Source organism: Apium graveolens, chromosome 3 (assembly GCF_009905375.1).
Source record: "Apium graveolens cultivar Ventura chromosome 3, ASM990537v1, whole genome shotgun sequence".
Classification (NCBI taxonomy): domain Eukaryota; kingdom Viridiplantae; phylum Streptophyta; class Magnoliopsida; order Apiales; family Apiaceae; genus Apium; species Apium graveolens.
This window is the reverse complement of record NC_133649.1, coordinates 271861122-271924941: the sequence shown is the minus strand read 5'-3', so window position 1 is coordinate 271924941 and position 63820 is coordinate 271861122. Positions and strand designations below refer to the sequence as shown.

General features: G+C 35.3%; 3 protein-coding genes across 6 annotated transcripts; 2 read left to right on the top strand and 1 right to left on the bottom strand.

Annotated features, from left to right (window-relative positions):
* Positions 1–29225: 29225 nt before the first annotated feature.
* LOC141713325 (protein NARROW LEAF 1) lies at positions 29226–33823 on the top strand. Of its 4 annotated transcripts, none has more exons than XM_074516685.1 (6): positions 29226–29396; positions 30107–30606; positions 30862–31005; positions 31855–32095; positions 32337–32837; positions 33208–33823. In XM_074516685.1, exons 2-6 carry the CDS (start codon positions 30112–30114, stop codon positions 33624–33626), a joined length of 1800 nt encoding a protein of 599 aa, XP_074372786.1. In that variant the 5' UTR covers positions 29226–29396; positions 30107–30111; the 3' UTR covers positions 33627–33823. The 4 variants fall into 4 exon arrangements, with proteins under 4 accessions (XP_074372786.1, XP_074372788.1, XP_074372787.1 ...); XM_074516687.1 differs by having other exon boundaries at positions 30101–30606; XM_074516686.1 differs by having other exon boundaries at positions 29226–29416.
* A 1784-nt stretch (positions 33824–35607) lies between these two features.
* Positions 35608–40397, top strand: LOC141713324 (uncharacterized). The gene is made up of 12 exons (XM_074516684.1): positions 35608–35867; positions 36353–36424; positions 36554–36642; positions 37153–37199; positions 37288–37368; positions 37466–37622; positions 37722–37935; positions 38058–38111; positions 38456–38569; positions 38833–38896; positions 38964–39001; positions 40020–40397. The coding sequence occupies exons 1-12, from the start codon at positions 35683–35685 to the stop codon at positions 40075–40077; spliced, it is 1173 nt and encodes a 390-aa protein (XP_074372785.1). The 5' UTR covers positions 35608–35682; the 3' UTR covers positions 40078–40397.
* Positions 40398–42001: 1604 nt separating this feature from the next.
* LOC141713323 (porphobilinogen deaminase, chloroplastic-like) lies at positions 42002–46559 on the bottom strand. The gene is made up of 5 exons (XM_074516683.1): positions 46202–46559; positions 43451–43856; positions 42682–42888; positions 42414–42591; positions 42002–42329 (listed from the first exon to the last, which is right to left on the bottom strand). Exons 1-5 carry the CDS (start codon positions 46426–46428, stop codon positions 42217–42219), a joined length of 1131 nt encoding a protein of 376 aa, XP_074372784.1. The 5' UTR covers positions 46429–46559; the 3' UTR covers positions 42002–42216.
* Between the last annotated feature and the right edge of the window lie 17261 nt (positions 46560–63820).

Here is a 63820-nt window from a genome sequence, read left to right as displayed (position 1 = left end):
GGCGTCGGGTCACTTCGGGGCCGGGTAGTATTATCTCCGTCCCCAGCCCGCGACTTCAAACTTAATCTCCGTTTTCAGCCCATTCCCCGTCAGGGACTATATATCATTCCCCGTCCCCGACATAAACGGGATTTCAAACCTAATTCTCGTCTCCGGGCCATTTCCCGTTAGGGACTATATATCATTTCCCGGCCCAAACGGGGTCAGGGATTTCCGCGGTTAATCGGGGATATTTTATTTAAATCAAAATTTTTATTAAATAATTTTTTTCATACAATATATATATATAAAAAAAGTATCAAAACAAAATATTATAATGCAAATTCTAATAATTTTGTCTTTTTATTCATGAAATATTTATGTAAAATCAAACTATATTTGTAGTACTTCACTCTAACTTTGTACTTTGAAAAAGATAGTATCTAAAAATATCTCTAAAAACATAAATATACAAATTATTTGTAGCACTTATATATTTCTTGAATATAAATAAGAATATATAAATATATTGTACAGTGGGAAAAAATTGGGCCGGGGACGGGGATGGGGCAGGGTAGACATAAAAAACCGTCCTGCCCCGTTTCCCGATTCTTTTTCCAAACTCGTCCCAATTTCCTGGCCCATACCCGCAAAAATCCCCGAATCCCCGCCATTTTCATTGCGGGAATCGGGGCGAGATTGGTCGGGCCGGAGTCAGTGCCCCTGGAGTAGCGACTATGGCCCTGCACCTCAGCGCGCAAAAGAGGGAAGTATCCCGTCACATCATTATTCTACTATTTTATTAATTAAAAAAATCTTATTTTGGGCAAGTATAAACAAAATAATCTTATTACCACTGAACAATAGAATTGCTGAAGGAGTACTTTAATATTTATAGCCCAAAACTCGTGCGATGTACAGGCTAGATAATTTTTATTTCCTATTCATATTAATTTTTTCCTATAAAATATTTATTTTTAAAAATTATTTTATGTTAAATGTGGTAGTAGTCCTTGCGTCTTATATAATATCTAGCAATCAAGTTAAACTTACCTAATTTAACTTTAAATATTAAAATATCCCAAAAAAATAACATATATATAACATTTAATTTGCTTTGAAAAGAAAATGCATCCAATACTTTTGAGATATACAAATAAAGAATTGTGGCCAATATAAAAGGACGGTGGGAGTAGAATATGTTGATCGCATGTTTTTAATTTTTTCAAAAACTGTTTTAGTTGAAATAATTATATGCATATATAAAATTAATATCTTTGTGATTATATAACTGAGGTTATATTTATTTAAAATATTTTTGTATAATATATTTCTACCATTAATTTTTTTTTTTACGTTATAAATATAATCATATGTCTTAAAGATAATTTTTTGATAGGCGGGTATTAAAGATGTCAAACTAAATTAATATTAGATATGTGTTAGTTAAATTGTTAAATTTATTTTAAGTAAATTATTAAATTTATTTTAAGTTAATTTAATTGTCAATTATTCGAATAGTAAAAAAATAGACACGTTACTCGGTGTAAGTATCAATCGACAAGCCGTTCAATTAAAATTTTAATATTTTGGAAAAATCATATTTTATTTTTTTGCTAAATATCTTTTGACAGTATATACATAGATATCTTTATTTTTTAAGATAGATATTATAATATCCTTTTTAAGTTTAATTAATGCATAATTAAATTGGTTATTATTGTAAAGATTGTTTTAAAAAATATTCATTGATAAAATTAAATTAGTAGAGTAAGTTGACTTCGATATTAATTAGAATAATAGAAATTTCGATATTAATTAGAATTTAAATTGGTAGCAAAAATTGATTTTAATATCAATTAGAACGATATATAGTCATATAAATTATAATTTAAATTGGTAGAAGAAGTTCACTTTCAATGTTTCGTCTATTATATTATAGTATAGACTAATTTAAAACCTGTGTGATGTACGGATTATTTTTTATATTACATATTTTTTTAAAAAAAATTGAATTAAAAATTTTGAGATATGTAATTTGTTCAAATCTTATTATTTAATTTTAATTCGGATAGAAGTGTGCATTATTTTGTTTTAGTTGGTCAAATTATTATTTTTAATTCAAATTTTGCTTTATCTTTGAATATTTATATAATACTTTCTTAGTTTTTATTTTAGTACGATGCTATTATACAAACTAATTAATTATTTTTAGTTTCATTTTAAGAAATAGTATAGCCAAAATTGACATAGAAGAAAACTCGTAATTATATAAGCCGCTTATATTAACCAAATTCATTTTTTTAATTTTAGCTTGTTTTAAAATATTAAATATATTTGATAATGTCATGCTGCGTGTCTGACATCCGTTCACGCGCCCCACGCGCTTAACACGCCCTAAACCCTAGGCTGACGTCAGCATGACGTCATCTGATGACGTCAGCATGACGTCATCTGATGACGTCAGCATTACGCTGACCATTAACCCGCGCGTGTCTGACACGCGCCGCGCGTGACACACAAGCGCGTGTACCCCACGCGCGCACGTCAGACGCGCGCTCCTCCCCTCTGTTTCGACTGTTGTCGTCGTCGTACTTGTTTTTGCACAGAAAAAATGTGTTGCCGTACTCTGACTTTAACAAACAGCGAGCCTCCCACCATCTTTAATTAACAGCAAACAAAAAATATATATATATATATATACTATATATATATATATTTAATTACGAAATTTAATTGAAACAACTTCAAAAATTCATAACAATTAATATATACATCATAAAATTATGAAAAAAATACCCAGACGATCTACAACACTTGTAGAAGCCAGATCTACAGTCAAAATAATTCTGAGAAATGATTTCTAATCAGTCATAATTAATCCATGATATAACTTGTAAAAATCATAATTAATTCATATAAGCACATAAAATTCTGAAATTTTTATCACACATCTATATGCATACAACCTATGCTCTAATACAATTGTAGGATTTTATCTATCACGGAAGCATGGTAAAACAATTTTACATATATAAAATCCATATAATATGCATACAGATCGTAAATAAAATCGAGGGATCGATTTCTAGCCTTTAAAAGCGATCCAAGAACAACGAGCGGATATCCTTAGCAGCTGCTCCTCAAGTGTGAATCACTCCACCGGTATCCACCAAGAAAACGATGTAATGAAGGAGGAGGAGGTGAAGAGAATTAGGGTTTTGTAAATCTTTTGGGTTGAGGCAAAAATAGGGTTTATAATAGTATATTTATAGGCAAAATTTTCAGCTGAAAATTTTCCCATAAAATATTATTATTATTAACCCTTTATTATTCTCACTAATAATTAAAATACCTTTTAATTATTAATCCTTTTTCAAAACACTTTAGAAATAATTCTCTCACTTGATTTAATTTCCAAAATTAAATTCTTAATTAATAATATTAAGAACTTTTTTTAAATTAATTTATAATCAATTAAATCTCATTTAATCATTTATTAAATTTTCCAATTAATTAATTATTTCATAAATAAATAATTATCAGCCATTATTAATTAATTTTCTCCACCATTAAATCATTCTCTTTTATGGTGTGACCCTGTAGGTTCAATATTAAGTCGGTAGTAGAAATAAATAATAATAAAACTATTTTATCATTATTTATATAAATTCTCTAATTCATTAAATATGATTAATTAATTAATCATATTTATTCTATATCGTGAGAGATACTTCTCAGCATATCGCGACTATCCGGATAATACGAATTCACTGCTTAGAATACCAAGAACCTATTCAGTGAGTAGTTATCATACAATCAATTCCTTCTACCTTGCAATGTCACGATTAAATACAAGACATGAAACTTGTGTCAAGCCTATCTTATTTAATCACTTGTTTTCCCATTCACTATGCTTAGTTCTATTTAATGTAAATTAAAAACTCCTTTCTAATTTCATTCACTCTGGCCAGAGATTCCTGAACTAGCATAAGTGGATCAACATTGAACATTCTCTTCCTTTACTGGAAGGGGTAGATCCTCTATTGATCATACACTATCTTCGTGTACAAATTCTTATACCCAGTAGAGCCCTTATAATTGTCCCTGGAGACTAAGAACTAAACCAAAGCATAGTTCAGTGTACACAAGATGACTATGATGACCTCAAGTCTAAGGATACTTGTACAACTATCACTATGTGAACAACTGCTGACACGTGAGTGAACTCCATCAGTTGTTCAGCTGTGTGAGTCATGTTCAGTGAACTTATTCTATAATAAGCACCTACATACTAGCTATAGTGTCACCACACAAATATATCTTATGAGAACAGACATCCTTCATAATGAAGCAAGCATAGTATGTACCGATCTTTGCGGATTATTAATTACCAGTTAGTAATCCTACGACCAGGAACTATTTAAGTTTAGAGTTATCATCTTTTAGGTCTCATTATTATGATCTCATCACAATCTATAAAAAGCTTTACTCTAAACTGTGGTATATCTTATTTAAACACTTAAAATAGATAGAGCCCACAATAAAAAATAAAATAAGTCTTTTATTAATATCAATGAAATCAAAAACAGATTACATAAAAGTTATTCTTAAATCCTCATACATGATTGGACTTAGGACATATCTCTTTCAAGGTGAACTATGCCTTGATGGCAAATACTGATAGCAGTTCTGAAGCTGCTGAGTTAAAGGTACCTCAAACTACTTATGCCTTTCATACTGATGACATTAATGAGTTGAGAAGATATCTTAAAACCATGTTCGTTAGTTATAGAGATCAAACTTTAACATGTGAAAGATTAACTTCTGAAAATCTTGCTTGTAAAAAGAGGAATGATTATTTAGAAAAAGAGTTAGTCATGTTCCATCAAACTCAGAAAGATAGAGATGATGCTTTCTATGTTAGGGATGAAGTACTTAAAATGAATGAATCTCTAAAAACTGAGTTAGAAAAGGAAAGAGAGATTATCAGGACTTGGACTAACTCTGGCAGAACAACTCAGAATTTGTTAAGTAGTGGAAACTGGAAAGAGGGCTTAGGTTATGGAGATGATAAGAATGATAAAGGAACTGTAGAAATTAAGCCTATAGTTGTTAAACAAAAGCCAAAGTTAAAACCTGTTAAGTTTGTAGCTGTAAAGTCTGATACTGAGAAATCAGAAGTTAAAGAGGAATTAACTTCTGACAAACTAAAACAGGAAAAGACAACTGAAGTTAACGTAGGCTTAATGACAAAGAAGCAGCTTAAACATAAGCTGAAAGATGTTAAGAATGTAAACAAGGTAAAGTCACCTAGGAAAAATAGGAATGGAAAAGAAGGTGTGAATAAAAACAATGATTATAAGCCTGTTCCTAATGCTCCTAGAAAAACATGTCATAACTGTGGAAGTTCTAACCATCTGGCTTCTTTTTGCAGGAAGAATAAGAACATAAACTCCTTACCTTCAAAGTCAGGAGTTAAGAGTCAGTATGTTAGATATAGGCCACAAAATCCTTGTTTTCATTGTGGTAGTTTATGGCATTCCATTTATACTTGTAAGGAATATCATAGTTTGTACTATGATTATTATCAAATAAAACCTTCTTTAAAGAAAGTTAGCACTGTTCGTTCTAGTGTAAGTTCTGATACAAAGTCTGATAGTGTAAATATTGATAAGAAAAATGTTAACATAAACTCTGATGCTAAATCTGCTGCAAATGTTAACAAACTTAATAAGGCCAAAAGATCCAAGTAAGTCTGGGTCCTTAAAACTAATCATTAATGGTCTTTGTGATTGCAGGGCAACAGGAAAAACATCCTAGTTCTGGACAGTGGATGTTCAGGACATATGACTGGAAATAAAGCCTGCTATCAGACTTTGTGGAGAAGGCTGACCCAAGTGTTTCTTATGGAGATGGAAACATTGGAAAAATACTGGGATATGGCAATATCAATCTTGGGAATGTCATCATTGAGAAAGTAGCTGTGATCTCAGGACTTAAACACAATATGCTCAGTGTCAGTCAAATCTGTGACAGAGGTTATCATGTGGATTTCTTTGAAGAACACTGTGAAGTTGTAAGCATATCTATAGGCAAAGTTGTTCTGAAAGGATACATGCATGGTAACATTTATGAAGCCAAGCTTTCAACAAGTACTGATGGTTCCGCAATCCGTCTGTTGAGTAGAGCATCAATTGAAGAAAGCTGGGATTGGCACAAGAAACTCTCTCATTTAAATTTCAATAATATAAATGAATTAGTCAAGAAAGATCTTGTGAGAGGACTGCCAAAATCAGTATTTGCTCCTGATGGCCGTTGTGATTCATGTCAGAAGGCAAAATAAAGAAAATCTTCTTTCAAGAGCAAGACTGAATCATCAATTCTTGAGCCTTATCACCTACTACATGTAGATCTATTTGGTCCGGTGAATGTCTAGTCTATTGCAAAGAAGAAATATGCTATGATCATAGTGGATGAGTTCACCAGATACACATGGGTGTATTTCTTGCACACAAAAAGTGAAACTACATCTCTCTTGATTGATCATATCAAGCAACTGGATAAATTGGTCAAAGATTCTATGAAGATCATAAGAAGTGATAATGACACTGAGTTCAAGAATTTGATCATGGAAGAGTTCTGCAAAGATCATGGAATCAAGCAGGAATTTTCTGCTCCTGGAACTCCACAGCAAAATGGAGTTGTTGAAAGGAAGAATAGAACTCTTATTGAAGCTGCACGAACAATGCTTGATGAAGCAAAGCTACCAACCTATTTTTGGGCTGAAGCTGTGCAGACTGCTTGTTTTACTCAGAATGCAACACTCATTAACCAGCATGGAAAGATATCATATGAGATGGTGAAGAAAAAGAAGCCAAATCTGAAGTATTTTCATGTATTTGGATGCAAGTGTTTTGTTCTTAAGACTCACCCTGAACAGCTATCCAAATTTGATTTAAAAGCTGATGAAGGAATTTTTGTTGGATATTCACTTTCCACAAAAGCCTTCAGAGTCTACAATTTAAGAACAAGGGTTGTCATGGAATCTATCAATGTCTCCTTTGATGATAAGAAGATTACTGGACTTGAAGATTTCAATGATCATGATCAGTTGAGATTTGAAAATGAAGACTTAAATTCTGATACTGAAAATCCTGACAATCTAAATCCTGATACTGCAAACTCTGATGGATTAAACTCTGATGTTATTGAAACTGTGGTGACTACGCCACAGGAAGATGCACCTGTGCAGGGGGAGCATACTGAAGATACAACCACATCTCAAGAAGCATCAGAACATACAACTGGCTCTTCAAGTTCTGATTCATCAAGTTCTGATAAGCCAAGTTCTGATAGTTCTGATAACCTAAATTCTGAAGGATCCAACTCAGAGAGCATAGTTTCAGGGGGAGCATCAGAAAATGTTGATGAAGATAGCATGGATCATGGGGGAGCATCCAGTTCTAGAGAAAACCTTTCATCTGCAAGGAAGTGGACTAAATCACATACACCTGACTTAATTATTGGAAATCCTGATGCAGGTGTCAGAACTAGAACAACTACTTCAAGTGAATGTCTCTATAATTCTTTTCTCTCTCAGACCGAACCAAAGAAAGTGGAAGAAGCTCTTCAAGATGTTGATTGGGTGCAAGCAATGCAGGAAGAGTTAAATGAATTTGAAATAAACAAAGTCTGGACCCTAGTGCCAAGACCAAAGAACAGATCTGTTGTTGGTACAAAGTGCGTGTTCAGAAACAAAACTGATAGTGATGGCATAATTACAAGGAATAAAGCAAGGTTGGTTACAAAAGGATATTCTCAACAGAAGGGAATTGATTATGATGAAACATTTGCACCAGTTGCTAGACTGGAAGCCATAAGGATATTTTTGGCTTATGCTGCTCACAAGAAGTTTACTGTCTTTCAAATAGATGTGAAAAGTACTTTTCTCAATGGAGAATTGGAAGAGGAAGTATATGTTAAACAACCTCCAGGCTTTGTAGATTCTAAATTTCCAAATCATGTCTACAGGCTTGATAAAGTACTTTATGGCCTTAAGCAAGCTCCAAGAGCATGGTCTGAGACTTTATCTCAGTTTCTTCTGGAAAGTGGATTAACAGAGGAACTATTGACAAAACACTGTTTAACCTCAACCATGGAGAAGACTTACTTTTGGTGCAGATATATGTTGATGATATCATTTTTGGTTCTACAAATGACAGACTTTGCAAGAAGTTTGCCAAACTGATGCAGTCAAGATATCAAATGAGTATGATGGGGGAACTTAGCTATTTTTTAAGTCCTTCAAGTCAAGCAGAATGAAGAAGGTACTTTTATTTATCAAACCAAGTACACCAGAAATTTGCTATAGAAATTTGGAATGCAAGATTGTTCAAGTGCATCCACTCCCATGGCCACTACAACAAAATTGGATAAGGATACTAGTAAATCAGTAGATATTACTGATTACAGAGGTATGATCGGCTCTTTACTCTATCTAACTGCTAGTAGACCTGATATCATATATGCTACCTGTCTTTGTGCAAGATTTTAAGCAGATCCAAGAGAACCTCACTTAACAGCTGTGAAAAGAATTTTCAAGTATCTTAAGGGAACAGCTGATCTGGGATTGTGGTATCCCAGAGAATCAGATTGTAAACTAATAGGTTACTCAGATGCAGATTTTGCAGGATGCAAAATTGACAGGAAAAGCACAAGTGGAAGCTGCCAATTTCTTGGAGGCAGATTGGTTTCTTGGTTTATCAAGAAATAAAAGTCAATTTCCACATCAACTGCAGAAGCAGAGTACATTGCTGCAGGAAGCTGTTGTGCACAAATTCTTTGGATGAAGAATCAGTTACTGGATTATGGGTTAATATATTTTAAAATCCCTATTTACTGTGATAATCAAAGTGCTATTGCTATGACAGGTAATCCAGTTCAACACTCAATGACAAAGCACATCAGCATTAGGTACCACTTCATAAGGGAAAATGTGGATGAAGGTACAGTGGAATTGTACTTTGTTCCAACAGATCAACAACTAGCATATATCTTCACAAAACCACTGTGTGAAGCTACTTTTACAAGATTGGTAAATGAACTTGGCATGGTTTCAGGTTCTTTCTCTAAATCTGCTTAGTTTTTGTTCTGATGCATCAGATTTTATGATCAGTATTTACAGATATTACTATCTTTGTGTATTCTGTGCTTAATTGCAAATTGCTTAAGTACTGATTGTTGTCTGATGTGAATTTCTAAACTCTGATAGTGATATGAATGTTTCTGTGATTATTCAATCCGATGAGGATAACTATGCTAGATGCTGACCTAGTAGTCTTTAATATACTAAAGATCCCATGTTTGAAGTAATTATTTATGTGGAAATCTCTTAACACACGCAAATTCTGATACTGAGCTTAGTTGAAGTTTACTTTGTGTATCTCATTACTAAGTCACAAACTGGAATAGTGCTTCTTATTTGTTAAATTCTGATGTTAGTAAATCTGATGGATGTACTAAGTGCTGATAAACCTCACTTATCAAAAGAAAAAAAAATAAAAATCAGGTACTCCTTTGAGATCTAGAGTAAAAATGTGGAAGGAAAGACCCAAGTGCATTGCTGGTATTAAGTAATATGCATTAGAAAAGCAAAATAAATTTTTTCTTGGTGACTTTTCACACTCTATGATTACTGGAGAAATACTCTGATAATAGCATAAATTCTGATAAGCAGTCGTGACTCACTTACACTGAGAAGCCACTGTACAATGGAATTTCAAAAGATGCATAAAATGAGCACAAAACAGTTGAGGTGGATTCATGCATGAACTCATTCTAAAGTAGACTTCAGAATCATGACAGATTTTGAGCAAAGTTCTTAGTTATGCCTTATTTCTAAGATATACTGAAGTGAATCAGACTTTAATCTTTATCTGATATTTAGCTTACTGCACACACATACACTCCATATGAATGATGAAAATTACTGTGGTGATAAATGTTGTTTTAGATGAACGTTTCGGTGTCAGTTGCATAAATTTTGAGGACAAGTTCTGATGGAAGTTCTGATGATTAAGTTCTGAAGAAATGAAATCAGAATTTGTGTGAAGCATTACAGAAATAGACATTCACTTTTCGAGTTAAGAAATCATGTTCTGATGACTGTTAAGTTCTGATATAAGTCTAAGTTCTAATATTAAACTCTGATTCTTTACTTGACTTATTTGTGATTAAAATCTGAAACAGTCTTATTTAAAATCAGAATATGTTTGGGTGAGATATTAACAGTCAACATAATTTGGGTTAGTGGTACACGTCTATGCACAATAATTTTTACTTGTTTCGTGTGCGCATTAAATCCTGTTTTAAACTTCCAATGGCTGTTATTATTCTCATCAGTCTAGGGAGACGAGGTAGAATTATTTCTACCTATAACCATTCAATTTTCCTTGCGTCTCTTGGTATTCTAATGGCTATATAAACCAACACCTCATTCCAGCCAACACATCTCTCCTTTTCTCTCAAACTTATTTCTCTTTCACTCATCACAAACATGGTTCACTTTAACTTAGTTCTGAACTATGACACTTTCACTATCAATTTGAGGTGTCCTGACTGGCAGCAAGAATGGCATGTCACTGCCATTCCTGATGATATCTGGGACTCAGTTCCCCAAGAGGTCCTCACAGACCTCTTGTTCTTCTACATGGACTATCATCGCCATCTTGAGCGTCTGGAAGAGGAACGGAGAGAAGCTCTCCGACAGCAGGAGCGAATCATTCGTCTCGCTGTTCTTTTTGTTGAGAGTAGGAAGAAGAAATAATTGTTATCTATCTGTTTCTCTTCACCGTCAGCTTTGTCTGGCTTCTTAGCTTAGGACTAAAGCTGTTGATGTTAGGATTTGTAGCTTAGGACAATCTTGTACTTTTCAGCATGTAATTTAAATTTCATGAAATGTATTTGCTCAATATATTAATGAAATTTTATATTTATGCAAGATTTTATCTCTGAGTCGTTTGATATTCTGATAACATTTTAAATCCTGATACTAACCATGTTCTGATGACCTTTTTAGCTCTGATACAAATCAAGTTTTGATTCTGACGTGGGAGTATTTGTTTACTTAGTTTATTAATGATCATTCTTTCATTGGTCATAATTTTACAGAATATGGGTAAGGCAGTAATAAAAATTTATTAAGAGGGAACAATTTTAAAATTTAAAATAAAACTGAACGACCTTGATTAATGGGATTACTTGGCAAGTGGAACGGTTTATCCTTAAAAAACTGCATGTGATAAGTAATGATTATTGAATACCCGTGCCCATTAATTATCTTTTACTACTGCATGTCTGACAGGTGTCTCAACGGTTACTTTTTCTACCGTGTATAAGTAAAAGAGAGAAAAGATTATAAAATCTTTTATTTACTTTCATATTTTATCTCCCTCTTTATACTTTTATTCTCTCTCATCTACTGGCGATTTTTCATACAGACATTTTCTCAAACACCTTACAGGCAATTTTATTTCTCACAAATTCTCATGGCACCCAAGGACAAAATTTTCGATGGAGCTACGTTTGCTCCTAATAACTTCTCTGCTATTCTTATCAAGTCAGAAGCACCCTCTGAACTTCACTTCATTCAGGACTTTCTTGCTAGTTCTGATATTGGGTATGCTCTGACTGAACCCGAAGCAGTCTCTGGTACTCAAGTCCTGGAGTTCTAGAGAAGCGGTGTATATGATGATGGTGGTGCTCAAGGGTCCCCAAGTATTATTTTTTCATCAGGGGAGGATGAGAATGTTGTAACATTGTCTACGGTTCGCCAAGCACTGCAGCTACGTGAGAACTGTGTTTATTCTACTGTTGATGAGCCAGTTCTTCAAAACATGATGGCCAGTCTGGGATATGAAAGGACATTGGAAAAGCTGGGCCAGTTGAAGAGATCTTTCATAAGGAGGGAATGGAGTTTCTTCTTTGATTGTATAACTAAAGCTTTTGCAAACAAATGTTCCAATTTTAATGCAATTCCCATATTCAGCCAACAAATCGGGTATGCTCTCATAAATCGAACTGATTTTGACTATACAAGTGTTATTTTAGGTTTTATTGGGGACAGAATGCATGAAGATAGATCTACTGTTTATTTTGCTAGATTCTATCAGCTTATCTATAGTTTCTGTTGTGATAATAAGCCCCATAATTATGGTGAATTAATTTCATCATTCAGAATAGCTAAAATAGCTTTTACTGACTTATTATCTACTGATAATAAGAAGGCTGTGTTAAGACCCCTCTTAATTCATTTATCTGTCAAACAAGCCTTAATAACCTATGATCCTGTTAAGTACACTGCACTATATCCTGATGTTCAACCATCTGCACCTCATCCATCAGCACCTACCAATTCTACTCAACTATCTCAACCTTCTCCACCTCAAACTTCAGAACTTACAGTGCAGCCTTCATCTTCCAAACCTAAGAGGACTAAGAAAGTACCTCATACACAACATAAGATAAGGAGATTCATTCTGCGAGATGAATCAGATGCTAAGGAACAGGTTCCTGTCTCAGAACCTGTTGTGCGAGAAGCTGAGAAGGTCTCTTCTCAGGAGGATGTTGATATTGGGAGTTCTAGGCCCCTAATAAGGCTTAGAAAGTGTAATTCTGATGATACAGCTCCTAAAGTCACCTTAAAAGTTAAAAGATTCAAAACATTGGCAAAAAGGCCTGAAGATTCTGGTAAAGAGATGGAAGCAGCAGCTAAGGAAGGGGATCAGGAATCTATGATCTCACAAGACCCTGTTGAAGCTCACAATTTTCCTAGTGATAATCTAGACCCTCATGCCACTCATCACTCTCCACTCCATGAGTCAGAAACTACTCACATTCCTACACCTCCAGTATCTCCAGTACATGCTGATATCCAGGGGCCAAGTGATGAAATTGACATTCATAACTTGGAAGTGCCTCAGGTTTTGTATCTAGAAGCTCCATCAACTCAAGTCACTCCACCAACAACACCAATTCTTGATGCTGATTTTAATCCAGAATTGCCTACAACACCTTCTCTGCATCTAGATACTGAAGATCAGATTTTAGGTGAGCATCAGAATATGGATGTTGATCAGAACTTAGTTGGAGTTCAGCACTTAGAGGATGATGTTGAAGCCTTCATAGCTTCTCATACTGTTCTTTTATCAGAAGATGCTGAAGCTGTTGACTCTGTAAGTTCTGATGCTGCAAATGTTGATGCTACTGGTAATGCTGCTATAAATTTAGATGTTGATGCAGCTGGTCCTTCTGGACATGCACATCTACAAGCTCCTTCAAAAGCTGAGATAGTCAAAAAGTTTGTTACTGGGGAAGCACCAGTACCTTGGAGAGAAACTCCTAGAGGACAGGAGTGGACTAAGGAGTGGAACACAGTTACCTTTGTTCCTTCTGAAAAGATTCTTGCTGCTCACTTGGTAAAAGCTGATGAGATGCTAGTCAATGATGATTTCAATACTCAACTCAGAGTTACTGCACTTAGTACAAGGCACCTTCAGGGTCAACACTCTGTAACTCAGGCCAAGGTGGACAAGATTCAAGAAACCTTAAATCAGCAAGATACAGTTGTCAAGTTGGACAAGAAAAGGTTTTCAAACCTTCCTTTGACAAAATTACCAACATTAAGAAAACCCAAGAGAAGCAACAATCTCAGATTGATGAAATTTTGAAAAATCAAGCTTCTCAGCAATCTCAACTCAATGAGATCCAATCCTTAGTGGAATTGCTTCTCTCTCTTCTTTTACCTGCTGATGCCAAAAAGGGGGAGAAAGTAATTACGTCCAAATGCAAATCTGATAAGACACTGAAGAAAAAGGATGATGGTAATGACCCGGGAAACTCTGGAATGGGTGGAGGTCATGATCAAGGTGTAGGTCTCTCATCAAGTAGAGCTGGAACTACAAGGCATAGAACAAGTTCTGATACTGGGAGAAGAATAACTTTTGATGCTGGTAAAAGGATAAGTTCTTATGAACTTTTGGAACTTGATGAAGAAATTTCAAGACAGTTATTTCTGAAAGAAAATCCAGGAATGGACTTTGAGAGTTTAATGGAAGAAGAAGCTAGACTTAAGTTAGAAAAAGTCAACTCCAAATCTGAAGCTTCTGTTGTTAAAAAGAAACTTCCTACGGCTAAAGGCATTGTGATAAAAGAAAGGACAAATCATGTGGCAACTAAAGCCAAATCACAATTGCAGATAGATCCAAGGTCCAAGGGCAAAAAAAAAGTTGGTGAACCTGTAAAAGTTTATGTGCCTCCTATGGATGAAGAAATTTCTAATGAAGATGCTAATCTTACTCTAACTTTAAGGAAGATTTCTAAGACAACCTCTGACATGGCTCAAGTTGTTCAGAGTCAAGATATAGTTAGTTCTGATATAATAATGAAGCAAGCAACCTCTGACATAGCTCAAGTTGGCTTGATATCAGAAGATAAGTCAAAGGAAACCTCTGACATTGCTCATGTTAAATCCTCAAAGTTACTCCTACCAAGATTCACTAAAGCCAAACAGACTTAACCTTTGAAGACTGCAGCAAGTGGTTTTGAAGCAAGAGTGGTTACTGGAAAGGAAGCAAGAGATAAATCTGGATTGGGTAGTGCTGATGAAAGAAGAGTGCAGAACACAACCAATGATCCAACTTACTTAAGTGAACCAGGTATTAGAGCAACTCCTGAAAGATTGAATCAACTAGAATTTGTACAGATGGTCTACCATACCTTCTTGAAAGAACACATCTTGTTATATTTCATGACAGATGGAAGGGTTTACCATATAAGGGAAAATGCTATACCACTGAAGTATTTTGAAGAATTAGAACATGTTTTATTCTTACTTCAAGTGAAGGACAGATTAACAGAAAGTGTTGCAAATTATTTGAAGACTCAAATTCAGAGACAGAAGAAGCTTTATTCTGTGAAATCTGACAGCACATACTGTCCCAAGTACAGAGATCACAAGGGTGATATTGTTGATATGAAGCCTAATACTGCAAATATCAGAACATATCTTGGTATTAAGGGACTTGAATTCAATCTAGAGTCTGACAAAGCCTATGTCATAAGACTAGATCAGGAGTGGAGAAAAGCAAAAATTAATGATCTCAGATATGCTATCTTCCAAACCGGTGAAGATACTGCAGAGCTTAAAGATGCTAAAAGGAGGATGATTGATGAACTCAGATATGCTGAGAGATGTTTGTTAAAGAACTATCTCAGAACAACTCCTGACATCGAAGAGATCAGAAAGTGAAGCCAAGTCAAGATCTACAACTGTTCTAATTCTGATGTGTATACAGACTGAAGTTGTTATCAGAAGTTAAAGTTGGTAAAGCTTTAAGGACTGTAAGTTGTAGTTATCTAGTCAATTTCTCATGCATTTGTACTTAATATTTTTGACATCATCAAATATCTGTTGAACTTGTATATTATGCTAATTTACAAGTTGGGGGAGATTGCTAGATATATTTGATAATGTCATGTCTAATATGATTTGTGTTTAGTTTTCAGATCTTACTTAAACAGGACAAATCAGTACTTAACTGAAATCAGCACTTATACTGAAGACAGAACTTAAGTTATTAGTACTTAAGGTTCAGGAGATATTTATCAGAAGATAATATCAGGACTTAAAGGAAACTTTCAGATAAGAAAGGCGGTTGATTGAAAAGAAAGAAGATCAAGACAAACGCAAGAAGAGATATGCATGAAGAAGGAATTCTGTGAAGAATGGAATACTTGGAAGAAAAGATAACTGATTGATATATTTTAGGAAGCAGAATTATATTCCATATCAATTAACGATTAATTTGTAACTGTGTAATATATAAACACAGACATAGGGTTTACACTATAAGTGTTATCATTATTAAGAATATTATTCATTGTAACCCTAGCAGCTCTCGTGATATTTGTTCATCACTGAGAGAGGACAGTTCTATATTGTAACATAGTTTAATAAAGTTTGTTTTCTGGTACTTGTGTTCTTTGAATTCGATTTGATTGTGCTATACACTGTATTCAACTCCCTTCTACAGTGTATGTGACCTAACATAAAATTTATGTAAATCCTAATTAAATATTATTTTCTTTCAGCGCATATGAGTTATATATATATATATATTATTTCATTTAAACTCACCATTATATGGAACAACGAATTAACTTTCAATTTTTAAGGTAATCGAAGAGATAACTTGTTTTAGTTGAATAAGGTAATTGGTTTCTGTATTAATTAGAACTAAAATTTATCCTAGAAATTATAAAATAAGAATAATTAAGTAATTTCAGCAAGTATCATATGAACGACCAATTACCAAACTTTAAATGTTTCGTCGAGTAAAGACACCGAAATTCTTTAAGACAATATATTTTTAAATTTAAATTGAATTGCATTTCAAATTTTTGAGACGTGAAATGTTTGCTTAAAATATTTCAAATGATATGCATTGATAATAACTATAAATATATACATTTATAATCGTGATGTTATTAAATTAAGAGATACTTCAATTTGAAAAATACAATGTTATTAATAAAAAAAAATTATTGATATTTCCAAGTATTTTTTAAGATAATATATTTTAATTAAAAGGTATCTTTTAGTAAGATTAACAATAAAAAAATTACTCTTGTATTTTGATTTTAATTTTGTTTTAACACGGATCAATAATGCATATTATTTTGTTTTATCCGGATCAATAATATATATTATTTTATTTTAGCATGAGATCTGTCAAATCTTTCTAATTATATTTAGTTTATTTTTACTTTAACTTTATCCCGAATGAATATTATATTATTTTGTACCCGACGAATTAATACTATATATTATTATTTTGTTGTAGGAAAGTCCATTATACCGGTACAAAAAATTTATTCTAATATTAATAATATTTTTAACCTCGTTCAATAATATAGTTTTATTAGACGATCAATTATAGTTATCTTTTGCCTGAGACAGATTACAATGTCCAAATTTAACAATTTAGACTTAGTCTATCATTAGTTTTATTTTAACTCGAAGTAGAATTGTTTTTAGCGAGGATGAATATTATATCATATTTTACTTACTATCAACCAATAATTCTTTTTATTTTAATTTTATTTTATCCTAGTACATTGATATACTTTTTTAGCTCGAAAAAATATTATTTTATTTTAGATTTAAGCAATTATACCGATTAATTAATTATCTTTAGTTTTATTTTAATATAATAATATTAATATAGCTCGTAATTATACAGCATAAGGGCAAGTACTGACTGGTCGAACCCGAACTTTTATGTTTGTTATAAGTTTGTAAAATGGTTCGTCATGTTTATATTTTAATTTGGACTTGATTAATAAAAAAAATAAGTAATATTTTTTGAATGTATAATTGAGTTGAGTTCACCGGGGAGCAAAACAATACAGATGAGAGAGTTTGCTTTATGTACTTCCTTCTAGCCTGCATGAGCCCATGACCAACTCAAACACATTAATTGAATTAAAAAAAATTAAAAAAATCACCCATGATAAGATGGATAAACAGCTGAATTAATTTGTTTTAAAATTCTTATATCCAAGCGAGACATGAGGAAAAGATTATGTGATAGAAGAAAAGTTAAGAAAAAATTAATAAAGGATGAGTAAGTAAAAATAATGGAATAATTAAAGATAATTAATCAAGTAAATATACAACACTGTATAGTAAGAGTAATTAAGTAATTTTAGTAAGTACCGACCGACCGACTACCAAACTTTTAATGTTTCGTCTATTATAATATAGTATAGATAGATGCGCAACATCGTGCGAATATTGTTTTTAATTAAAGTGGGCAACAACAAACTCCCAACTGATGTGTTATATTTCTGTTCGGAACAAATTAGATTATTCCTAAAATTATAATATTACATAATGATAATTTGTTTACATTGTTATGAGATATTATAATTATTGTTCAAAGTTTTATAATATATCTATATTATTATGTTAAAAATGAAATATTAAAAATTTGGTTATTGATCCTTCATCATTCAATTCAGTATCTGATGTTCCAATAATATTATTATTATTATTAGACTATAGTTTTTAGGAGATGATCTTCTTTGCTTAATTTGCCAACCCCTTCAAATGGGATTGTTGTCTTCTATTTATACTAAGTCTCAAATGGGCTTTTTCCTTACAAATTGGGCCTTCTTGGGCTTTACATAATGTATTACAACTATTCTAACTATAATTCCTTTGGGCCGCCTTGTCTTGGTCCAACATTTGCCCCCTCCTTGTTTTGCGCAATATCTTTAGATTTGCGTTTTCCTGCTTTTTCGCCTTTGCGTTTTGGATCTCGAGATTTTTGTTTTGATACCTGAATAAAGTTAGTGTCTGGACAGGATGATAAAATGCAAGGGAATAATAGGGAAAAGACGAACAAACAAAACAAAAAAGGAATAAGAAATAACTGTAAATTCGGGATAGGAGTCAACCGTGTGTGCCTGAAGGAAGGAAAGAATTAAATGCAAAGCTTTCTTATCTTGTTGTTGTTTTCTTTCTCTCTCTTCTCTTTCCCCCCCCCCTCTTCTCTTTTTTTTGAAGACATATATATCCGTTCATGTGCGTTTTTGAATTTGTTTTCTCAGGTTTCTTTGCAGATTGGCGGGCTAACCTTTTCGACTTCCTCTCCAGGTATCTAAAAGGAGTTTGCTGCGCGTTCTTGGCTCGCATTGTAAGTTATCCCTCTCTCTCTCTCTCTCTCTCTCTCTCTCTCTCTCTCTCTCTCTCTCTTCTTTTTCTTTTTTATCTACGGGTCGGTCGTGTCTATCTGTAGTTTACCAATTTATAATGGCCGACTTTCCCTCGTCGTCGTCGTCGTCGTCGCATAGTGCCTCCTATCGGGACCCCGGGAAGCGACCATTAGAGGAGGGTGACGAGGAGTCTGTTTTGAACCTGGATAATCTAGAGATCCCGGATCTAGGCCAGTGTGGATCTTTTGATTTCTTAGGGAGCGATGAGTTTTTGAAAGGGATGCCTACAGGTCCTTTGCCTTCTCCACCCCTAAGCCCTCGCACCCTGGAACTCAGAAACAGAACGGTCGAGGAAAGTCTTCGGTTAGGTAGGATCGAATTTGAGGGCAAGCCTAGTCTAAATTATCTTAGTTACTATATCACCGTCGACCCACCCGTGAGTAAGTTGGAGAGTTATATGGACTTATCTAACGGTTATCGATATCGAGTGCCGACAGCAGATGAGAGGGTTTGGATGATGCCCGAGTTCGGGATGCATGAGGTTGCGATGATTATGTTTCAGTTTGGCCTTCGTTTGCCGATGCATCCTTTCTTCCTGACGATGTATGAGGCTATCGGTTGTGGCCTAGGGCAGCTGACACCGAATTCTATTGCTCAGTTTAGTGGTTTTGTGGCGTTGTGCTGTGATAAGGGTCGATCGCCGACTCTGAAATTGTTTTTCTCTATTTATGGTGTGCGGTACTATGGCGGTCAAGTATATTTCGACTCCCAACATCGAAGGATGAAGATTGTTAGCGTTAGATCATCGAACTCCGGTTACCACTCCCAATGGCTGTTCGTTGGGGGTCCTGATTTGGAATTTGTAAAGCCTTGCGGGAAAGTTAGTCAGGGCACGATTGATTATTTAAATAACATGGAGAAGCATGATACTGCCTACCTCGATGAGTTTCATGGATCGAGGACGTGGTATACACATTTAGATTTGAAGGAATCTGGTTTTTTAGAGATGCACGATTGTAAGGGGGATGTTTTATTTGTTATTGCCCTTATTTTGTTTATGTACTTAGTTTTTGCACTTGTCATTATTGACTCTTGTTTATTTTATTTTCGTATGTGCCTATATATAAGGTGGCTGACTTGTTGTTTTGTGTGTTGTTTTTTTTTGCGTTGTAGTGGGAGGCGCTTCACTTAAAAAGATTTTAGACGGCGGGATTCGAGGAGGAATGGATAAGGCAATGATGTTGTTGTTGCAACGTGCCACGAGGAAGCCTGCTGATGCGGCCAGGCCTGGACCGTTGGGGGTTCCTCATTCGGTTTCAATTGAGTTGCTCGATGATCAGGGAAACAAGGTGGTTTAAGACAATGAGAGGGTTGTTTCAGACCTCGTCCGCGTGGAAGGTAATCCTCGAAAGCGGCTTCGGAGGGAAGATGATGAGGTAGTTGTTGGTGGACGGGAGGCCGAAGTCGAGGGAGCGAACAGAACTGTGACCATTGCTGGGACAAGGGTTTATATGGGAAAAACTGTCGACCCTCGTTCGAAGAAAGAGGTGGTGAGGGTCGAGATTCAGCCCACGGAGCGATGGACGGGTGGATCCACCGTGCCCTTGAGAGCACTTAATCTTTTTAACCTACCTCAGGATTCGGTTGCTTATGATGGGCGGAAGCGTGAGGATCTTGTTGACCGATGTAAGAGTCGGGCTGGGCGGGTATGTTCATTCCCTTCTCTCTCTTTTCTATGTGCATGTATTTTTGTCTTCATGTTCAGTCATAGTCATTCATTCACCCCCACTTCTCTCTCTCTTTTTTTTTGTAGTTTCTTTCCGATTTTATGCATATATTGGAGGATTACAAGGCTGATGTTGATGGTGAGGCTTGTTCTAAGCTTGAAGCTGAGGTTGCTGTTCTGAAGGGGGAAAAAAAGAAAATCGCGGTGGGTTTTGCGGAACTCGAACATAGGGTGGCTGATTTGTCTAAGGCAAATTCTGCATTGTCAAATAAGGTTGCTGAGATGGAGGTTGCTGATCAGGTATCGAGTGGGAGGGTACGAGAACTCGAGGGTCGACTTCTCGAGGTGGAAAGGGAGCTTGATGAGGAGAAAAGTAAGCGCCAAGGCTTGGATCGACAGGTCGAAGGAATGGATAGCTCTTACAAGTTGATAGTGAAGGAAAATGAAGACTTGAAAAAAGAAGTAGAGAAAGCTGTTGAAGATATCGCTGATGCTCTGGGTGACGGTTACGGACGATGTCTCCAAAGGATGGAAGAGGTTGGTTTTGCCGTCGAGGGTCAAGCCTTCGATGATTATCTTCGTGACCTAGCGTCGAAGGGTGATAATGCTTGAAGGCGGGGTATGCCCTGTGGTTTTTTGTAACTGGATTTGAATGTTTTTATGTGTTTAAGAATTTTATTGATAACACCGGATGATGAATTTGTAGCAAGTTTCAGATACACGATCCATGGTTTAAGTTTATTTCCATGTTGTAAGCAGTTGCATATTGGCTGGTTTTATCATCTACTTGTCTCGAGTTTGAAGTATTAAGCCGTTTATCAAGTTTGTGGTTGAGTGTTTACATTATGAGAGAGATTTTATTGTCCAGCTCGTCGACGTGATGAGGCTGTATAAATATTTGCCTAAAGATGAATGATTTTCGAGTCTCCGATTGCTTTTTTTTTTGGAATGTCTACGTCGATGAGAGTTTTCGAAGGTTATCCTTTTATTTTTGCCGATTACGTAAGGAACGAAGAAAGCGAAAGTCTATGTTCTTTACTTGGACCAAATTAAAGGAATTTGTTCATCATAACTTAATCACCCCTCGGTGGGGGCCTCAAAACGACCCTCATTGCATCGAGGGTTTGTCTTTGATATGGCATTTACTGCCTCAAGATAAAAGGTTACAACTGAGATCAAATTACTGATAGAACTTTTTGAGATGAATCCCATTTCAGGCATTCTTGATGGGTTTCCCGTCGAGGTGAGCAAGCTCATAGGTCCCCGTACTTACAAGTCTCGAGATCCGATAAGGGCCTTCCCATGCTGGTTTGAATTTTCCTGAGACAGTGGGTTGTGATGCCGCGGAATCCCTTAAAACGAGGTCGTTGACCTTGAAGTCCTTGGGTTTGACTTTTTTGTTGAAGTACCTTGCAGTTTTTTCTTGCTGGGCGATCATCCGCTTTCGGGCTTCTTCCCTTGTTTCTTCTAACAGATCATTGTGAAGGCGAAGACCCTCGAGAGATAGAGCAGGATCGAATACATCGACCCATGGTGAGGTGAGACTTACCTCAACAGGTATGACAACATCGACTCCGTATGCAAGTCGGAAAGGAGTTTCGCCCGTCGCACTTCGGGGAGTCGTCCTATACGACCACAACACATTCGGGAGTTCATCGACCCAACATCGGGGTATTTCTTCAATTCTTTTCTTCAAGCCTTGTAGGATGGTTCTGTTTGTTACTTCTGCTAGTCCATTTGCTTGGGGGTATGCTACAGATGCTTTGATATGCTGGACTTTTAATTCAAGCAGGGTTTCCTCAAACTGTTTCCCAACAAACTCAGTGCCATTATCAGAGACTAAGATTCTGGGGATCCCAAAGCGAAAGACAATGTATTCCATAAAGAATTCTATCATCTCTTTTTCTCGAATTTTAGCAAGGGGCTTTGCTTCGACCCATTTGGTTGCGTAATCCACGGCCACTACGATGTATTGGCACTGATTTTTGGATTTTGGAAAGGGACCCACAATATCTATTCCCCATTGGAAAAAGGGGCACGGGCTGAGAATAGAGTTTAGCTCAGTCGTGGGTCGACGATTTACATTTCCATGAAGCTGACATGCTTGACATTTCTTGACATAATCTTCACAATCTTTCCCAATTGTAGGCCAGAACAGGCCTTGTCGGATAATTTTGAGGGCTAATGTTTTCCCTCCTAGGTGCTCACCACAGATTCCCGTGTATATTTCTACGATCGCTTGGAGGGCATCTTCTGGAGAAAAGCAACGGAGTAGAGGCTCAGAGAGGGCATGTCGATATAACTCCGAACCCACAACACAGTAGTTCCTGGCTTTGAACATAAGAGTGCGAGCTTCAGACTTATGCTCAGGCAACTTGTTGTCGATAATATACTCAAGGAAGGGTTGGCGCCAGTCGAGCCTAGCATGGATTTGATTGACTGATACTTCATCGATGGAGGGGGTCTCCAAAATGTCGACGTATGTTGGGCTGAGATTAGTAGGGAGGTTGGAAGAGGCTAGTTTGGCTAGAGAGTCGGCCCACTGGTTCTCCTCCCTGTCGATGTTTGACATTTTCCATGAAGGAAATTTGATCATTTTGATTTCAGAATATGATAGAGGAAATCAAGGGCTTCACAACGGTTACAAATACTTATGATTTGGTGTTCAATAACACCTTCAAATTTGGGTTTGATTCTCAGAACTTTTCAAGAACACCAAGAACAGCTTTTTACAGAATTTTCAGAAAATCAAACCTCAATTACTACATGATATTGAACTCTATTTTTGAAGCATAATATATGAAATTGACCATAAAAACATGCTCTACAACATGGAGTCATCAAAACACTTAGATAATCACATCTGTAAAAATTCATATTTTATTCACTAAATAATTCGAATTAAAATATAATTAAATCAGAAAAATACCTTGATTTCTGGGTAAAAACTGATGATTGATTAAGAAAGAAGATTTCGAGAGCTTCGTTTTGATATGCTGCACGCCCGAATCGGAGTTCGATAACGCCTTCATTCGCGCGATTGATTCTCAGGAACGTATCGGTTTCTAGGTTTTTCTATGTATTTACTGGTTGTAAATGAATAAACGAATAAAATGAAATAAGAAATATGCTATTTATATTTACGGAATATTGGTTCGCTCTGGATCATTTTGGATCGATAAATTAGTTGCTTAGCCGCTAAGTAACTACAAAATGATCCAAAAATAGATTACTTAGCCGCTAAGTAACTATAAAAATGATACAATTTAATACCAGAATTGGATAATTATCAAAACCGGGCTTTTCATAAAACACCATATACGAAAATAATGTAAAAATATCCCGTCTCTCGAGAATACGGGTTTTGTTGATTTATCGAAATGGTTATCGTACCGAAAATCTTGCGCCGGGCCGAGCTCGGGTCAAACCGTAATCCGGATTGAAAAAGACAAAACACGGAAAATGTCCGGAATTACCAGATTAGGTTAGAAAGGAGTTTTCGGAAGAGTTTCGGGTTGTAAAAACGCAAAAACAGTTGAATTTGGACGGTTCCCGGCTATATAAAACAGTTTTGGTAATTATTCAGAAAATAATTATTAAATCTATAAATCATTATAAAATCATGTAACAATCCAAAAATTACCAGAAAAATATTACAATTATCTATATTTTATTCTGAACATATAATAATTCAAATACTCAATTAATATCACATATAGACACCCAAACATCAATTCCAATTATCATATAATCCACTAAAATTGACATAAAATCACATAAATAATTCCAAATAATTATAATAATAATATCTGAAAATATGGGATATTACATCCCAACAATCAATTTGCATATTATATTTGCTATATCCCGACGATAAATCACTATATATACTTATCAGAATCACTAAACCGAAATCAATATTATTTCTGAATTTTTTACATTTTAGTGATTCTTGTAAGTATAAATAGTGATTTATCGTCGGAATATGACACATATGGTATGCATACTCAAATCCTGATAATCGTAAAGGGTCATAGGATGGTTAAATATCTCTCAATCATTCAAATCACCGAACTCCACTTTGGTATGTGGCACATTTATCTCATTAACATACAAGGTCTTGAAAAATTCAATGTTAGGTTGCACGTTTAAAAAGATGTTAAACCCAAGGCAGCTCTAATTATAGAGTTGGCTACTAGAAAATGTTGGGACGTGTTTGGAGATAAATCGATATTCGGTCCATTGAACAATAACTGGTTTTACTCCTCTTGGCTAATCTCGCGATCAACGATATGTAATTCAATATAAGGAAATCGTAGGGAAACCTGGAGTGAAACATTTTTTTATAAAGCATGAATTTCTTATTTGCTTGAAAACACATCTCTTTCCAAATTAATCTTCAACCACAATTTTTCCACAAGGTTTCCTAATTTCCGAACTTAAATTTCCATACTCCTGACTACGTATATTGACATATGAGTTCAACTTTGTGCAAAGAATTGAACTCATATGTATACTTCGCTTATTGTTTTATACATTACTTATGTACCTTATATACGAATGTAAATTAATTATGTATGTTGAGCTATAAAATTATTTGACAGTTTTGGACATGACAAGCATTAAAATGACTGTACCCACATAATATAGGCCAAAGTACAAAGATGGAAAATGTAAAATTACAATTAATGTTTTTGGAGCTTTTTCCCCAAATTTATAATTTTAATACAGGTTGACTGGTTGGGAAGGATCAGTCGCGATTGGTATAATCTTTAAGGATGATGTATATAGACATGTGTTAATTGTCCACGCCGTTAATTAATTATACTTATATTGTTCCACGTTTGATTAAGAGAGATTATCGATATTACAACGGTAACTATCACAGTAAAAATGGACAATATTTCTATTGCCTAAAAAACTAACAATATCACCAAGTATTATCAATATAAACCTACATAAACTCTCTTTAGCATTGGTGAATCATTTTGAGCTGGATTACCGAACCCAACCGCTTCCAACGCAAGGACAATGACGTTGGACAAATCAGCAACAGTTGGAATAAACTCTTTTTATCAGAACATAAGGTTTGTACTCGATTGATTAATACACACGTAGTTCATATTGAATAAAATATATAAGTTCGTTAGTTCATGACATTAATCAAAATATAGGTTTGAGAGGTGGGCTCAATAAAAATATTAAATTAGGTCAATGATCACTAATTTGATTGGTAGAGTTCAAACATTAGCTGGAAAAAAAGTAGGATATATAGTATCTGGTCCACCAAGCCATTTATCAAATCTGCAATAGTTATTATTTAATTTGTCATCTGCAAGTCGATCGTAGATATGTAACATATAGAGTTTTATCCTCCAGAGCACACCCTAGACACAGTTTCACTGGAAAAGCAAAAGGTGAAACCATAAAGTTCCGACATATTATGTTTTAGCATGTCTATCAGCAAATTGCAACTATTAATTAATTAAAATATGTAAAAATAAGTTATTTTCATAAAAAAGTTTAACAATAGCTTTCTTAACCAAAGGTATCTCAACATTTTTAAGAACTTGTGGTATATTTGAGGGATTATTAGTCTTTCCCTTAGGTTCATTTTTCCCTGCATGTTTCTTTGAAGATTTTCGAAGTTCATCACAGTTTAATCATATCCTAACTTTTCCACCAACAACCTGATTGGCTATGAGTTTCTTTGCAAGATTAACAGAATTAGTATAAACATGCAATTTAGTATCTAAACATGATATTCTACTTTGTAGTTCAATTTTAGTTTCTTCATATTTCTTAACTCTAAGTTCAAGATAATGAATATCATGTTTAAGATTTTCTATAGCACGATTAGTAAAAACTAACTTATCATTTTGTAGCTTAAAGTTTTTTAGTTCTTCTTTTAAAATCACTTATAATACCATCTGATCATCTTAACATAGTACGACAATTCCTATAACCAAGTCTAATTTGATCAAGTTTTAACATAAGAATCATATTTGCATGTTATTTGAGCTCTATCATAGCAAATGTTATAAGAATGAAATAAAACACATTTTCTCAAAGCAACACAATATTCATTCTCACATACATTATTAGTATGACTGAGCATAAATTACCCAAACCGACCGAAACCGCCCAATCCAAACCGACCAAACCGAATTTTACGATTTACTAACAGTTTGGTTCGGTTACGGATTGACATTTTAAAAACCGAATTTTTTCGGTTTGGTTTCGGTTTTTACCTCCAAACCGACCGATATAACCGAACCGAACCGAATATTTAGATATATTAGTAAAGTGCAATTAATAATAAAATTATTATGTACAACATATGTGTAAACTAAAATATATAAAAGAACTAATCATAATATATTTTATTCTAAGATATAAGTATTCATGTATGTGTTATATTTTCACTATTTTTATTTTTATTCAATAAAAGCATAAGAATTGGTTGCATCTTTTTCGTACTTCTTCTTGCCTTTTTTTTTATTTTTCAAAGTCATTATTTATATATATATATATATTCTTTTTGAATATGATTATAATAGAAAATATAATTCTATAATATGGTACAAAATTTCGATTCTTATTTACAATTTCAAGTTTAATTTAATTTCTAACTTTGTTTTATAGGAAAAACGGTTTAAACCGAAACCAAACCGAACTGAACTGTTTTAAACGAATTGGTTTGGTTTGATTTTTTCATATAACGGTTTGGTTTCGAATTGGATTTTAGAGAAACCGCTAATTTCGGTTTGGTTCGGTTTGGACCCTCCAAACCGCCCAAACCGACCAATGCTCACCCTTAATTATTAGCAGGTGAATCGAATACAGTTGAGAGAATCACTTTTGAAGAATATTCTTCCGGTAGTACAAAAATTCCAAATTGCTATTCTTCATAATATGTATCATCCCAATTATTTTCTTCTGCTATGTAATATTTCAATGGATACTTCTTTGAACTTCCTGAATTATTTTTCTGATAAACCTTTTCTTTGTCCTTAGTTTGTTGGGTCTTTGCGCATTCACTGACAAAGTGTTCGACCTCATCATAGTTGAAGCATCTGGACTTGCTTCTATCAACGATCATTGTCTTGTAGCCAGACCCATATGTTGAACTTGACCTCTGTCCCGAACTCTTTTGACCAAACTTTCTTCTGGATATTATATTGTTGAACAATCCTGCAAGGTTTGCCACGGTAGAATCCTTCAGATTCTGCAGCTCTTCCATTGTATATACTTACTTGGATCACTAAAAAGGTTTTTACCATCTGTTTCAGCTTCAAAGAGCATATCAGTTTTAGACTTTGACTTCTCAACGGTCAGATCTAGCTTTTTGACTCTTTGTGGTCACTTGCAATAATAACAGTTGTCTGAAACAATTCATAGTTATTAACATCTATTGCCCTATCACCATATAAATCTTTCTTTACTCTTCCTCCATCTTACGAGTCTTCATTTTTTTTGTATAGCTTTTCAAGCATCGTTGTATTGAAGTTCAGACGTTCACAAACTGATGAAGCCTTATTTTGCATATGGTGAGGTATCGTTAGCATAAACTCCTTGCTAATTTCTCTCTAAGGGTATCTTTTTCCCTGTATACTCATTTCATTTATCAGTTTATTGAGCCTTTCAAACACTTGAGTTTTACCTTCACTATGGCGAGATTTAAATGGCTCATATCGATTTGTCAAAATATCAAGTCGATTTTCCTTACCATCTTCAGTTCTTTCCACCAGCAACTCTATGATTTCCCACATGTGTTTTCCACTCTCACAAACCATGATCTAGTGTCTCATATTTTCATCCATAATATCAATAAGAATCAACTGCAAATTCACATCTACCAAACTAGTTAATTTAGCTACAATCAAATAGAATGCCCCAGGGGCCTTTTTTTTCTTTTTTGGCATAATTTCATGCCTAAGAGCGCTTATGTCATAGGGGCATGGCTAACCCGGTAAGAACCTTATCAAATAGGAACTCTTGGTTTATTTTGTGAAAACTTTATCTTCTTCCCAGTCGTGTTGGTAGATGGCGACGTGAGATCTGGTATCTCAATTATGTAAGGTCCATAGTTGAGAGTGTCTATGTATTGATGGAGTACTACAATAAATAATTACTTTCCGTAAAAACTGAAAACCAGCTTATTTCAAAAGTATGGGGCACCTACTTTCTATAAAAAACAGTTTTTTAGTGAAAATAACCTTCTAAACAACAACAATACAATTCATAAATTTAACTTATTTTCAATAAAATGCTGTTATTTCAGACAACAACAATATAAATCTTAAATTTAACCTGAGTTTGTGCTAGACCAGACTTCATGGCTTTTTTTTAAACTTGCTGCTCGAACAAATAAAATAGAGCTTTTACTGGACCAGATTTGAAAAAATAATAGAACCAGTTGAAGATCTTAAGCCCGTCCGGAACGGGGCTTGACCGGGTGAGATTGGGCCAGATATTTGGTCTTCAGTCGAAGCATACTGGCACTTGCAATTGCGCAGAGGATGATGGTCAAAACTCAAAATATTTAAGTAGGATTATCATGGCCCCCACAAAAGATAATTTACTGGGTCCATTGTTTTTTAAAGTTGGCACCACTTCTTCATCCTACTCGATTACACAATCCAACGGTACAAACCGAAAGCATTCTGTATCATCCCTGGAGTGTTGCACATATTAACACTCCCCCCCCCCCGCCCCTCCACTACTCTCTCACTCTTGCAAAGCAATACACTTTGGCAACAGCGTACTAAACTAAAGTGTGCGTCTCTTTATGGCCTTCAATTTTCTTACATCGTTGTTTATGTAAGAAAATTTTAATCTGAATTTTCCACAAGTTTGCTTCTGAATTGAGGATTGCAGCTTAGGTTCCTACACGATTTTCACAATCTGGGTATGTCTCATATGTTTTACGTACGTATCATCTCTCCAACTTTTCTCTTCCCTCAAAAATAATTTATATAATAAACAACCAAACAAACATCGGTTTCATGATTAAATAAACCTTTTTATTTGTAGAAATTATTCTTGTCAATTTAGCTAAAAAAATATTATTTTTTGGGGGGGGGGGTGATTGTGTTGTTTATGGGTTTTGATAGTTTTTGCAGATTGAAGTTATGATCTTTTGATGAATCTAAGCTGGTTTGTTAGTTATGTGGACTAAAGTGTTTTTTTAAGTTGAGTTTAAAAGACATTTTGTTTGATCTGTTTCATATTATATTTGAGCTTCTAGTAGTTTTGTTATTCTGTTGAATTTGACGTGTTTCGGCTGTAATGTCTTTATTATGAACACAAAGTTGTATATAATGAGTATCGGAAATTATAAATATGTGAATCTCGATGAAAATTATATTTGAGTTTCTAGTAGTTTTGTTATTCTATTGATCTAAAGGGAAGACTGCACTTTTATAGTTTAATTCAGTAATAGTGGCGTTTATCTGCTTCAAGTCTCGTGGTTTAAAAATTTGACACTTTGTATGTAAGTAGGAGGAGGAAACATAAATAGTGTTTTGCGATTGTGAAAGTTTGCTATATTTGTAAAATTGGTTTGTAGGTTGTACATATGTCATAATTCAAAATTATTATAATAATATCTAGGTGCAGTGAGAATGGACAGGGGAAGGCCAAATATTAGAGTTCGTTACTCAGGTTCAACACCTTCCGACGAATCAGCCTTAGATCTTGAAAAGAACTGTTGTGGCCATTCTAATTTGCCTTCATTTAATTCATCGAGTCTTCAACAATATGCATCTGGAGGACAGCACTGTGAGAGTAATGCTCCATACTTTTCATGGCCTACTTCAAGCCGCTTAAGTGATGCAGCTGAAGAGAGGGCAAACTACTTCGCAAACCTACAGAAAGAGGTATTGAATGAAACTCCTGGTCGGATGCCAAAAGGGCAGCAAGCAAATACTTTACTGGAGCTGATGACTATAAGGGCATTCCACAGCAAGATCTTACGTTGTTACAGTCTTGGCACAGCAATTGGATTCCGTATCCGACAAGGTGTTTTGACAGACATACCAGCTATTCTGGTGTTTGTTTCGAGGAAAGTTCATAAGCAATGGCTTACTCCTCTTCAGTGTCTACCCACCGCGCTGGAGGTGAGACAATTATATATGTAGTTTTACCTTGTCATTTAAATATGGAAATAGACATTATTGCTTTTATTTACATTCTTTTCTTGTAGTTGTACTTTGTTTTGGCCCTAATAAGCGAAGGATGTGGAATGAAATAGGCAAAAGAGACAATTTTGAATTTCCTACTAACCAGGATTTGTTTTGTAATTTTTTCATTATAGTTTATTAATAAACAAGTTTTTTCATTTTCTTTTACAACCTTTACACTTCATTCATTAGGGTCCAGGAGGTGTATGGTGTGATGTTGATGTGGTGGAATTTTCGTATTTTGGCGCACCTGAGCCAGCACCAAAGGAACAATTGTATACTGAAATTGTTGATGACCTACGTGGAAGCGACCCGTGTATTGGTTCTGGTTCACAGGTACGCTGATATCCTTTAGCAACTTTTTTCTTTTTTCTGGATTAGTTGATTGCTGAGATGTGCTAGATTGAATCCAAGTAAAAGGGATCTTCCTCCACGTAATCTGAGTTCTGACATACTATAGAGTATGTGCATTGATTGAAACTAACAATCAGTATGTTGCCTGTCGTGGTTTGTCAAAATTTCCCTCTTGTTAAGTGAGCAGTAAGCAGGCTAGTCTTTGACCTTGTCATGCATTAAAACAAGCACTTCTATTTTAAAATAGCATCTCGCGGCCAAGCTTCCTTTAGTCTATCAACAGTTGTTTTGTAAAAGAATGTAGTGAGTAGTGAACCTCATGCATGCCTCCAGAGCGTTCTCATTTAATTTTTCGATTTTGCCCAATATTCACTAAGAAACACGGATGGTGGAACAAAAACCTTTCAAATCGTAATAGGAATCACCATTAGTAATTAGTAATTCCTAATATGCCAACACATGTCTGATTAGTAATTCTTAATATGCCAACACATGTCTGATCTATCAATGCTGCCACCGTAAGCTAAAACTATTAGATAGATGTCTGAAGATATTATATATATTTGTGCTTGTTAAATTAATTGAAGGCACTCAACAAGGAAACTATTTTTTTTTACCAATTAAGCAACGAGGAAGTTAAGTTGTAGTCAATCATTTGTTGTGCATTCACATATTTGTCTATGGTACCTACTTTAAAAAGTAATGTTGGTGTCTCTGTTTTGTCTACATAATTTATCTTTCTTAAATATATTTTCATCTGATATTCTGCAGCCTATGAAAGTTAATCTCTTCATGTTGATGATCACATCTTAGTTTATTTTCTGTAAATAGGTAGCGAGTCAAGAGACCTATGGAACCTTGGGTGCTATAGTGAGGAGTCAAACAGGCAACAGGCAAGTTGGTTTCCTCACAAATCGACATGTTGCGGTTGATTTAGATTACCCAAACCAAAAGATGTTCCATCCTTTACCTCCAACACTTGGACCTGGTGTGTATCTTGGTGCAGTAGAGAGAGCTACTTCATTCATAACAGATGACCTATGGTATGGCATATTTGCTGGCATCAACCCAGGTTAGTGTGTACCGTGTACTTTTATGCTTTTCTTAGGCACCTTCAATCACATTTATTAATTTCATCTGATAGATACTCTGACCTAATTGTTACTTCAGTTTTCGTTTTGCATTGAATCAAATATATCGTGAAAACATTGTGCTGTTTACGTAATACAACGTGCTTTTAACATAATAAATACAATTATACAATTAATACATTGTGCCTAAACATAAAATAATTAAAAATTGTTTATGTGCAGAGACATTTGTGAGAGCAGATGGAGCATTCATCCCGTTTAGTGATGATTTTGACTTGTCAACCGTAACTACATCTGTAAAAGGTGTAGGAGATATTGGAGATGTTAAGAATATAGACTTGCAGTCTCCGGTCAACAGTCTTATTGGTAAGCAGGTGATGAAGGTCGGAAGAAGTTCTGGCTTGACTACAGGGACTGTGTTGGCTTGTGCGCTTGAGTACAATGACGAGAAAGGAATATGTTTCTTAACTGACTTTCTTGTTGTGGGGGAGAACCAACAAACTTTCGACCTTGAAGGAGATAGTGGAAGTCTAATCATTTTAAAGGGAGATGAAGGGGAGAAGCCAAGACCAATCGGAATTATATGGGGTGGAACTGCCAATCGAGGTCGTCTTAAACTGAAAGTTGGTCAACCTCCAGAGAATTGGACTAGCGGGGTTGATCTTCGACGGTTGCTCAATCACCTTGAACTTGATCTAATTACAACTAGTGAAGCACTTAAAGGTTCATATGTCTACCTTAATTCAACTTTTTTGTCACCCTTCTAGGTTTTGGTAGCATCTATTCTATATAGTGCTGTTTACTCGCATGACCTCCATGATCTAGAGTCTTGGCATTCATGTGTTCTTTTCTTAGAAAAGCATCATCAAACAAATGCACGTCATTTCTGTCAAAAGAGTTTTTTTTTTTTTTGGGGGGGGGGGATTAGGGCGTGGGGGTGCAGATTTTTTGGCAACTATAAAATGAGAGCTGGGAAATTCGTTTCATAGATTTGTAGAAATAACTCGGATAAAACTGTCATTCTGGTATTGTTTATGATTGATTGTCTGGACATTATTGTGTTTTTACCATTCATGTATGTTTGTTTGTACAGTTGCAGTGCAAGAACAGAGAGCTGCTTCAGCAACAGCAGTCGGCTCTACCGTTGGAGACTCTTCACCACCTGAAATAGTACTTCCAAAGGACAAAGCAGAGCCTCTTGGAATCAACATCCAGCAGATTCCAGTAGAAGATGGAATAGGAGGCCTAGATGTGAACTCATCGCCTGTGGAAACCGAGTTTCAGTTAGAAGAAGCGGTCAACATTGGTCCGAGTGTTGAACACCAGTTCATTCCAAGTTCTCTTGGTTGCTCTCCCCTGCACAGGGATGATCAACGATGTAATGTAGCATCGGATAATCTTTCGGCTTTGAGAAATGGCTCAAGTGAAGATCTTGGGTTTTCATTGCAGCTAGGTGACCATGAGCCTAAGAGAAGACGTTCTGATCCTTCACCTAGCGGAGAAGCCAAATGAGCTTCAGTGCTGTAATTAACAAACTTTTGAATATTTTCTTGTTTATGCAGTGAAGGAAAAATTGGTGTAGAAGATTGGAAACCTCTCAATTGAAAGGCTGAATATTGGTACCAAAAAGCTGCTACCATTATGTTTTATTTTGTATGCTCTTATCTTGCTGGGGGAAAAAACAATTTTAATAGTTTTTTTTTACCGGATATGGTGAACTTAAAATCGTTTGAGGCGCGTTTTGGAATTGGTGAACTTTCAAATCGTACATGTATGCTCTAGGAATGTTAGTACCCAGCATTGGATCCTAAAATGGTTCCAAGGTCAAAAGATTTTCAGCAAAGTTTCTTATCTTTAATCTGTTATTGCCGATCAAAAAATAAGTCTAGTTATCCAAAAAATGCAAATATATTCGATTGAGATTCTGAAGAATTAATAATTTGACAAAAGCTTCAAAAGTTCGTACACTTTGACCTAATTCTAGAACTACCAAAAATTTGAGAAAAACAATTAAATTCCACCATTTCATTTTTCAAAAATTCATCAGCTTTGAAAAACATATGATTTTAAATGTATTTGTTAAATCCTGTATAAAAATGTATTTGAATTTACCTGGAAAACGTCAAGTTTATAAATATAATTTTAAATCTTGATCAAATACATATCATATACATCTAATATCAAATTATAATAACCTAAATGAGATATAATCTGATTCAACGCTTATTCCTTAATTTAAACCAGTGTACTTATCCTACTAAATTACAACTACAACATATTCTATTATTAAAAAATAAATAAATGGTGTTATACATCCGCAAAACTAATAAATTGTTAAACCATTCTACTTATTCTACTAAAGTTATACTATTATTTCATTATAAATTTATAATTATCATATATTTTACAAAAATATTTTAAAAATTAGAATATGACGGGATAAATAAATTTTTTAAATATTAACAGGAAACCGTGTATTAAAAAATGAAATAATTAAAATTTGATTGATAGTCATTATGGTGACCCTACTATGATTTCGGTGACCATGATATTTAAAATAAAACACTCTCATAAATATTCATAACAAAATTATAATATGTCTAATGGTTTTTGTTAAAATAAAATAATATAAAAAATTCCGGGCTAAGCAAAATTATATTATTGATCCAATTTTAAATTAAAAATTAAAATAAATTACATATAGTTAGTTGTATTTAAAAAATCATGCTATTTGATTGGATAACAGACTAATGACAATTCGTGGTTGATCTCAGCTAAAATTTACCTTTTAATTAAATATAATAATATTTCATAAACACACATATAAATATCAATAAAAGTATAAATTTCAATTATCAAATTATTTTTTAAAACTGTAGTATCACTAAGTTATACATTTATGTGTATATTAATAAGTATTACCAAATTATATTATTAAAATTTCAAATAAATAAGTTTCATGACTTAAAATTTTTATTTAAAATTAAATTCAAAAAAATTATGTAAGATTAAAAATAATCCGTGCATCGCACGGGTTTTAGACTAGTATTTGTAATAAATAGTTTTCTGAGTTCTGAACTAAAAGTAAATACGCATGAATTTTTTTAAACCCACAAAAATACTTTAAAAATACAAATTAATACACTTATTAATTTGTATCAGGTAGGACACTTTGTATTATCCAGGTAACTATTAAATGGAGTTTGGCGTTGCCAAGAAATAAATATTATATTAAATATCTTGAAACTCATTTGTTTTTGCATTTTTTGTGTTTTCAGGTACATTTGGTTGATTTGGAAGGTCTCTTTGTCAGGTATCTAGTTACATAAAGAAAAACGTACCTAATGACAAAAAAAACTACTAATAAACAATTTTATTGGACTAGTGGGCTGGAACCGGGTACGCAATGTACAATAGCCTTTAGGCTTTTAGACCCCAAATCCGGCCCATATCGGATCTTAATTCTAAACTTTTTGTTTATTAAAAAATCGGCAACACAGAATCAAATAAATCGGTGAGATACATAGAGCTCCATCTGTAATTGAATATCAAAGTTAGGGTTTAGAGAATGGCGAAACCAGTACGACGTCGTTCACCATCAGGTTCAATTTCAGGCTCCTCGTCTCGATCTCGTTCTCGTTCAATCTCTGGCAGTGACTCAAGTCGCTCTCGTTCTCGCTCCTTCACTTCCTCCTCAAGTCGCTCTCGCAGCTTCAGTTCTCGCAGTCCCTCTCCCAATCGTCGCGTAAAGAGGTTTAATTACTCGCTTTCGTATTTGCAATTATGAATTGTTTTTATGTATAGAGTTTGTGTGGACTTGAATTGTTTTATTTGTTTTAGAGGTAATGTAGTTAGTTTTCTATGAAAATGGACGTAATGTAGTTTGTTTTTAATGGAAATAAAAGTAAAAGATACATGCCTAAAACAATTAAGAAGTGAATGAATGTGACTGTAACACTTGCGTCAGACTTAGATGCTAATGAACTATGCTACGTAGACGTTTTCTATGACTTGAATACAAGAATCCATGGATAATTGTACTATCTGGAAGTGGTTGCAAGGGTCCTTTTCACGGATTCAATCATTTTCTTATGCTAATTTATTAATCCTCACTTAACTTTCTTATGCTAATTTATAAATCCTGACTCATGAGAAGTAACTAAGTAAGATGTAGATTTATAACAAATCGTGTGAGTTTGGTTCTCAATGTTTATTTGTTGGTGATTTCATTTTTACAGTCCTGCTGAAGGAGCTAAAAGAGGCCGTTCACCGCCCGCGAAAAAAGCAACTCCACCGCCACCACCTCCACGGTAAGATATCTGATCTCGGTTCTTCATAGTCTCTAAGTCTGTCGTTGAATTGAAGATAGACATGAGTTGTAAAGTTTCTAGCAGCTGTTTTGAACAGTTTGTTAATTTGATGCTCAACTTCTAATGCAGGAAAGCTTCTCCTATTCCCCAATCGCTTAAACTTTGCATTCGCCAGCTCACGAGGAATGTGAATGAAAATCACTTAAGGGAAATACTTGGTATGTTCACATCTATTCTGTCTAATTTATGAAAATATGGTATTCCAATTGAAATAAAAATATATATTGTTATTTTCCCCAAGAAAAAGGAAGAGACACAAGCAAAAAATCAAGCATGTAAAAGGAGGCTAAACAACTTGCATTCTAGTTTTGAATATGCATCCTTTTTTCAAATGTCTGTACCTCATGACTCATGTAGTTATTATTATAGATTGTGTCACACATTAAATAATGTTCAGCTTGGGCATGTTGAAACAGATATTAATTGAACTATTGTAATTATTTATTATTAAAATGTCTCCTGAAATTTGGCATTAATTAGTTTTTAGGTTGAAATAAAAAAAAAATTATAGGATATATTCTTCCAAGATATTTGATTGTCATAATTCAGAGGGTTCTGTAGCATTGACTATTAACTAGCTTATTTTAAGACTTTTGAATTTTGACTAACTATAGTCTATAGCTTAGCACAATTTCTTTTTATAATGATTGCATATGGTTGCTTTTCAGGTACTTTTGGTGAAGTAGTAAGTGTAAAATTGGAAATAGATTATAGAGTATGTTGACATTCTTCCTTACTAAGAAAAAATCGTTTTCTGCTTTAAAGTAGAATTTTAACCAAGTAAATGTTGATCCTTATATTAGGCTAACCTTTCAAAAGGATTTGGTTATGTGGAATTCAAGACAAGAGCTGAGGCTGAAAAGGCACAGGCTTACATGGATGGGGTATGTTTGAAGAAGATTTGTAATGCTAAACAGTAGCTTTAATGGTTCAACTATTATGGTAGATTGATTTTTTTTTTAATTTATTGATTTGATGCAGGCTCAGATTGACGGTAATATTGTTCAAGCTAACTTCACAATACCTGCAAGGACAACTCCTTCGAAGGCTGTTGCTGCTGCTTCAGGAAGAGATGCTAAAAGGAATGATGATCTTGCTGCTGACGCCGAAAAAGATGGACCAAAGAGGCAGAGAGAGTGTAAGTTCATCTTACTTGTTTAGTTGTATTTGATTAAGGAAAATTGAAATGGAAATTCACTTGATATTTGGTTACTAATTCCTAATGGTATACTTCCAGTATCTCCACGTCGAAAAGTTTCACCTTCCCGAAGGAGATCACCTGTGGCCAGAAGAAGATCCCCTAGAAGGGATATGGATTCATCTCCAAGGCGGCATGATTCTACCATTCGTCGGCGCATGAATTCCCCTTATCGTCGTGGTAATTCACCACCTCCTAGGAGAAAGCCCGCATCCCCATTTAGAGGTCGTTCGCCATCCTCTCCGCCAAGGAGGTAAAATAAATCATCTCCCTTGTGGGTTATACATGCTTATCTATCTCCCTGGTCTTTATATGCATCACTGGAAGTCCAAATACTTAACATGATACGATTATTTATCAATTATCTTTTAACAGGGCTTCTCCGTCAAGAATTCGTGGTAGACGTTCTCCCCCACCTCAAAGGCGACGGTACGAGCTCTCAATCAGTGGTGTTATAATTACAATAAATATGCTGTTACCAGATAGCTAGTTTTGCTGATAGGACTAAATTCTTTGAATGTATGCCTGACAAGTAGCATTTTTGTACTATACCCCTACTTATGGATATGTGAATGGTTCTAAATGCCAGTGCTTCGAGACCAAGTTGCAGAAATATGTTTTAGCTAAGTGACCAAGTTGCAGAAATAGATTATGCCTATACGTCAATTTAAACCATGTGCATTCATAGTAGTATTACTATTAACTTAAATCCTTGTACAATCTGTTTACACTCTTTCCTTTTCTTTTTCTTTAAATACTAATTTCCTTTGCAGTTCCCCTAGACGAGCTCGCAGCCCCCCAAGGAGATCTCCAATTCCTCGTAGACGTTCCCGTTCTCCTATGCGTAGACCTATTCGCTCGCGTTCTAGATCAGTCTCCCCGCGGAGGTAAAACACATTATTGTTTAAATCACCATGTTTATGTCTGCAAGGGTACATGTTATTTTATCTTTAAAAAAACACACCAGGTATATTTATTAAAAAAGGCCCTAGAAATTTTTATGTATCTTTTTTGTTGAGAAATTGACAAATTCAACAGATATACTGTTGTATGACATCTCTTGCTTACTTTGATTAAAAATAAAGTTTCTTCAGATGCTCAGTATTTCTGATATGCCCTTCCTATTTGTGTTCTTGCTTGTTATTGACAGAGGTCGAGCTCCACCTGGAAGACGTGGAAGGTCATCATCTTCTGGATCTCCTAGTCCACGCAAGGTCTGTGTTAATTCTGTAGTTCTTACGAATTATTCCTTTCAGTATCTGATAGCAGCTATTATTACAGGTTGTTCGCAAGATATCAAGGAGTCGTAGTCCCAGAAGGTATTCCTTATTTCCTTTTTTAGATGCCAGAGTAAAAAATAATTGAACTCCTTTTCTCTCTCCTCTCTCTTTTAAGGGAGGACTTTCCCTTTGCTTTTGATGTTGTCTCAAACATTTTATAAATTAGAAATGCTCGGGCTTGGCTTGGGTATTGAGTGTCGGACATAACATGGGTCTGAGTGTTATGCTCGATAATTAAAAATTGACGACACGGAGAGCTTGTCCAAAATATGGGGAAATGTTTTAATAATTATGTAGAAGATTATTTTATCAAAAATTAAAAATATCAAGACAGCAGACGAATAAATACTATTTTAAATATTTTTATATTATTTATTTATGTGCAGTTCTATCAAAAAATTAAGAGTGTCCTTGAACCAAGATTTTGTATACTATGTCTAAAAATCACATAGAATTCGTTACAAATTTATTTGATTTTGTGATTCCTTGGCTTCTCCTTATTTATTTTTAACCATGATCGATAAGATGATTCAGTAATATATTTTGTCGTGGCACGTGCCCTTATAGGTTCTACTAATGTGAACTTGCTCGTCATGAGTTGCATGTTGTAATATATACAAGAATAGATGTGCAATGTTGCTTTCCCAAATGTGCTTTTTAGGAAATTCCTTTAATGTGAAGTCATTTAGAAATCTTTCGTTATCACATGATATTTATGGTTAACATTGTGAAATTATGCATCCTATAATTTTCTTCAGTTGTAAAATATATTTAATTGAACTGGTTAATCGGGTTGTACTTGTGCGATCCCTCTGTATTTCTGCTATAAAGCGTAGGATATGCAGGTCCAAAAGGACCAAAACTGTGTGTAGTAAACCTAGGCTATGCAAGTCTAACATTCTGCATACTGCAGCTATTGTACGGAAGTCCATAATTTTCAAGCCTAGTTTATTAACTAAGCCTTTATCATGGCATTAGTAGCTGAGCAAGTGTTATTGATGTTAATAATTAAAACTGTTGTGTGTTGTATGGTGCTTAAATAATGTTTCCTGTTTAGGAGAGGGAGAAGCAGTAGCAACAGCAGTAGCAGCAGCTCACCACCTCCGAAGCCTTGACGGTAAAAGCTTCGTACAAGGCATGTGGGGATTGCTAGTATCCGGCTTTATCAAACTTCTACATCATAGCACCGCTATAGTCAAGTAGGATGCATTAGCAGCCTGAATGGTTGTGTATTGTGATCTACGCCTAATTTAATGTGACCTGAAAATTTAATTTGATGAGGATGTGCTATATGATTCCCCATCTTTCCTTTTCTTTCTTTTTTCATAACTGGTTTTATTTTCGCCTGCTGGCACATCTGCTCAGAATTATTTGTAAACCTACCTTTCGAAATGTGAGATGATTTCAGTAAATTTTGTTCAGGAGTAGAAAAGAATGTTAATTTGAGCAACTGATTACTTACAGTATTTGTGGGTAATATGGTCCTTTGCCGGGTAGATTATTAAATTTTATATGACATGTGTGGTACTTGCTGTTATTAGTCTGAAGCATCAGTAATTTTTGTTATTAGTATTTTGATTATCTTTTTATATATCGATTTAGATATTGAGCTTGCCAGTGTATTGTTTGAGTTTTGAAGCCCAAGTTTTGAAAATGAAACTGCACGCTGTTGATCTTTTTGTCATATTGTCTTTCTCATTTTTGTGGATCTACCTTCCAACATTGGAACAAACGATGAAGACATTTGACAAGAAACTGAATACGTTTTTTGGTTTTTTTAAGCAAGAACGTTAAAGTTTTTTACTATCAGCTGCTATTATTGCAGTGCCACAATTTATAATGTTGGTGCTATTTAGATTATGGTTTTTCTTTGATCGCTTATGTTGGTATAACTGTAACTTGGAAGTCGCTTAAACTCCCCACGGGGGTTTTGATTTGGTCTGAATTTTTGGTATAAATATAAGGATGAACAAATGCAATTGAAACGTAACAAATGCAAACAAATTTAGAACTTAGCACAAGTATTTCACACTGAAAGATGCAAAATATTATTCCTGAAGCAGTGTAGTAGTCTTCTCATCAAAACCAGAAATCCAAGACACAGCAGCAACATAATGCGGCGGCGCTGCAGAAAAAAACAAGAAAATGGAAAGATGTAAAATTTGTGGTGAATCGGAAATGAAATAGATATATATATATATATATATATATATATATATAAAGAATGAGAGAGAACTCCCATCCCTTGAAGAAGCCATCACCCCTGCTTCGAGTTTCAGTGTCACGCGGAGTTTGTAATTTAGCATCATCTTGTTGGTCTTTTGTTGGGTATCCAGCAGGTGGTAGTGGTGCCATTGCTGGACGATGTTGCTCGTCAATTGACAGAGGAACAGGATATGCAACTTGCCATGTCAAGTGAAAACAATTAGATGTGAATGCTTAAGCAGATACGTCTATTATGTCGAGCCACATAATTGAATTCGTTGTAATATTAAGCAAATATAGAGCAATAAGTCAGTACCAGGAGTTTGGAGTTCCTTGAGGTGATTCATAACTAAAGATGATGACACAGAAAGATCGGACAACGCAAAAGATTATAGGAGAGTTGTTGCAAGGGACAGTGCTATGTACTGCTGCTTAAATAGCTTGGCAATGGCAGCTACCAAATATATTACAGGGGTCGGTCACACACGCATAGGAAGATCCATTGACAACATTACTACATTAAAGTAAATACTGACACTACCAAAGGTTAAAAATTGTCTTTCTTGACCTAAAGATTGCAAACAGCAGACAAAGGACTTGATTATCTTGTAAAATTCTTGCTGACAATACTATCAGCAAGACCATTTCCTAGAGCATTTCTTGCAAACATTACGAGACAAAACGGAGGTAAAATATGCTTGTTCAATCAAAGGGATCATTCCCTATTGTTTGCAAACTATACATCAATAGCAGGCCGGTGTACTGGAAGATCTGCATGAAACTGAGAAGTATGCATAACATATGTGACTTTTAGGCATATCGGTAAAGAGCAGGGAAGCAAAAAATTGGATATTATTACGTGATACATAATACAAGTATACAACAGTGTGTGCCTCATTAAACTGAATTTTTGTAGGGTTACAAACTAATAGCAACAAACCTATATGGACTAGTCACGTACAACAATAAGAGGAAGAGCAACTAAACGGAAGCGAAGAATGTAGAATACAAAGATGGATCTTGCCCCCCTGACCTTTCCTAGTTTCAACCTAGCTATCAAAAAAGTTTGAACCACCTCTTGAGAGAAGTTCTTGACCAGCATCCTTCCCCATTGCAATCATATCCTCATAAGAATATAGGCCTTTTCTAGAAGTTTCGAGTACTGAACAGAAATAAAAAAATCAATATTAAAAAAGTGACTGCAAGATATTAAGTCAGAAAGAGGTAAGTGTTGTGAGTGTCATACCGCGGGTTCCATCTGGAGAGGCTACTAGACCTTTAAATACACAGTTTCCATCTTTATCTCTAGAGGCATATCCAGCAATGGGAGTCCGACAAGACCCATCCAGAGTTAGCAGAAATGCCCTTTCACATGCTACTGCTAATCTAGTTTCCTCGTGATTCAAGGAGGCCAAGTAAGTAGCCTAATCAACACAAACATAACACCAGAATAAGGGACCATAACAGACTTTGGCAGAACACTTCAAAATAAACTGTATAAACATTAGGCATACCATAGTATCATCATTACTTCTGCATGCAATCCCGATGGCCCCTTGGGCTACAGCTGGAAGCATTTCATCAATAGAAAGAATGGTGGCCACATTATCAGTCATGTTCAGACGTTTCAGTCCTGCTAATGCGAGTAATGTTGCTTGGACAACACCTTCATTTAACTTTTTCAACCTTGTCTGGACATTGCCCCGAAAGTTATCCAGGACCTTTAATATTTTCAATGCACATGTAGGAAGTAGTAAGTACAGACTAAACTATCCACAAATCATGAGATTGACATAGTGAAGACTCCACATAACAGAGTTAAATACACATGGCTTGCAAATTACAGCATCTGGTTACGTGGGCAACAATTTTTGTGCCATTATCACTAAAGTTTCACCAAGATAGGGCACAGAATCTTAAGATATATTAATATATAAAGAACCTACAGAGCTAGATGAAGTTGCATTGAAAATTTGAAACTCTAATTTTCATGTCAAGCTCCTCACAACATTCATTTAGAAAATTCTATTTTTTTGCTAACTCACTTATATTGTATAGGTAAATACTTTTACCAAGTAACTCAGTTACTGTACAAAATAGGTATTTAAAATTTACTGCTAACTCTGGTCACCAATTCTGCACATGAATTGACATTGAATATAATTAGATGTATACTACCAAGTTTCATATCTCTCCAATATTTGACCAAAAGTAAATTGATTGTTTTAAAATTATTTATCCAGGGCAAGGTTATATGATGAGCCGCGGTAACAAAATACTCACTTTTAGTGATGGATATTTATGTAGTATCTGTGATTTCCTTCTAAGTGAAGCAGTACCAATGGTACTTCCAGCCGGAAGGTCTGCTAAAGAAGCTGCAGATAAGGATATAAATGCATCTCTAACATCCTCACGATCCATATTACAGGGTAAGATTGTCTTTTCTGGAAGATAGGTTGGAACATCTTTCATCGAGTGGACAGCTATGTCAATTTCTGAATTTAACAGAGCCTCGTCTATCTCTTTAGTGAACAATCCTTTCCCACCAATGTCTGCAAGAGGCTGGGTCAAGATTTTATCACCAGTAGTTTTAATCACCACAATCTGGATTGCTCCATCTTCTGCCAACTCTGCATGCTTTGCCATGAGCTTTTCTCGTGTTTCATAAGCTTGTGCAAGGGCTAGTGGGCTGTCACGAGTAAAGACAAATATAATAGCAAACCATTAGATGATGCACAAACACTTTGCTTCAAATATCTCAGTTACATGAACTAAGATGATTGTCCAACAGGGTGCATCTTATTTCTTCTTGTGATTGTTCATTATTGCTTGAAAGTAATTACGGTGATGACTCTATAGTTTACAGAATCTCAAAGAAATTTGCAACAATGAGGGATGCAAAAGAATTCTGGTGATATTTACCTTATTACATATTTAAATACATTAATGTTATCACCACTCACAAACACCCTTTTGCATATAAAGGGCACAAAACCAAGTAAAATTCAGCAAAATGGATTTACAGCATTGAAAAAACTATTCAACAACTTTTATATCCTCGTGAGTTGAGCTCTATGACAGAAGTCGAAATGACAACAAACATGTTAAATTATGAACATTTATGATCCTTCATTTTACTTTTTGAATGCATTACTGTTCTATCGGATGAAACCCACACTATAGTTATTGTAAATAATGTAATTTATTTCCGCAAAAACCCTGTCTTTGAAAACACAAGTACAAGAACATTATATAAATGACGGGAGACAATAGATGTCAACCTGAGAATAACATGCAAGATAATAATATATAGCAAAAGATGCATAGTAGTAAAAAGAGAAATGAGATACATTATAATAGGCATATATGTGACATGGTCAGTGTGAAATATAATAAGCTTTTGTAACTATAACTGCTTAGTTTAGCATACCTCGTGATTTTTCGACACGAAGGAAAACTGCAATATTATCTAATCTGTTACAGCTCAGCCATTGGACTCGGGGTTTATCAAAAAGGACAAGTATAATTGTCGACATACCATATTATCACGAATACTATGTCTATCCATTTAAGATAAGATTTGCTTTAAAGCTAAAATGACGTAGAAAATTTGTCAGGCTATAACATATTGAACTTATACAGCAACTGCGGTCGATCATGTTAATTCAGATACATAAAGATGCGGATTACCAAACACAGTTTAAGATCATCACTGCTATATTAACCGGTCAGAGATTCATGAGTTTGTCTGTGCTCGTGGTATAGTGATACATGAAGTCAATTTCAGGAAGTTCCAGGTTAGTACAAAAATCCTGAAAGATTCTGGTTGCCAAGTTTGTATGAGGTAAAACATTAGCTTTGAGATTTGAAATGGTTACTAAAATTTTTGCCCCAAATTCATATACTTATCCCCAAAATTTTAAGGGGTTTTACAGGTTAGAAATGCTTATGCACCAATTTTGCATACTATTGCTTATAATACTAGTATATTATCGAAGTCCTAAACTTCAAATTGTAATATGAACTGATATATCTGTTTGTTGAAAAGTATCAAACAAAATGAGACATACGAAAGTGCCAAAAAAGTCACCTTTGATTTGTTATAGTTTAAGATAAAAACGTTAATCACCCTTTGAGCACCCCAAGGAAAAGAAGAGAGAGTGTTAAAATGAAAAAGTGGTTTTCCCGTGTTTATATTTACATAATTTTGTGTCATTTATTATAATCTGATTTTTATACTTTCATAGAATGTAGATTGTAAATATTAAACTAAAATACTTGTGTAGGTAGTTTTCAATATTGATATTCACACACTAAAATAATATAACTCCACATATATTTTGAATCTTGAGTGGAATGTATATCAAATGATATAAGAATTAGGCCCTTCAACACTAATTAGAAACATAACTTTCCCCACTATGATAAAGTTTTGGACTTGATCAAATTCACAAACAATTAGATAAGCAACCATCGAACACCAAGATTATAAACATCATCACACACACAAGCTTCTAGCTAAAATGATCAATCCCAAAGCAAAAGACCAAAACCCAGCATTAATATCTAGAATTAAAAGCCACACAGCACAATAAATGAAATAAAATCCACAACAAATTAAATTAAAAATTCTTATAAATGCATTACACAATCTATATCAAAAATTACTTGTTTAGCAGTTCCAATTGAGGCATTCCTACTAACTAAAAACATATAAAATTATAAAAATACATCCAATATACATCTTAATGCAATGTATATCATATGATGCAAGGAGCAGGCCTTAAATACCAATAAAAATCATAACTTTCCCACAGATACAAAAGTTTTTGACTTGATCATATTCACAAACAGGTAAACAAGCCCATATCACACGAATACTATAAACATCACCACACCCCGAATTCATATCTAAAAAGCTCAATTTCAAGCAACAAATCAAAACTCAGCATTTATATCTACAATCAAAATCCACAGCAAAATAAATGGTAATAAAAATCCAAAAAAAAGCAGCAAGTAAAGAAACACAAGTACCTTCCTCTAGTGCCAATTCTAATGATAGCAACTTTAGTTTGTGGGTTTTGTTCAACAGCTACTGAAGATGAAGAAGCCCTTGTTGTCACATTGCGTGGACAAGCTTTGAAGCTTCTGGGCATACACAGTACTAGACCTGAACACATTGGCCCATTTATGAATTTGCTGCTTAAGATTGTGCTTCGTGTGGGAAAGATCGTTTGATTCAGAGATACCATTGTCTCCATTTCAATGAGAGATTAAACTTTGGAGGAGATTTAGATATGCAGATAGAGAGAAAGAGATTACAGAGAGATATTAGAGAGAGATGCAGAGAGATATCGAGATAACAAAAAAGATTGGGTTTGTTATTCTTTTTCTTTTTGGGTTTTTAAAAAAAAATTGATTTGGACTTTTTATTAGGCCCATCAACTTATCCTCCAGCTCACCCAATTTGTGATGCCATGTCAGCAGAAATGGTTTTGAGGTTTCGGACCCACTCCTCATCATCTTAACCAAACTACTGTTACGCCATTTTATTTTTTTATTAAGTGTTTCTTGGCTCCTAAGAGAATCTTCAATGGTTTCTTAAATCACTCCTAAATATAATATAAATTAGTGGCTCTTAGCAATATAATATATATTTATCTTCAACAATACTCTCAAGATTCACTTTTTATTTATTTTTATATTATTAAAAACAACTTGAGCTCATGAAATAAAATATTAGTTAAGAGCTATGTATTGGTTTTTATAATTGAGGAGAGAGGGTACAGTCTTAAGTTTTTAAAGAGTCTCTAGGAGTTTAAATTTTAGCATTGCTCTTTCTATTTCAAGTTAGGAGCCAATTTGAAGAGTTTGTTGGAGATGCTTTAAACCAATTAAAAGGGCTTCCTTGCCGGCAACTCTTAATCGCATCTCCTAATTACAATATTAATCATTTTTTTAATTTATTACTTACCAACACGTTGTTCGGCGTTCACTAATCCGATCAAACAAAGCCCATTTCGTACTAATTTTTACCTTTTAGGTAACCGGTTGCATTAAGTTTTAAAGTGTCAGAGAAAAACTCCAACATGATCTTATACTACTTAACACTCCCCACTAAAATTTTAATGTGTCAGAGGAAGATCTCAAATTGATCTTATACCACTTAACACTCTCCCTTAATCATATAATACGTTTCGCTACGATTGATAACAACGAATATAACAACTACCAATACCAACAATAAATACTGAATTAAATAAATGGGGTGAGAGGACTCGAACCCGAGTCCCTCCCTAAACCGAGCTTCGATACCATGTTAAGTAAGCAGTCGCACTAAAACCCTTAAGTTGTTAGAGGAAGACGCTAATATGATCTTATACCACTTAACATGACCGATCAAACTGATAAAAAAAATATGATTCTTGTGTTAGGTAGGAAATGCACACACATGGGGGGGGGTGAATGTGAACTTCTTGATTTTTACTTAAAAACTTTGTGATTTGTTTTCAAGAAAATCAAGTTAAGTATTTTGGCTTACTACAACTCAACAGACTAAGTAATTTGTAGTGATAATCTATTAACTGTAAAAGACACAAAAAGACAATTACCAAAACTTACTTGTTATTTGTAAAAATAAATATGTTGTACTACAAATCTAAGTTCTTGATATTGAAAAATTCAGCTACTTCTTGAGAGAATACAAGAAAAACCAGCCAAGATCCATATTTCATCATATCCGAGGTCAGCTTTGGCTTTTCTCCCAAAACAAGATTATTTAGGTAGACAACATTTATCAATTATATCAACTATATAACTCTTGGATAGTTTATTGGAACAACATTTGTTCGTATTTATCCAATAAATCTCGCCAAACTCTATGTCTCCAAGTTCACAATCCTATTGTGGTAATTCAGTTAAGTCTAACCCAAAGATCTAAAAAGTTTCATATACTTCAACACGCCTTCCCATGATAGATGTGAGTACTTCGTTGTGGCGAACACACTCCTTATCGCTCCAGGGGTTAATACATTGGACTCATTGAAGGCATCTGATCAACTTAATATTAATTTTGGGGTTTTGTTAATTTTAAAATGATCATGATCCCATCATAAAGAGATTCCCAATTTTTCCTTGAATAAAATATTTCAAATCAATACTCGTCAATGGTTTGATTTCCAGGTAGTGAGGGAGTCACATCAGTCTCGCTTAAAACCCACAACCTTACAAGTTCACTGAATCCGTTTTTGACAAAATCACATATGTTTGTTATGACTGAACAAATGACCCGTGACATGATTTATAGACTAACATGCACAGTTTACATAGATTGCACTAATATAGACTAACATGATTTTTAAAGCTACTTTGTCTATTTCTATTTCAAGCACTGCATATCTGCATACAATCTTCCAGGTCTGCTACACTCATTTGTCCAGTTCATCTTCGCATTTGATCTTGCACTCTTAAAGCTGCATTTGTAGAATTTCCATTTTAATGATAAAATGGTTTGTTAATTGGTAATTTTGAATCTTCATGATAGTTGTATTTCGTAATTAAAGCTGTTATCGAGATCTTCAAAGTGTATAGAGATGTTTGGTATCGCGATGTAGAATGACTTGTCGATATCTCCACTTCTCTACATGTGTAAATGACTTGTCGATATCTCTACTTTTCTACGTGTGTAAATGACTTGTCGACATCTCCGTATCTCTATATGCGTTTTGAATTATCAACATCTCCATATTTCTATATGCGTTTTGACTTCTCGATAGGCAGTGTGACTTCTCTATAAGTGAGATGACTTCTCTATAAGAGAAATGACTTCTATACAAGTCAAATTGACTTCTCGATAAGCTTGAATAGTTCTCGATATACTTCTTGGTATTTCTTGATCTGTGACTTCTCGATATTTGACTTAGAATATTTTTCAATCTACATCATTATTCTATACCAAGCTATATATCTTCATTCTGAGACATGATCAGGCTTGATCTTCTTCCAGAGATTTATTCCTAACTTGTTGGTTGTTTACTAAAAAATACTACAGTCTAGTCTTCTTCAATATTCTTACAGACTCAAGTAATACCATTACAGATTATATAAAAATTACAAGTCAACTAAATCTTATATTTATCAATATGACTTAGTCTTGTTATATTAAGGCATGTTCTACAAAACAATCTCCCCCAATTTATGAGAAGATCACTTGTCACAAATTTATGACTGATAAAAAGACTAATCTCAAGCTAAAAATAAAAAATAACACAAATATACAAAGTACATTTTTTTATACATAAATGTCATTTAGCTGTTACAAAGAAAATTGAGTTACAAAACTAACTGAAGTTTTCATATCCTGACTGAGATCCAATCAAGTCCTTTAATCAAACAAGACATTCAAGTTCTTCAATGATCTCAGTTCCTCTTAGTGCTTCCAAAAGCTTCAATGACCATTCTTCTAGTGAATAATTGTCAAAATGCTCAACTCTGTACCTTGATAGTCTGCGAGTTATAATGTTCAGGAACACCCCATTTTTAGAAACCTTGCTTAATCCTCTAGCCTTGAGCTCATTTGATCTTCTTTTCAATCTGTCTAACCCCTCATCCTTCTTGATAGCTCTCTCTTCCATTTCCACCTTCTCCCTTGCCCTTCTCTCATTTTCGTTGGCCAACATTTCATCTAGTTAAAGCTTCAAATTTATCATTCTCAGTCATCAAACTTATCACCCTTTCAAGCTCCACTATTGAGAAGTTCTCTAGTAATTCTTTCTTGAATATGTTGAATGAGCCATTCTTGAAATAGATTCTCACATCTCCCAAAGTATCCACAGTGACTTTACATATTATTTCAGCTTGTTGATTATTGTAGTCATTTTATGAGAGTTCTTCTAAGATTGGTATAAAGTCATCTTGATTATAGCAATTCCACAATGCTCATATTTCAAATTTATTTTTCTTTGGTTTTCTTCGAACAGACTTGAAGTGTGTTTTGACTGGTGGATTGAATGATGGAGGTTTGACTAGTTTCTTCAATATGGTTTGATTAGCTAGGATAAGTGTTTTGAGTAGAGAGTTGCCTGCGAGTTTGTGAAAGTGTTTAGGCCTGAGGGTTTGAATAGTTGAAGTTTGTGTTTGGCTAGGGACTTGGTTTAGGGTATTCTAAGTTTGAGATATTTGGTTTACAGTGTCTTTTTGGTGTCCTTCCCATCTTTATCACCTCCTTTCTTCTCATCACCCTTATTTCTCCCTTTCTTTTCATCACCCTTCTCATTCATTTTCATGACATTCTTTCTACTCCCACTGTTTTTGCTAAAGTGACTAGGATTTGAGCCAAAAGATTTATGTTCATCTTTCTTTTGCCCATCATCATCTTTGTCCTCATTTTGAGTATTTATAGCAGTCTTAAGAAGCATGCTCTCAGCATTGTCAATATACCTTCTCAGAATCTTGATCATCTCAACATCCTACACAGATTTATTTCTTTTGAACTTCAACTATGTCTCCAGTGTTATCACTAGCATTTTGTTTGCCATCACACGGTGCTTTGAATGAGGAAGTGTCTGCATTTTCTGGTGATTGGGCATATGTAAGCCACTCCCTTTCTAGGCACAAGATAAGTTTCAGGAAATGCTCCTTCTTGTCCTGATTTGAGTTCTTTTAGCAAGAGAGTATCTTCTGAAATCATCACATTGACTTTATTCATGAAGATGTCCAATTCTGAGGCTCTCATAGATTTCAAAAATGCTAAGGAGACATGCATACACCTGTCAACCCCAACATCATTGATGTTGACCACAACTCTCATTTCCATTAGCATGTCTTTTGTGACTATGTACACCCTCACGAAATTTATGTTTTTATCTATAGCTTTCTTATAAGAGTGGTGATTCTGGTTCATTGAAACCCTCAGGCACTCTAAAAGTTCACCAAATTCCTTGTCTAAATAACGTCCTTGAGCTACCATCTCGAGACTCTCTTCCATACCAACCTCCTCTTGATTTGCAACTTTTAGCTTGGACTTAATCTCCCCCTTAGGCTTGTTATCAGATTGTGCATGGTGTCTAGACATCTGAGTCCTGACATTGTGCATGGTTTCCTGAGGTGGAATTTTCAAAGCCCCCATGATAGCTCCCAATGATACATTATCTGCATTTAAAAGTAATTCTGGGAGTCTATCAGGGTTTTGATGTCATTCTGTTGACTTTGAACTTGTATAGTGAGATGATTGACTTCAGAAACAAGAGCTGTGTTGGATGTTTGAAGTTCGTTGATCTAATTTTGAAGGATTGTTGGGGAGTTGAGGATGTAAAGGTTGAACTGAATGAGACTCCAACACCAATTTTATCCTGAATCACTCTTCTTATTTCCTCGGTCATCAAAGCAGAAGGTTCATACGTAGCCTTGTGAAGTTGATCTAGCTTGACCTTTGTGTCATTGTTCTGAGAAATTTGATATCGCAGAACAATGTGCAAATTCAGATGAGACTCTATTAACTGCTTGATGCTGGCTTCAACACTTGAGAGATTGAGAGTGGCCAATTTATTAGAGAATTTGCCGAGTTTTTACTTAATTTCCAGCTGCTATGGTTGGAGTTCATCTATTTTCATTCTCGCCATGTTTTTAATAATATCTTGATGATCATCTAGAGTCTTTTTTATTACTTTTTCAATATAGTCGAAGCTTTGAGTTGTGATTTGTTGACCTCTATGATGGAATCATACACTTCCTGAGGAGTAAGCATCTTGGTATCGCTACCTAAAATGGTGACATACTCCTCCATGAACCTTGACAAGGAATCCTCTATGTCAATACTGAAAGTTTTCAAGGGCCAGACATCAACATTGCCATCCTGTTCAGCTTCATCTACTATCTTTCTTGTTAATCTTCAACATCTTCCTTGTAAGATAGTAGAATGGCTTGGTAATATTGATTTGTCATATCAGATATCAACAATTATTGAGCTATATGTGCAAGGCCTTCAATTTGATCCACAAGCATATCATCTACGGAAGTTGGTTGAGCTTGGGTATCTTAAAGCTAGTTGGCTAGGAGATGTGAAGGTGGTTGTGTAGAGGTACAAGGTAGGTCAGTGTTTGGTTGTATGGCGTTGGAGGTGATGTGGTGCGTAACACCTGTGAATGAAGTCACAGTATGTACTTTTGTTATGACACTTTGTTGCTCACCTTGAGAGTGAACCTCCATTCAAATTGGAGGGGAGTTAGTCAGGTTACTGTCATGTACCATGGCCTCAAACCCTTATTCTTCTTGCAAAGACCTGGCACCTGAATGTACTTGATCTCTTTCTGTTAGGACTTAATCAACTGTTGAGGGGGTGAATACAGTTAATATAATCAACTCGACAAAGCTTCAACAGAATCAACAGTTTTTATATTTATAAAAACTTATTACACAAGTACTCTCTCGAAAGGATGAATAAATATCCTTGAGAGCTGCTAGGTTATGTGAAAGATATAACAATATCATAATGTTTATAGTATGAACCTAATCTGTACTTTATATAGAGCACGACTACCAATGTATAAAGAATCTTATTCTATTAACAACAAGGAAACCTATACTATTGCTTCTGAGATAAAGTTCTTCACCGCCTTGAGATTCATGTTTTCTTTTCCTCCTCGAAGATCAACTGATGTGACAAATACTGATTTCATTATCCGTTGAAATCATCATCCATTGATATCCTATCATGCGTTGATATTTCATCATCCGTTGATGTTGTCATCAGCATCAGTTGGTATGTAAGTTCTGAAATGAACTTTTGATAGTTTCTGTTTGATATCATCAATTGCTTCTAACAATCTCCCCCTACTTGTACATTATGGAATTATGGACAAGTTCCAATTGATGATGTCAAAACTATCTAAATACAAGAATCAAGTATGCATATTCAATATTGCTTCAGTGAATATCAGACTTTAACTCTTCATCCTGAACCGCTCCTTTAACTTGAGCAATGTCAGAGGTTAACTTCACTTCCTCAGCTCAGAATGCTTCCAGAAATCTTCCTTCTTTGACTAGCTTGGATGATTTCTGCTCCAAGTAAATTTTCTTCAGTATCAAGAGCTTGAACTACTGTATAGATTAAATTTATCAGAGTTTAAGATTTAAATTCCTTAGATACTGACTCCAACTTTGGCTTTAGTCTTTGAAATCCTTGACTTTTCTCTATCTTCTCCTTTTCTTTAATTTTCATGTTAGCAGTTCCAATAGCTTGTGATATTTCATCTTCTGCCTGACTGATTTTCCTTATAACTATACCTCTGTTTGGTCCTTAGAAGGATCATCTTCATACAGTACTTGAGAAATAACAACAATCTCAGCATTTGCTGTCTTCATAAAATTTTTAAAGTCTTCCTCCGTTTGCCTTAGCTGTTCAAGATCAACTTCAGGATTTTCATTTGTAAATATTCTTCTACCTACCTCATAATTAAATAATTGAATCTTTGTATCCTTGTAGAACAGAGTTGTCTTTCTTCCTTTAACTTTCAGAGTTTGAAGATATTGGCTTGCTTCAGTACCAGCTTCTTTCTCCAGAATACCTTGGTCTTCTTCAACTCTTCTTCAACTCTTCAACTCTTCTTTCAGAGTTGTGTGACTTGTGAAGATTATTGTATTTTAGTAGTCATGGTCAATTCTTCAACTCTTCTTTCATTCCTATTGCTTCCTCTTTTACCCTCCTTCTGTTTCCCCTTATTACCTCTATCAGAATTTTCATCATCAGTACTTAATAATGACAGTTGTTTGCATTTAGATTTATCAATTTTCTCCCCCTTTTTGGCATCATCACCAAGCAGTAGAGAAAGAATCAGCTCTATTGAATTATGTACTTCTATAAGTTGAGCAGACATTTGGTTTTCTTTAGCTTCCAATCTAGCTTGACTGACTTAAATTGCAGTTTGTCTGGAAACTATTGGTGAAATTTCTTTCTGAATTACCTGATGAGTAAGCAGCTTTGAAGGAATCAATGATTCTTTAATCTGATTGATTTGAGTAGTAGTTGCTTCATGAGCTGTGTGTAAGGATCTAACAACCAAAGTTGATGCTTTCAGATGATTCAGCACATCAAGATTTGTAATCTTCTGTTCAGCTGTTTCCAGATGTTCAACTGCACATGTTCTGGAAATAGGATATGTATTATCTTTCCAATAATCATTTCAGAGATTATTAGAATAATCCTGTTTCTTCTTAGCATCTAAGGCTCTGTTTGGAATTGCTGTTAAAAATTGTTGTGCTGTTAAAAAAAATGCGGCTGAAAAAAGTGTTGTTGTAAAAATCAGATGACTGTTTGGTAATTTTTTTGATAAATATATGTTTTGATGCAAAAAATTAAAAATAATAATATTTTTGGTAAGGTTTGATGGTGAAACCAACATCTGCTTCCCGCAACAGCTAAAAAGTAGCTTTTTCTAAAAGCATGGGTACACTTGCTTTTTATAACAACAACTTTTAGGCCAAAAGCACTTTTCCGAAAAGCAGCTTTTAAATTTTACCAAACAATATTTTAACTGTTTTTCAGCGAAAAGCTGTTGTTGCTGTCCACAACAGTAACACCAAACACACCCTAACTCTTTCATTTTTTGCTGTCTCACATGCATAGGCATATCTTCAGGAAAGAAAAGATCATCCTCAAGATTTGACATAGCATTAGATATATGAGTTTCTTTACCATCATTATATTCTTCAATAGTAGTTGGATCTTGCACTAATTTCTGAACTTTATCATCAGCTTCAGCATGCAGAATAGAATGAGAAATTGATCCAGTGGCTTCAGAAGCTTCCACACCTTCAGCAGTTATCTCCACATCTTCAAATATTGTAGATAAATGAATTGGAGCTTCAAGATTAACTTCTAGGAGTGCAGGTCCTGTAGAATGATGTGGTGATTCTGAAATGGATGAATCTTTATGAATGGACTGTTGTGCTACTACATCTTCAGCAACAATAGGGATTTCTTCAAGTGATGAAAAAGAAGAATGAATGTACTGTTTTTCAACAAAAATAGGGATTATCTCATATGATGGGATGGTATAATGTATGTACTTCAAGAAAGTATCTGTACTTAGACTTGCAGGGAGATTAATAGCATTTGATACATCAGATTTTTCCTGAGATTCAACATAATGTTGTTCAGCATCTGTTCCTTTAGTACTCTGAGCATCTGCAAACATATAGAAAATAAAAATTAATCTCTTCATTCTTTTAGAGTAGTCTCACTACTCCTCACACCACACATCTCATGACTTTTAATAGTCAGAGCTTGTGGCGCCCCAAAATCCGGGGTCAGGTATCTCGGAGGCCACGCCATCTAAACTACTACAACCACACAACTCACACTACAATATGTAAATACTCACGCTTCACGACCCCACACTAATCACACACACACACACACACTTACAGGTTATTGTCTTGGAAACGAACCATCATATCTAGCGTACTTTCAACCATCAAGTGATAATTATTACAACCCAAAAGTAATTTAGTCTTATCGGGGAGTAACCTTTAAGTAAAGCTAGTCCTCTGGCCAAATATACGTTTCTTGTTTATTATCTTACATAAGTCATACTTATAAATAAGCCGAACTAAAAATAACTGAAAACTAATCCAGCTTATTCGGACTACCTATGGTACAACACCAAACAATCTACGGAACAACTGGCCATTTCCTACCCATTTCCTGGCTGTGGTTCTCATGACAGGCATCTTGATTTACTATTGTGTTGTGTCAATTTAAGAAAACAAGTGTGAGCTATAATGCCCAGCATAATAATGTACAATATGAAAATGACTGTATGATAACATCATATACGATAATTATGTTTTATTCGAAAATAGTTTTCCTTGGTGATACACACCTTCTTATGAAAACAATTCTTTAAGGGATTTTATTATCCAGCGGATACCTTAATAGTAATCCCAACACCTAGGCTTGGGTTATGGTATTGCATCACAATTCCAGTTGGAAGAATTTGGACATTCGTTGGAGCCACCGCATACGATGATCAGTCATACTGCGATAAAAGTAACCTTTTCTACTAGTAGAGGGACGACACCTTCACATCTCGGTTATCACCTTTGCCGCATACGGGCTATTTGTCATCATTTTAGGTATACACACACTTCGCAGATCCATAGGTACATATTGTACCTTCTCCTACGGTACCAGTAGTCTATCTAATACACGGAGTACTTGGATCCTACCCCTCCCTTGTCTTTTAGAAAATCCTATCATATCTCGAGAACTCGAACCACATCAAAGTTCCTCCAAGCGTTTTGCTTGTTGATAGGCATAGCTTTACTGTATATATATATATATATATATATGTACTTCCGAAAGTTTCGGAGGAAGTACTAAGGATGTGAGTTGACCGTTGTCAACAAATAATTAAATAAGGGGGAAAAAGTCTCTCCTTGAAACTATATTCAAAATATTAAATAAGTCGGAGTAACATTCTCCGACGATCTGAAATTACTCGAATGATTTTCCGAAATCAGAAAGTATGTTTTAAATCGGATCTATGATTTATAAATAAAAAATAAACCCTTTAATAGATAATAATTAATAAATGATAATCGATAAATAATTAACCCTCGAATGAGTTTACTCTTTAAAAGAGTATTTAAAATAATATTCCTCAACTAGTTTATGTCTACGTAATTAATAATCTTTAATGATTAATCAGGTTTGAAATAAATAATTGTTGGGGTATACTACTCCCATGATAAAAGAATAAGTATATAGTATTTATTATTCGAACAATAAAATATAGTTGAGGGAATATGATCGTTGGGAAATCGTTTTAATAAAAGTTCGAGGTATTTTAATGCTTCGTAAGTGGACGTTGAGTCCCTTTTTAAAACGTACTACTACGGACTTATAACCGTCCTATAATATCACCGGAATGATTCCCGGGTTTTATCTTAAATTCCGACCGACTCTCGGTCTTATATAATATGTCACGCTTATAGCGGAATAAACATTTCACGATATATACTTCTCGTACAACATCGCTACATTATGCGAAAATTCAACAACTACGTATCATGGCAAACATGGTATTTATGCAATGATAATAAAACAATCCTTTCACAACACAACATTAAATGGAGTTGGGTTCGTAAACTTTCCTGGGTATCTCGAGGTGGAGGATGCTCTAGGTTCTTCTCGGAAATCTATAACCATAAACACAATTCACTTCGTTAGGTCCCGTTCTAATTTACGGCGACTCGCACTCGTGTGCTACTTATTATGCACCCTCTCAACTTATACTACCCTTATTATTCCTTTAAGTCATTATTCACATTATGGTCACTTTATTTTTCTAGGTATCTTAGGTTCATTCTCATTATCGTCGTCGGCTCCGCTTATGGATTCTTACGGTTTCTACTCGCGCGGTCTCGGCTCCGATATTTTTATAAAATTGAGAAATAATTATTTTCACTTGAAAATTTTATGGAAGTTAGTAAACTCAATAGGTTACTCTCTGTAAAAATTTCATGATTTATGAACACTTTTAAATCGATCCTTTATATTTTCAAAGTTCGTAATTTGTAGCAGTTTTTGTCGCGTAAATCACTTTTAGTAAAACGGTCATAACTTTTGATCCGTAAATCGGAATCAAGCAATTTAAGCGTCTAAATGATCCTTATAGCATTGTATATCATAATAAAGGGTTACTTTTCAAGAAACTATAGTTTACAACTTCGGGACTTTCTGCAGAAACTTAAAGTTACGATTTGTTGGTTTTAATGGAGTTACGTTTACGATCGGGGTTTCGTTAACGCCCTAACTCTTAACACAACCACCAATAATCATTATTTCATCATCAACACACAACCTCCTCTCAAGAACATCATGTTCTTGAGGCAACAACAATCAACCTTAAATCTACTTAACTTAAACACCAAGAATTCATCAATACCACTCATTGAACTAGGTTTACTACCACATACTAAATGGATCTTAAAATGAATCTTAAATAAAGTTGGGCCAAAGATTTTTACCTTTCTTAAAATCTTGAGATGTGTTCTTGAGGATGGTGAAGGCTTGGAAGTGCTTGGTATGATTTTTGGAACCTAAAACCACCATTGAAATCAAGAAACCAAAGAGAGGTTACTATTCATACTATTCACTAGTGACTTTCTTGATTTTTTTTCCACCCATCAAACCTTGATAAAAAGAGATAAAAGAATTTTATTACCTTAGTTTAATTGCTAGGAATCTTAAGAATTAATGGGATGATTTTACTATTACTAGATTTTGAGTTTTGATTTTGAATTCCTCCCCCTTTTCTTGAATAGCCGAATGGAAATAATGAGGGGTGGGGGGGGGGTATTTATGCTTGCTTCTCTTGGTTGCTTCTCTAGGTTGCTTCTAGGAAATGGGGTGTGATATCTTACACTTGATTTTTATTCTCCTAGGTTCAATCCTAGGTTTATTCTTGTTGCAAATCTTGGGGACAAAATTTAAGTAGCTTGCTAGCTTACAAGCTAACTACATGTGTTAGCTTCCTTAGCACACTATTTTGCTAGCTATCTTGATCATCCTATGGTTAGCTCACTATTTGATGAAGTAACCATGATTACTTTCTTACCATGGTTTAGTTAGTGCGTTACGTTTATTTAATCGTTTACGCGTTCGCTCGGTCGCTTAAACGTTTTCGTAATACTTATTCGTAAATGGTTCGCGACGTAATTCCTTTAGTATTTATTCCTTATATTTTTAATTATCATACTTGAATATAAATCCGTAGGGTTTTAATCTTGTAATTATATTGTGATCCCCGTAATCCTCGATGGGTCGTACATACGGTCGTTTTTCAAAGTTCATTTTTTTCGAAAACTAATAGCGTTTACATACACTCATTTGGTACGTATAATCGTAATATCAACTCCAAAACTCATCTTTTGATGTACTACATAGTGTGGGCTCAAAAGTTTTTCCCGTCCGTCAGGGTTACTTTTCATTAAACATTTTACAAGGTCTCAAAATTTCGAGTTATTGTAGTCTTCTCCTCTAACAAGGATTCCGTCCCAGAATCAATTAGAAAATAAGCGGGGATATCTATTCCTTATTGCGTCTTCAAGTTCCCAAGTTGATTTCTCAACATTTTGATTTCTCCATAAGATCCTAACTAGCTTCACAGTCTTGTTCCTCAGTACTTGTTCTTTTTTGTCCATTATCCTTACCGGCTGCTCGATGTAGGTCAGGTCTGGTTGTAAATCTACCTGCTCGTATTCTATTACATTTCGTGCATCTGCATGGTACTTCCTTAACATGGACACGTGGAACACGTTGTGCACTTGTTGCAAATTAGGAGGCAAGGCGAGCTCGTAAGCTAGAGGTCCTATTCTCCTCAAAATTTCAAAGGGTCCTATGAATCTGGGACTCAGCTTCCCTTTCTTCCCAAATCTCATCACTCCTTTCCACGGAGATACCTTCAATAGCACAGAATCTCCTACTTCAAATTCCCTATCCTTCCTGGTCTGGTCGGCGTACTTCTTTTGTCTGTCCTGGTCTACTACCAGTCTTTTCCTGATGAGTCCTACCATTTCTCTGGTCTGCTGGACTAACTCTGGTCCTAATATCTTGTGTTCTCCGACTTCGTCCCAACACAGGGGAGAGCGACATCTCCTTCCGCAAAGAGCTCCATACAGGGGCATTCTTATGCTAGCGTGATAGCTATTGTTGTAAGCAAATTCGATCAGGGGTAAGTGGTCATCCCAATTTCCTTTGAAATCAATGGCACAGACTCGTAGCATATCTTCTAGGGTTTAAATAGTCCTTTCGCTTTGTCCATCAGTCTGGGGGTGGTAGGCGGTACTCATGTTTAGTCTGGTGCCTACGCATTCCTGGAAGCTTCTCTAAAATTGAGAATTAAACCTCGGGTCTCTATCTGACACTATGGGTACCGGAACGCCGTGTCTAACTACAATTTCCTTCAAGTAAATATCCACCAACTTGTCTACGGTGTATCTTTCGTTGATTGGTAGGAAGTGTGCGGACTTGGTCAATCTATCTATGACAACCCATATGGCATCGTGATTGGTCTTTGTTCTTGGTAAGCCTGTCACAAAATCCATGGCTATATGCTCCCATTTCCATTCCGGAATTTCCAGGGGCCGTAACAGTCCACTAGGTCGTTGGTGTTCAGCCTTCACTCTCTGGCATGTCAAGCACTTGCTGACCCACTCAGCTACTTCTCTTTTCATGTTAGGGCACCAATAATATTCCTTAAGGTCACGGTACATCTTCGTACTTCCTGGATGGATTGAATATCTGGAGCTGTGCCCTTCATGCAGCAGCTCATCCTTTAACTCTTGCACATTTGGAATCCAAATTCGGGACGCATACCTCATGATCCCTTTCTCGTCCTTCTCGCATCTTACTTCTTCACCGGTCAATGTTCCTCTTTCTTCACTCATCTTCTTCACCTGACATACTCGTATCTTTTCAGTCAGCTCTGGCACTAGCTTAATCTCAAATAATCCTTCCGTTCCCTTACCGGTCATTCTCACGTCAATTTCCATCTTTTCAAATTCTTTAATCAACTCCTCCGATGCCATTATCATCTTGAGTCTTTCCTTCCTACTAAGGGCGTCAGCCACCACATTGGCTTTACCCGGGTGATACAAAATTTTGTAGTCGTAGTCTTTTATCAACTCTAACCATCTCCTCTGTCTCATGTTCAGCTCCTTCTGAATGAAAATATATTTGAGGCTTTTATGGTCAGTGTAGATCTCACATTTCTCACCGTACAGGTAGTGTCTCCAAATTTTTAGGGCAAACACTATGGCTGCTAATTCTAGATCATGCGTAGGGTATCCGCTCTCATATTCCTTCAATTGTCGAGAGGCATACGCTATAACGTTGCCGTGCTGCATCATTACGCATCCTAATCCTTTAAGCGATGCGTCGCTGTATATCACAAACTCTCCCTTTCTATCGGGAAGAGCGAGCACTGGTGCTGACACCAGCCTCCTTTTCAGCTCTTGAAAACTCTCCTCACATTTCTCTGTCCATACAAACTTTTCTGTTTTCCGGGTAAGTCTAGTCAGTGGACCGGCTATCTTAGCAAAATCTTGCACGAACCTTCGGTAATATCCTGCTAAACCCACAAAACTCCTAACCTCAGTTGGGGTAGTTGGTCTTTCCCAATTGGATATTGCCTCTATTTTGGCAGGGTCAACTAAAACTCTTTTGCTACTCACTACATGTCCTAAAAACTGAACTTCTCTCAACCAAAACTCGCACTTCGAGAACTTGGCATATAATATCTCCTTCCTCAAGATTTCTAAGACTATCCTCAAATGTTCTTGCTCTAACTTTGAGTAGATCAAAATATCATCTATAAAACTATCACACATATATCCAGGTACTTTTTGAACACTCTGTTCATCAAATCTATAAAGGCTGCAGGTGTATTGGTTAACCCAAACGACATGACTAAGAACTCATAGTGTCCATACCTAGTGCGAAAAGCAGTCTTCGGTATATCTTCCGGTTTGATTTTCAACAAGTGATATCATGTTCTCAAATCTATCTTGGAAAAATGTACAGCTCCCTTGAGTTGGTCGAATAGGTCATCAATCCTGGGGAGAGGGTACCTATTCTTAATAGTCAGCTTATTCAGCTCTCGATAGTCTATGCATAATCTCATACTGCCATCCTTTTTCTTTACGAACAGTACTGACGCTCCCCATGGCGACACACTGGGTCTTATCATTCCATTATCTAATAACTCTTGCAGTTGAGAAGCTAGTTCCTTCATCTCAACCGGGGCTAGCCTATATGGGGCCTTGCATACTGGTGCCGTGCCTGGTGCTAATTCTATAGCGAACTCTATTTCCCGGTCAGGTGGTAATCCTGGTAAGTTCTCTGGAAATAAATCCTCGAATTCGTTTACTACGGGTATGTCCTGTATATTAGGGACTTCCTTTTTGGTATCTACCACATAAGCCAAATAGGCCTCGTTACCTTTCCTTAATAATCTTTTTGCTTGTAGCATGGCTAGAAATATCCGGTTCTGTCGTTGACCTTTAAACACTACTTTTTTTTCATTCTGCACTCTTATCTTTACTCTCTTTTGTTCATAATCTATTTGCGATCCGTTACTGGATAACCAATCCATTCCTAAGATTACATCAAATTCTCCAAATGCGAATGGGATTAGGTCAACCTCGAAGACCTTCCCTTCTAAGTTCAACTTGCACTTAGGGTGTACTTGATTTACAGGAATTATTTCTTTGTTTGCTATTTCCACTTGTAATATCTCACGTAATGGTATGGCATTAAGTTTTAACTTTTTAGCAAAATCTTGAGATATAAAAGATTTGGTTGCTCCAGAGTCAAATAGGACATTTGCATGTTCGGAATATAATAAAAGGGTACCTGTTATCACATCAGTGTTTCGAACAGCATCCTGAACAGTCATGTTGAAGGTCCTAGCAGCTGGGGGTCGGTTGGATGCAGCTCAGCTCATACCTAAGACTGGGGGCTTCATTATTGGGCAATCCTTCCTCATATGTCCTACCTTCCCACATAGGAAACATGTCTTGCTATATTGGGGACAGTTATTGGCAAGGTGTCCGGATTGGTCGCACCTGTAACATTTCAGAGGGGCTCTCGCCTGGTTGCATAACCAAAGGTGTCTTCTCTTGTAGGTCTGGCACTCTGGTATTGGGGCGCGGGGTTGGCTATGAAATGTGGCCTTAGATTGTCCGCCGCCCTGACCAACACTCTCACTCGGGGCCTTTCTGAATCCGGGGCCTCGCGCAGGTTAGGACACTGCTCCCCTGACGAACCTACTTGGAAGGCTCATGTTCCCGGTTCCTATTCCTTGGCTTCCTATCTTCCTTTTCCTATTTTCCTTCTCCTTCACACTCTGCTCACTGCCAGTTTCAACAATCGAGGCTTTCTCCACTAAGGTGGCATAGTCTGTCAGCTCTAACACTGCCACTCGGTTTTGGATCCATTATTTCAGACCAAGCTGAAACCTTTGCGCTTTCTTCTCTTCGGTATTCACAAATTCAGGCACAAATCTCGACAACTCAGTAAATTTGGCCTCATATTCTGCTACAGTCATCTTATCATGTTTCAACTCCAGAAACTTAATCTCCATATGGGTCTCCATAAACCTAGGAAAATACTTGTCTAAGAACAGTCGAGTAAATCTATCCCATGAAATCACAGCATCAGTCTTTAGGTTTCGTTTGGACTCTCACCAGTAGTTAGCTTCTCCTTTCAGCATGTAAGACGCAGAAATGGTCTTGTGTCGTTCCTCAACACTTAGTATCTCGAAGGACTTTTCTATTTCTTTGAGCCAGGCCCGTACTTCAACGGGGTCGGCCGATCCTAGAAACTCTGGGGGTTTGAGAGATTTGAAGGCCCTAAAGGCAGTAGCTGCAGTCTGTTGGGCAGCATGTGGCTGTGGTGGAATAGGCTGTTGGTTCAGATTTGCTCTTAGCAGTTCCATAAATTCATTCATGGGGTTTCCTCCCTGATGGGTATCCTCAGCCTCTTCTTCTACATATTCTTCCTCATCATATTTATTATAGTCTAAGTCCTCTTCACTTTCCTCATTCACTACAGGGTCAGGTTCACTCCGTTGTTGGTTAACAGATTCTGTG

Coding starts and splice junctions, on each gene's coding strand:
- LOC141713323 (XM_074516683.1), bottom strand. CDS start 46,428: ATGGAGACAATGGTATCTCTGAATCAAACGATCTTTCCCACACGAAGC. Junction 43,857..46,201: donor AGAATTGGCACTAGAGGAAG/GTACTTGTGTTT, acceptor TACTCGTGACAG/CCCACTAGCCCTTGCACAAG. Junction 42,592..42,681: donor GAAGTAATGATGATACTATG/GTATGCCTAATG, acceptor TGTGTTGATTAG/GCTACTTACTTGGCCTCCTT.
- LOC141713325 (XM_074516685.1), top strand. CDS start 30,112: ATGGACAGGGGAAGGCCAAATATTAGAGTTCGTTACTCAGGTTCAACA. Junction 30,607..30,861: donor GTCTACCCACCGCGCTGGAG/GTGAGACAATTA, acceptor TTCATTCATTAG/GGTCCAGGAGGTGTATGGTG. Junction 31,006..31,854: donor GTATTGGTTCTGGTTCACAG/GTACGCTGATAT, acceptor TTCTGTAAATAG/GTAGCGAGTCAAGAGACCTA.
- LOC141713324 (XM_074516684.1), top strand. CDS start 35,683: ATGGCGAAACCAGTACGACGTCGTTCACCATCAGGTTCAATTTCAGGC. Junction 37,369..37,465: donor CACAGGCTTACATGGATGGG/GTATGTTTGAAG, acceptor GATTTGATGCAG/GCTCAGATTGACGGTAATAT. Junction 38,570..38,832: donor AGATCAGTCTCCCCGCGGAG/GTAAAACACATT, acceptor TGTTATTGACAG/AGGTCGAGCTCCACCTGGAA.